This window comes from Gossypium hirsutum, chromosome A12 (genome assembly GCF_007990345.1).
Source record: "Gossypium hirsutum isolate 1008001.06 chromosome A12, Gossypium_hirsutum_v2.1, whole genome shotgun sequence".
Classification (NCBI taxonomy): Eukaryota; Viridiplantae; Streptophyta; class Magnoliopsida; order Malvales; family Malvaceae; genus Gossypium; species Gossypium hirsutum.
Window position 1 is genome coordinate 55,574,994 of NC_053435.1, and position 72,089 is coordinate 55,647,082.

Sequence of the window (72,089 nt, forward strand, 5' to 3'; positions counted from 1 at the left end):
TAACACACCAAATGTTCAAGTAAATACTCTCAAAATATTCTTTAACTCAAGAATAAAGTAAAGGGATGAAATTATTACAAATGAGGAGAAAACCCTCTGGTTGAGCTCCCTCAAATCCAACTACATCAATGACTAAGATCAATGCCTATTTACAAGATGAGAATCATAAGGATTTAAATTCTATACAATCTTATCCCTTAGAAGTTACATTAATCATGATAACTTTAATTTTAGTAGAGTGTTTCATTGAGCCACCAAGGCTTCAAATAAATAGACTATTCCATATGTTTCACGAATTGGGCCAGTTCAAGTGAATTGAACAAACCCATTCGATTAGTTGACCTCCATGGCACGATTTATTGCATTCGTCATGACACTATATCAACCTTTCCGTTCAAATTACTTAACAAAGTTATTTAATTTATTATTATACTTTAATGATAACATAAACCAAGAGTAGATTTTAAATTTTAATAACCCAAAATATGAATGACTAACCCCTCTCTCTCTCATATATATATATATTCCTAATCAAAGTTACCTCAGTAGTCTAATGAGTCAAATTAATGTTAAGGTCATTATTTTGTTTAGGGAAACTTTATAAAACAATCACGTTAAGGGTTAGTAAAGCTCTTCAAATCAGGAACAAAGTCAAAATTTAGTTCAGAGGGACCAGATAAAATTCTAAAATTTTGAGGGAGGCGAAGCTAAAAATTTTATTTTAAAAGGACTTAGATTATATAATTAATTTTTAGGAGGGGCCAACATTACAAATTTTTAATTTTTTTGAATGATTCAAGGACTTAAAATGAATGATTAATATTTGACCAGGACTACTAATAATATTTTCCCATTTGACCAAGGCCCAAGGTCCAACCTGCCCCTTGGCTTTATCTTTACTTAGAATTCAGTAATTCCATTGGGGAACTTAGAGAAATAAAGCCGAATTAGTTATTCGGTCAAATGGGGATTCCACAAGCCAAATAGCAGCATTATAGTACCGATAGCCTAGGAATAGAATAGTAATTCTAGTAAATCAAACATGCTGTTAAGGTAACACCACAGAGAAAAATTAGGTGAAAAAAAAAAAATATTGGCAAACGCGAGATAGAAGATGATAGCATATAAAAGGATTTTAAAATTATTCAAGATGATTAAATTATTTGTCAACGGTTAATCTGTTTGACAGCATAATAAAATTGTGTCTACCAAGGATCGAGAAGGGTGTTACCACTCAGGCTACCTTGGCAGTATTTGATGAGAGCTCTTTTCGAAGCCAGAAGTTAGCCAGGAAGGAATCCAAGACAATCTGCAAAACAATATTAATTAAATGTTAAAAATATGGCAGTCACAGCAAGAGAATTGACACATAACTGATAATAACCTGAATTAAATGTGCAGCAACACAGGGTAGAACCAGCAAACCAGATTCACCGAATGCACTACCAAGCTGCTGCACAACAGCCACCATTACAGGTAGAGTTTTCTACAAAGAATAGTACATTTCAAGACAAAAACAATCAGCCAAATGAATAAAGGGAGCTGTAGAAAGTTTAACAAGTAGATGATAGCATCAGGTTTTACAGGATAAAACTGTGTAAAACAATAGCTAGCTCAAGATAGCCACCTGGCTTGCAACAAGCAAAGCTGCCTGGGCATTTTCTTTCTTAGAAAAAATTGATTTATGACCACCAGAGATGGCTGACAGGCTCCTTATAGCAAGTGCATTGAAAGCTAATAGACCGAGGTGTAAAAGCCTGCAAAAATCCATTCCTGAGTAGATGCAACCCCCGCGAAGCGTATAAGATAAATCAATACAGAAATTATGCATAATAAGTCCATCACATCTTTTTTGGTCTTTCTAAACAACTCTAAATAAAATATGCATTACTTGTATGATTGGCTATAACAAATTGGAAAGAGATTGGAATATCAGTTTTGATATAGTGTAATTAGTAAACCCAGGTCAATCTGTCTACCAGTATGATCCAGGTCAATACTAAAATCGCTTGTAATTCATAACCACATGAAGACAGTTCTTGTTAGTGAATGGCCAAGGACCAACTTAATTGAGACTTAGAATGAGGCAATAGCAAGCAAACAATTCAAAACCGACTAGCATCACCTTGCTCACATGCAATAGACTGGTCCCTGTTTGGAACAAGGCCCTGCAGTGACAGTTAAAAGTGGAGCTACTTTCCATACTATTAGGTCTATGACCAATTACTTTTGCACCGGGATTTAAAGTCTTATTTTGATGCATGACAGTTTTAGTAATTTTGTTGTATATTACTTTCACTATTAAATTGAAGTAAGAAAGGAAGATTGAACGCACATTCCCATCCCAATAGCTACAATAAAAGCTGCAGGTTTAACCATCATCAGAAGCGACCTTGACCTGCTCACTTGCATCCATGGCACCTGGCAACCATCATATTTATGAAATATAAGTTAACCAATTCAAAGTTGCTGCATTGTTGCTACAAGGGTCACATATAGAATCAGACACATTTCCATTGAAACAATGAATCTTAAGCTTTTGATAAAAAGAGAACTTGATTTCAAATTAGGGTTTTGTTAATAAGATCCCTCAGGGAACTCTTTAAAGTTAGTTAATATACTATTTTTATTATACAAAAATTGCATTAACTGCAGTAGTTGAAAGCTTATTCATCATTTCCAATATATTGGATGAAGATACTACTACGTATATAGTAACCTTAAAGAGTGCCCTTAGGACACCTCTATGCAAAATCCTCTAAATTAAGGGAAATGAAAACCAAAATTTGAAAAACATCATTGTGTTTCTACTTTGACGTAATATGAAAACAGACCTTAAGTCTGATAATAATATTATCCCATCACGTGTAACAAGAGAAAAGTCTATACACATGCACTTTAGAATCATAACGCTAGCATAAGATTATAGCTTAGTATCCAATAAATCCCACATCCAAACAACGACATGCAAAAATGCCTTTCAAATTATATCTGTTTTTATGATGAATAGTAGGGAATTCCCAACTCCCATAAAATCAGAAATTAAATAGGAAAATATTTTTCTTATTTCAATTGAGAACATTAAAGAATTAGGATAATTAATGATTCTTATTTCCAGAACATTAAAGAATTAGGCTAATTAATGATTCTTATTTCCAGATTTTCTCTCCCTCTCTATCTACTAAATAAGGCTGTGTTCCCAGCTTATGTAGGAAATTAGGAAATAAAAAGCAGATAACATCCTGTCTCATTCTCAACTTTTCTTTCCTCTATTTGTCAGCCTTCCTTTCATCTATTTCTTCATGGTATCAGTGCTTTCTCTGAAGCCAAAAACCTCTGATTTCTCGTAAATTCTTTTATTTTCCAGTAAAGTCCTTATGACAACCAAAAGGAGGACTTCGCCCACTTATTCCGAAGAAACAACAATAGAGGTGACAAGGCATTGGAAGGAAGCATTCCTACAGCTGAGTCCTCAGCATTTAGCAAAGAACAGTTGGAAATATCCACAAATTAATCAGTCAGGCTCAGTTTTCAGCCCCTACTCGTTCCCTTGCATACAGAACCACATCCATGGCTCATAAAGGTAATGATTTGTACGCCTTTAGGGTGTGCTTGGTTGGGTGGAAAAGTGGAGGGATGGGAGGAGAGAGTGGAAAAATGGAAAAAAAATAAATAAATTTTGAGTGTGCTTGGTTGAGAAGAAAAGTGAGAGGCAAGAAAATAGGAGAGCTCATCAATTTCCATCCTAATGCATAAAAACTAATCCTTCCAAATTGGAATGATAAGAGGAGAGAAAAATGAGAGAGATGTGTATATTAGTTCAAAAGTATGCATTTTTCAAATGTTTTATTTTCTTTCTTTTCATTTTTCAACTCTACCAAGTAATGGATGGAAAGAAAATTACTTTCTTCCCATTTTTCCATCTTTCACACCAAGCACACCTATGGAAAGAAAAACTATATTTTCATCTTTCTATTTTTCTATCCCTCCAATTTTCTTTCCACCCTACCAAGCAAAACCTTAATGTCAAGAAAAGGAAGTTAAGTACTTGGATTGAGGCTATGGGAGCAACAAATCATAAGAAAGTGATGAAACCTTATTTGAATCTTTAAAACCATGATATGAGAATCAAACAATAATGATAATCGATGGATCTCTCTAAAATTAGTTGGAACAGTTCTGTAAAAATTTCAAAGGACCTAACCCTTTACTTGATTGTTTTGGTTCAAAATCTAGATTGTAATTGTTAGAATCCCTAAGATTAAGGACAGAATACTTGCCTTAGTCCTAGGAATTAACTTGTATAGTAGGATCTAATATTAATCTCTAATTCTTAGGAAATTACTGATTTCTAGGGATTAATTCCTTATTTGTATTTAGTTCTACCTATAAAAATCTGTAACCTAATTAAAATAAAATAACAATCTTCTCTCTAAAGTTTGTTCATGGTATCAGAAGCCTTTGGAATTTTTTCCAACTTCTCTAATCTCTCGTTCCAAACATCCCCTCTCTTCAATCTCTCTTCTCTATTGTTTTATTCCTTCCCATGAGTGACACTATCGAAACTACATCTGAGATTGAAACCTCACAAATGATACCAAACACCAATCAAGGAACTCCTCAAGGGGAACTTAATTCCTCTCTTATAATCACTAACCATTGGCTAGATGGGAAAAATTTCCTACAGTGGTCCCAATTGGTCATTATGGTGATCTGTGGTCGTGGAAAACTAGGGTATATTAATGGAGACTTCCCACGACCAGCCACAACAGACCCAACTTATGGCACCTGGGAACTCAACAACTCGATTGTAATAGCTTGGTTAATCAATTCAATGGAAGGCCATATTAATCGCACCTACCTCTTCTTCAAAACTGCAAAAGATATGTGGGATAAGAAAATTACTCGGATCTTGGAAATGCCTCCCAAGTATTTGAGATCAAACTGAAATTGAAAGATATCTGACAAGGAACACTTGAAGTAACTCAGTACTACAATAACCTAAAAATTTTGTGGCAGGAACTGGACATGTACTATGAGGCAGACTGGGGAGAAGGCAAGGAACACACCAAGTTTATGGCTCACCTCAACAAGGAACGTCTCTATGAGTTTCTGGCAAGACTGAACCGAGAACTTGATGAGGTCCGTGGTCGAATTCTGGGCAGAACCTCTCTACCAACCATTGGTGAAGCGTTTGCAAAAGTTAGAAGAGAAGAAAAGCGTCAACTTGTCATGTCGGGGGAATTAAAAGAATCTAAACTTGTGACAACTGCTGGTCACCGTCCCACTGAAAACTCAACCTTTATCTCCAGAGGCCCACAACCACAAAAGCCACATGCTGGGAATGATTCAGGCTCAACCAGGCCATGGTGCAACCACTATAACCATGTAAGACATACAAAGGAAAAATGCTTCAAACTACATGGCTATCCGGGAAAAAATCAGAAGGACAATAAGGCTGCACTAGTATCTTCTAACACCTCCACTGCTGCAAATGAAACTATTGATGTTCATCTAACCAAAAATCAACTTGAGGCTCTCCATAAGATACTAGGCACTACCACTGCTCAAGGATCCCTAGCCATTCAAGGTATTACCCTCAACAGTACTTTTGAACCTAACAATCAATCTTCTTGGATACTCGATTCAGGTGCCTCCGATCACATGACAGGTAACTCCACCTTGTTTCACACCTATACACCCTGTCATAATCAGTCCCGAATCCACATTGCTGATGGCTCTTACTCACCTGTGGCTGGTGTTGGAAAAATACAAGTAACAAAAAAATTTTCTCTTAATGAAGTGTTACATATTCCAAACCTATCCTGCAATTTACTTTCAATCAGTAAACTAACTAAGGATGAAAGTGACCTTGCTGAATTTTCTGCAACTGGTTGTGTGGTACAAGAACAGAAATTGCGGAGAATGATTGGCACTGCTAAAGTTGATGATGGTCTCTATATTTGGAATAAAGACAGTGGACAAGAAGGGTTGGCTCTATCTATCTCCAAGGAAGATACAATTATGTTATGGCACCGTAGACTAGGACATCCGAACTTCTTGTACTTGAAGAAACACCTTCCACTGTTATTTAGAAATAAAAATGTTGATTCCTTGAAATGTGAAATCTGCCAATTATCCAAACACACCCGTGTACCATACCCATTGAAACCCTATAACCAGTCCTAACCATTCTCTTTAATTTGTAGTGACTTATAGGGAGCCAACCGAGTAAAAAATATTACAAGGGCTAAGTGGTTCATAACTTTCATTAATGACCACACTAGGATTTGTTGGATTTACCTTCTCAAAGAAAAATCAGAAACACCTAAAGTTTTCCAAAAAACTTTCATTCAATGATTCGAACCCAGTTTAACTCTACCATACATACTCTCCGTACTGACAATGGGAGGGAATATTTTAATTCTGTCCTGAGTCCTTATCTTGCTGAATAAGGCATCATACACCAAAGTTCTTGTCCTGCAACAAAATGGGATTTTTGAGAGAAAAAATCGTCATCTCCTTGCTGTGGCTCGTGCACTAATGTTCACCATGGGGGTCCCAAAATAACTGTGGGGAGAAGCTATACTAACAGCCTGCTATCTCATAAACCGACTACCATCAAAGGTTCTAAATTTCCAAACACCTATAAATATCCTTCAAAAGGCTTTTCCCTTATTTCGCGTTCCCAATCTTCCACCCAAAATCTTCGATTGCACAGCTTTTGTCCATAATCACTAACCAAATCAATCCAAACTTGATCCTCGAGCCCATACTTGTGCTTTCATTGGCTATTCTCCAACACAAAAAGACTATAAGTGTTATTCACCTACCTTTCGTTGACTGTTTATCTCTCGGGATGTCACATTTTTTGAGAATGAACCATACTTTACAACAGCTCATCTTCAGGGGGAGACTCTCAATGAAAATGAGACTCTTAACACCCTCCTCATTATACCTCTTGATCCTACCACTATTACCAAGCCTACAAATCAGGGTGTTATCATAGTTCTAGATTTAGACAGTGGTTCCCCTGTGCAGCAAGAAATAGAAATAGGGTAGCCACCTGATCCAAAGAGGCAACAAGAACAAGCTCCAGAACTACGAGTTTATCCTCAACGACAGCATCCTCCTGAAGCTGAGACAGCAGTGCCAAGTTCATCCTCAACCGAGGACTGTTCCAAAATAGAAGTCTCACTCTATCGCCATCCATCTACCTTCCAATTGCTGTTCAAAAGGGCACAAGAAGTTGCACTCAACACCTTATTTCCTGATTTGTGTCTTGTGGAAACTTATCTAAGCCTTATAGAGCTTTTGTATCTAATGTTGATTCTGTAGAAACACCAAAAAATATAGAAGAGTCTTGAATCTGCTGAGTAGAGGAAAGCTGTGATGGAAGAAATGAGGGCTCTCAAGGCAAATGAAACTTGGGAAGTCTCGGATCTACCTGATGGGAAGAAGACTGTAGGATGCAAATGGATCTTCACCACAAAGTTTAAACCTGATGGCAACAGTGATTGACACAAAACTCGGCTCGTTGCTAAGGGTTTCACCCAAACCTATGGCCTATACTACGACGAGACGTTCGCACCGGTTGCCAAACTAAACACCATTCGAGTTCTTCTATCCTTAGTTGTCAACATGGACTGGTCTTTGACTCAATTGGATGTAAAAAATGCATTCCTCAATGGAGAGTTAAATGAAGAAGTGTACATGGATTTCCCACTCGGGTTTGAAGAAAGCAAGGGCCAAGTATGCAAGTTAAAGAAATCCTTATATGGGCTGAAACAGTCTCCAAGGGCGTGGTTCAGCTGATTTGCCAAGGCTTGATTAGTAGGAGCTACCCCTAGGGGCAGGAAGATCATACCATGTTTTACAAGCATTCGAAAGGTGGGAAATGTTGCATCCTTATTGTTTATGTGGATGATATAATATTAATTGGGGATGATTCAAGCGAAATTGAAAGTCTAAAAGAATTTCTTAGTGCTAAATTCGAACTTAAGGACTTAGGGAACCTTAAGTACTTCCTTGGAATAGAAGTAGCAAGGTCTAAAACAGGGATTTCCATTTCTCAAAGAAAGTATATCCTTGATCTATTATCTGAGGTTGGGATTTTGGGGTCTAAACCAGCCGAAACTCCAATGGAATTCAATCTTAAATTGGGAACTAATAAAGATGGAGAAGAAGTCGACAGGGGGAGATATCAATGACTAGTAGGAAAACTCATCTACCTATCTCACACCCGTCCAGACATAGCCTTTGGTGTAAGTGTTATCAATCAATATATGCATGCTCCAAGAGACAACACCTGGAAGCTATTTATAGAATTTTAAGATATCTAAAGAGGACCCCTGGTAAAGGCCTACACTTCAAGAAAACTGCCAACCGAAGTGTGGAAATTTACATTGATGCAGACTGGGCAGGGTCTGTCAATGACAGACGTTCAAGTAGTTATTGTAGCTATGTGTGGGGCAATCTTGTGACATGGAGAAGCAAAAAACAGCCTTTTGTAGCATGCAGTAGCGCAGAGGCAGGGTATCGAGCACTATCCCATGGCATATGCGAAGGAATCCGAATACAACGAATAATGGGAGAACTAAAAGTGCTCTACACTAGACCTATAAAGATTTATTGTGAAAACCAAGCAACTTTCAGTATAGCTCATAACCTATTCACCACGACCACACCAAACATGTAGAGATAGATCGCCACTTCATCAAGGAAAAAATTGACTCAGGAGAAGTGTGCATCACCTACCTACCTACCAGGCAACAAGTTGCAGACATGCTAACTAAAAGCTTGAACAGGAACATGTTCAAGGAACTCATTAACAAGCTGGGTTTGATAAATATCTACACTCCAGCTTGAGGGGGAGTATTAGAATCCCTAAGATTAATGACAGAATACTTGCCTTAGTCCTAGGAATTACCTTGTATAGTAGAATTAATATTAATCTCTAATTCTTAGGAAATTACTGATTTCTAGGGATTGATTCCTTATTTATACTTAGTTCTACCTATAAAAATCTGTAACCTAATTAAAATAAAATAACAATCTTCTCTCTAAAGTTTGTTCAGTAATATTCAGTCAATAAGCAAACCTACAAAAGAACAAAATTGTGTTACTAATTCTTCTCAAAATTCGTGTGAATTTCAAGACTTGAACTTGGGGAAGACGATTGGTAATGTTGAATTATGTTCAGGTCTTTTTATTCTCTAGATTCTTGATAGCCATAGAATAACGCTAGCCAAACCCAACTGAATTATGAGTCAATCCCAAAATTACTTCGATTATGTTTCTTCCAAAGACAATATCATGTTATGGCTTTATGGACTTAGATATACAAAATTTTTCTCTTCAAAACTTATTTCCTTCTTTGTTTCTTAATAATTAACCAATCAAATTTAAGTGTGAGATTTGTCAACTCTTCAAACATACACACAATATATATCCTGGTCATTCATATAAGTCATCTCAACCTTTCTCAATAATCCATAGTGATATGCAAGGACCAACTAGGATAAGAACGATTATTGGCTCTTGTTGGTTTGTTTCCTTTATGCATGATACACTAGACTTACTAGGCTTTTCCTAATGAAAGAAAAATATGTAGTGGGGAAAATTTTCAAAATCTTCAACGCCATGATCCAAACACTACTTCAAACCATGACATAAGTGCAAAGAACTAATACTGCTCAAGATTTTGTTTTACAAATCAAAACTAGGGGATTACATAACAAGGCATAGTTCACCAAGATCGTTTGTAGACACATCACAGCAGAATGACATTGTTGAAAGAAACAATAGGCCTTTACCTGAGGTCGCAAGGGCCCTCATGTTTCATCTCACACACCAAATATTTACTAAAAGGAAGCCATTCTCACAATCAAATATCTGATAAACAAAATGCCCTCTAGGACTCGAAAATTTCAAACTCTTTGTCAATTGTTACTCAAATCTTTCCGAAATACATCATTTATAGCAATAATTCTTTTCAAGATATTAAGATGTATTGATATTGTTCATATCCACCATCAAGGTAAACTAGATCCTAAAGCCATTAACTGTATTTTTGTCAAGTATTCTCAAATAAAAAGGATATAAGTGCTATTCTCCTACCACATGCAAATATTATAACACAATGGATGCTACATTCTTTGGCATATTACCCAAAATCTGCTATTTCGAGGAAGACTAAACCAACCAAATTTGCTATTCTAAGGGATACTAGAATATCAACTTTCGGATAACCAAATGAGTCACAATGAACCAATAAACAATGCATATTTCAAAGGTTCACACATAGATTTCCAACCTTCCCAACAAGATCTATCTAATTCTAATCCTACAAAAAATCCTGAGTCAGAAATAAGACATGAATATCAAACCTTTGCACTAGAAACACTGGAACCAAATAAAGATCTCATTGCTTATGCTAGGAGGAAAAAAAGACAAAAGGAGATTAAGAAACTAGCACTAATTCAACAAAATCAAGAGTCTGATCTAAGTTTAGATTCTAATAAACACATACCAAGTAACACAAGCTCTAATTCTAATAATTAGATAGCCTTCAATGATTTGTATTGTCCCATTGCTATTAGAAAAGGGGTAAGAACATGTACTCAACACTTAATCTCCAGCTTTATCTCATATGAGTCATTATCAAAATTTCAAGCATAGGTGACAATCTTTTGATAGAATTACAATTCCAAACAATGTCATGAAACTTTAAAAGAACCAAAAATGGAAAAAAGTTGTGAATAAAGAAATTAGAGCCTTAGAAAAGAATGAAACCTATGAGATTAAGGATTTGCCACCAAATAAGAATCCAATAAGAAGTAAACTGGTATTAACAATAAAATATAAATATGGAAGTGTGGACAAGTTCAAGGTCAAACTTGTCGCAAAAGGATTCACTCGGTCTTATAGAATTGACTAAAAGGAACATTTGCTCCTATTGCAAAACTCAATACAATCAAAATCCTCCTTTCTTTGGCAACATTTCAACAAGAATCACGCACACAATGGTAGATTGATACAATATAAACCTCTGGTAAAATGCACCCCTCCCGATAACACAGTGGATAAAGTACATTACATAATCCATTTTAAGGATTGGCAACTTACCCGTTCCGTGACACTGGCACTGGACGTTCCAAAAATGGGTATTATCGGGCCGGGTGAATTCAATAATAGATGCATGGTGGCATTCCAACTTTTCATTCTCCTTTCAGGACCTATCCGAAAGAGAATCCAGTACTTCTCAGTCGTGAATGTCTGAATAGGGTGAACCACCCCGTGGATATCTTTTACTTTGGAACAAAACAAGATGAACAAGGAAATATCGATTCCGAAGATAGAGTCAAATTTTCGAAATTTTTATTCAATATAGTTATAACTAATCCCAACAATCAAACAATTAGAAAAAAAATCTATTGGAATAAAAGAAATAAGTAAAAAAGTTCCTCGATGGTCATACAAATTAATTGACGATTTAGAACAGGAGGGAGAAAACGAGGAAAATGTAACAGCAAAGCATGAAATTCGTTCAAGAAAATCCAAGCCGTAGTGATTTTTACTAATAACCACGCAAACGCCGATACTTATACTAATACCAAGGATGCTAATGATACTGATCAAACAAACGAAGTGGCTTTGATACACTATTCGCAACAATTAGATTTTTGGTGCAACATAATAAAAGGTTCCCTGTGTGCCCAAAGACGGAAAACAATTACTTGGGAGCTGTTTCAAGCAAATGTACATTTCCCTTTTTTTTTTTGAACAAAGTAGACAAACCACTTTTTTTTTTCTTTTGATATTTCTGGACCGCTGAAACGAATAGCTCGAAATTGAATATGTAAAAACAAAGAACCAAAATTTTTTTATTATACAGAATAAAAGGTCGAGAAAAAAGACGAGGACAAAAGAGAAAAATACAAAAGAGAAAAGAAAATGCTCCAGGGAATTGAAAATAAGCAAAGATCCGGAGATTCCCGAATAAATCAACCTTTCGAACTGCTACTGAATCCATGGGTAGACAAGAGACAACCTGGCGAACTGAAACATATTAGTAGCCGGAGGAAAAGAAAGCAAAAGCAATTCCCGTAGTAGCTAGGAGCGAAATAAGAGCAACCTAAATCGTGAAAACGGGGTTGTGGGAGAGCAATAAAAGCGTCATGTTGCTAGGCGAAGCTGTGAAGTGCAGAATCCTAGATGGCGATAGTCCAATAGCCGAAAGCATCACTAGCTTACACTCTGACCCGAGTAGCATGGGGCATGTGGAATCCTGTGTGAATCAACAAGGACCACCTTGGAAGGCTAAATACTCCTGAGCGACCGATAGCAAAGTAGTACCGTGAGGGAGGGTGGAAAGAACCCCCGTCGAGGAGTGAAATAGAACATGAAACCATAAGCTCCCAAGCAGTGGGAGGAGCCCAGGGCTCTAACCGCATGCCTGTTGAAGAATGAGCCAACGACTCATAGGCAGTGGCTTGGTTAAGGGAACCCACCGAAGCCGTAACGAAAGCGCGTCTTCATAGGGCAATTGTCACTGCTTATGGACTGGAACCTGGGTAATCTATCCATGACCAGGATGAAGCTTAGGTGAAACTAAGTAGAGGTCCAAACCGACTGATATTGAAGAACCAACGGATGAGTTGCGGTTAAGGGTGAAATGCCACTCAAACCCAAAGTTAGCTGGTTCTCCCCAAACTGCGTTGAGGCGCAACAGTTTACTGGACATCTAGGGGTAAAGCACTGTTTCGGTGCAGGCAGCGTGAACGGTACCAAATTGAGGCAAACTCTAAATACTAGATATAACCTCAAAATAACAGGGGTCGAGGTCAGCCAGTGAAACGATAGGGGATAAGCTTTATCGGCTCCTAAATAACCGCTCAATGATAAAAGAGGCAGGAGTGCAGAGGCAGCCAAGAGGGTTGCCTAGAAGCAACCACCCTTGAAAGAGTGCGTACTAGCTCACTGATCGAACACTCTTACGCCGAAGATGAACGGGGCTAAGCGATCTGCCGAAGCTATGGGGTGTAAAAATGCATCGATAAGGGATCATTCCGCCTTAAGGGGAAGCACCCGCATGAGCGGGAATAGACGAAGCGAAAACGAAAATCCAATACCCCAAGAACCCAAGGGTTCCTCAGCAAGGTTCATCCATAGAGGGTGAGCCAGGGCCTAAGATCAAACCGAAAAGCGTAGTTGATGGACAAGTGAATATTCCTGTACTACCCATTGTTGGCCCGAAGGACAAAGGCTAGGTTAGTCGAAAGATGGTTATCAGTTCAAGGACCCAAGGTGTTAAGAATACTTTTTTTAATGGAGATCTAGTGGGTGTACATAAATATTCCATTGGTCTTTGAAGCACAGACCACTAAGAACAAGTTGTGCAAACTAACAAGATATCTATATGGGCTCAAGCAATCTTCTTGAGCTTCGTTTGATAATTTTGCCAAAGTTGAGAAAAGACAATGATATTTTCAAAGTTTAGCAAATCATACTTTATTCATCAAACATACAAAAAAAGGAATTTTCCGTCCTTATTGTGTTTGTAGATGATATAATCTTAACAAGTAATGATATCATGGATATGAATAGTCTAAAGGAGCTATTGGAAAAAGAATTCAAGATAATGGTAAATGCACACTCAACTCATCATAAGTTTTCTTGACAAGGATATTTTCTCTCTGAATTTGCAGCACTTTGATATCAATACTAGATGGCAAAAGCATATTCAACTCATCATAAGTTTTCTTAAAGTTCAGAAAATATGCCATGAGGATCTAATATTCTTTCCAATACGATAAAAGGATTAGCATACCTCATAGATACGAAATAAATTCCCTTTGCCAGAACATAAAAATTCCAAATAGTCCATCAATCTTTTACAAATTCACAATGTTGATAAGGCCGATTACCTTGCTAAGGTGTGGTCAGAAGTGCAAACCGACACAGAAGTAAGATGTTAGCATCATGAAACAACCCCATGCTCTCTCACATGTCAATGTGTGAAAGATGAGTGGAAAATTTTCAGCGGCGCGTATGAGTCGTTCATCGAGAGTTTGGTCACCTGATTTGGATGGATGGCCAAAAATTGAGGTGCACTCCTCCCAAGGTGGTTGTAATACCCAAATGTCACGATAGAAAGGATGGAGAGAGTGAAGAGATGAAAAGGAAGTTGTGTATACTGCTTTTAATTATACAAGTATTTATGCAAAGGTAAACTCTATAAACAAGGAAATGAATAATTATAATTAATCCTCTCTTATGCCCCTAATTGCTCTTTATTGATTCTTTCAAATCGCTATAATTACGTTAATAGACAATTAATAGTAGTCAAGGTAAGGGCCATAACAAAGAAACAAGCAGTTTTATCTAAAACCATCAATGGGCCTAGAAACACACGTCTAGTGTAATTGCTAAACTTGAATATTTTGAAGCTAGTCATTATCATAAATTAAAAGATTTAAAGTTCCAAATTTCATTATAGAGAACAAAATGAATATGCAACATAACTTCTGAACTGCCAACATAGAATTCAAAAGAAAACAAAGAAATTATTTCATCACAATAAAAGTCAAAATTACTTGATACTTAATCATTATATGTAAAATAGAACTCAAAGGATGAAATTTCAAGCCTTACTAAGCTGAGGAAGACAGCATTGATCTTCGAAAAAAGTTTACGATTATGGTCAACGAAGTTTGCCAATCCTGTATTACACATTTAATCATGTTTGAGACTATGAGTTGGTAAATAATATGGATAGGGACATCCTAGCACTCGCAGTATGTGAAACAAGAACTCCATGATAGTCTTTGCTGTCAACAACAAAGTTAACGATAGTTCTTGGTGCATAGTAGTACACTACTTTTGACATTTGGAAGAAAATAAAAGAATGCAGAAGGGAAAAATGTGAAACCTAAAGAAAGATAACCTCTTTTCCTTCTCTGAACTAGTCTTATTGATTCTAAAAGTAGTGATGGAATTCCCTTCTCCTAAACTTTTGCATTTCAATTTTTACATTTTGACAAGATGCATATCAAAATTGACATGTACAAGAACTGAAGGTATTAAGAAGTACCAACAATAATCAATAACTTAACAAAAAGACAATCTCATTATTAGCTATATATTCCAATCAGCCATCTATTGTTTCATGCAATTGAAACATTATAACATGAGAGAGCTATCAAATCTATTGCATTAACATCAACATGGATGCAACATAAATGTTATCCAAAACCTGCTTACAAGGAAAAGGGGAAAATAGCCATGACAGAGAGGCTCACCTCTAGAAGATTCTCGTAAAACCTGTAATTACGCAGCAAACATTACAGTTAGAAAACAATAAAAACCTAAAGACAGGTTATTCTAATACAATTTGGAGGATCAATATACTGTTAACTTCTGCATTCTTGAATAAACAACATTTTTTTTGTATTAGAGGTTAAACCATTTTTTATGCTGCTGAAGTTTAAAAACCCAAGAATCATTCTTTCTAAAGTAGTGGTACCAAAAGAAGTTTCTTCTTTCCAAGTAATATTACCTTCCCCAAGATCAAAGGAACCAAAAGTGTGAGAACAAGACTTTTAAGTAGTTGTGCAGTTGGAACATACACGCCAACTCCAACAGCTATGAATTTTGAGATGGAAAATGGAATCTGAAAATGATATAAACCAAAACATCATGCATCATACATACATACATACATACATACATACATACATACATACATACATATCAAGCAAGTACGGCATCTTATTAGCAATTACGTTTTTTGCATCTTACATATCAAACAATATAATGGTTCCATCACCTAAAGTGTGTCTTGCACCTTTGACAATACTGATCTTATTGATATTTTTTTCTCAATAGTTCAGCTCTAATATGAAAGACATCTACAAGCTTACTATCCCATTATAGAAGTTTAATTGACAGTAGATAATAATGCTTCTACAACATTACAAAATTCACTAGAAATATATTTGCTTTGCCATTAGATTTTTCCAAAATATTTCTCCTCAATCAATATTGATTTATAAATACAAAAATAATAATATCAGGGTAATTAATACATTCAAATTATGAACAGAAAGAACACATTGGACAATAATGATTGATATCAATAGAGGAGAACAATAAAATAGCATAGAGACATAGATAACACTAACAATCAGCAAATCAATCATTGGCAAAAAGTCCATCGAGATTTCGAAGGGGAGGAAGATTATATCAAACATCCAAGCAAAGCTAGATTTCATTAGGATCTTAACCATACACCTTTTTTGCGTGCAACTTACAATCAAGATTCCTAGCAAATTAGATAGCACCGTCATTGCAAGAGCGAGTGCTGAGTTCCCCCCAGCAAGCTGCATATGAAAAATGAAGGCCTTCTTTAAACACAAAGCCAAAGACATCAAGGAATTGGTTTAGTCAATAAAGAGAAATCTGCATGCCTGAGTAAGTGCAACAGCGCTTGATAATGTTGTTGGCATACAGCTAAATATTGCTAGTCCTGTAGTTAAAAGGAGAAAAATAAAAGAAAAAAAGAAAAAGGAAATTCATTTATAATTTAACAAGAATTCAAAATATTCTTTTACCACTTTTGTTGGATTGTGCCCTTCTTAGAACAACTCACCTATTTCCATGACTATACAATCAAAGAAGAGCACACAGACATAAAGAGCCTAAGACCTGATATTTGTTTCTTTCCTTTATTGGGTTAAACTAAATCACTAGTTAAACCCTATGATTAGAAATAAAAAGGAAAGGCGTGATCTATTTGCCATTGCTCTTTTCCATATGGTATAAGTATATAACATAGTGCTACTTGTTAAGCTCAATATCTTCCCTCCCTCCCTCCCTCCCTGCCAAGTCCTACCCTTCTTTCTTTCTCTCTTTGTGGATTACTTTAGGTTCAAGTTCAAATATCTTTCTTGTCCTTGATATAATAATCATTGATTTTAGGTATCCAAATTACATACAAAGAATTAGAAGGTTGTTAAGAACAGCAATTTGGATTGTAGATTCCCTGATTTAGAGCCTATTGGTGTCTAAGTCATAGGTTTGCTAAGGTTTTCATATTCAAGTTCAATGTTGATGTTACAGTCCAAAGTTAGACTAGGTTTAGTTGTAGGCAATCTGGCCCAATTGATGGTATTATGGGTCAAGTTGTTTTTAAGTCACGAGTTAGTTATGGCATATAGAAGTGAATATGCAATAGGAAAATATAACAAGAATTGATTTCAAAACTAACTTCTCTCTTCTCATTCTTTTTCTTTAAAACTCTCTTCAGAAACCTTTCTCACACATTTTGCACCCACCAAAGTGGTACCAGAGCCATGGTGCATATAGCGCCCACAAGATTGCAAAAAGAGTTGTTGCATTTGTCATATGGAAATGAAAAACTTTCTCACACACTTTCCACTACTTTTGAATCAATCAACATATATTGTAATGAAAAACTTGACACCCACAAAAAAAATTAAAGGCCCAAAATAATAAATACTCAAAAGATCAAAGAATAACAATAATCGAATAATACCCAATACCACACCTAGGAAACAAAAAACCCAGCACCAAAATAGTGTTGGAGCAATACCATTTTCCACAAAAAAAGAAACACCAAACAGCCTTCAAAATCACCTCTAATCAAACACCAAATCTCTTGGATTGGGTAGGAATGTCAAGGTGACATCGAAGGAAAGTTTCGATAAACAGATTTGTGTGAACTTGTACCTTCATTCATCAAAGAATGCATACACACACTAGAGTTGATCTAAAAAAGGAAAGAGAAGAAAAGAATTAAATAAAATCTAATCACTATAATCTACATAATCCTTATAATTTTGCTATCTACAATTTATGAATAGATATTATCTATTAAGTCTTTTGCAAACTTGCTAGTAGATAAAAACAATAGACATATGGTAAGTAATTAATTTTCACAACTTCATTTTTCTCAAATGATAAAATCAGGAAAGCAATAAATTACCCTTGAAAAGAATAAAACATGAAGGAAGTTTTATTATCAAAATTCAAACCTGTAACAAACTCCTGAGGTTGAAGCGGAATTAGCAATATTATCCTTGAAAAGTACGGTGTAAAAAATAGGATGGAGCACTGCAATAAAAGAACGCAATAAGTATTTAAACAACTAATCTTGCCCTATTTTTTGAAAAATAAAATTAAAAATTAAAAAAAATGGTCTTGCATGTTTAGCTACAAATGCTGCATAATGCCAAACATTGAAATAAAATGTTGGGAGAAGAAAAGAACAAGGTAATAAATGATAAGAAAAAAACAGCCATCTAAAAGTTCCTAGTGTCTCTTCTGTAATTGATGAACAATTACCCCTAGCAAAACAGAAGTGCAACTCTTTAGCCCAATCCTGGAGTCTTGAGGAAGCTCTAAATTAAAGCAATTTTTCTCAAGCTAAAACAGCTTTAAATTGTTATAGTATATAATTTCCTTCTGACTTCCTCCCCTTCATTTTATCACTCTTTGAAACAAAGGAAACTGGTCCCTTGATTCCAAAAGTTCCTCGAAACATAATGTAATAACTCAAAATAAAATTAGATGTTTTGTTTGATCGGTATTATTGGCAGAGATAATTGCACAGGGGAAAAAAAATCTAATGTGCATGAAAGAGAGAATGGCGAAATGCAAAATAAGAAATGAACCTACAAAATGTACAATGGCACATAAGAAATTTGAGGTCATACTAGCCCAAAAAGTCCTACAGGCCATGCTTTCACAGCAGCACCAATTGCATCACTACGCAGAGTCAAACCTGGATCATTGGTGGCTTATGAGAGATGTGCATCACAAAACAAGATCATTACCATGAGAAGAAAGGAACAATGCTAAATTTTTACCTGAGACAACAAATATCCCAAAAGTGCTAAATTTTGACAAATTACATTTATCAGCAAGACAACCAAGGGTAGGATTTACAAGTCCAAATGCTACTCCACTGGTAAGTGCTGCTTGTAACATCACAGATACAACCAAGTCCATATTTTAGAGAATAAAAATAATTATCTCACAAAAAAAAAGGAATAAGAAAAACAAATTTTGATGCCAAGGCAAATTTTTCTAGATTATAAGAAAAGAAAAACTTTAACATATTCACATTTTCCTTTTTGCCTCAGAGTCAAATTTCAATAACATGAATGATATGTCACTACTCATTAGCTGGAACAAGAAGTGCATATGTTTATCCACCTACTATAATCAATACTGACGACATCATAATTAAATCATGAGGATTTCTTTAAGTTTTATTTTAGCCTATATATTGAGCATCTCATGTAGCAAGCATTCCTTTTTTTTTTCGCCCTTTGTTGAATCAATCACAGATGACAACATCCCAACTTTTATCCTTGTAATAAGCACTATTGTATACAAATAAAAATAAATTAATATTGAGCATTTGAGACACAAGCTCTAATGACAAGGATGGGTCAAATAATGGGTAAGACATTGGAGAATTTAAGCACTTGACTAAGAGTTTGTCTAACAAATGTTTACAAAAAATTCCAAGAGAACCAAAAAAACACAAAAGGGCAACATGGACTTCTCCAAGGAGGGCGACAAGACTTCTTAAAATTGGATCAGCCTATGTTCTCATCTTGGGTCAATTTTAGTCTTAATTTAATTGTTTTAAGTCCATTATGTAATTAAATGCCATGAGCTTATCACGTGATTTCATTAATGGCATTTTGATAATTTAATAATTATTCTTAGAGAGTTATTATCCTTGGCCTTTTTTTGTGTTCAAATTGGAGGCTTATATGTAGTTTATTTGGCGATTAAGAAAGTCTTATCTATAGTCCAGCAGGAGGATAAGTGCCAAGGTTAAATTAGGATTAGTTTTAAGAGCTTTTATTTATCCTTGTAATCTAATTTATCAAGGCCAGTTTATCTAAATAGCCTAGGACATTATCTTTGTAATGAAAGAAGAAATCGAGAAGAAAGAAAAAAATATGAGAACTTCTGTTTATTCACATCATAGGTATCCCATTTATACAAGTTACAAAAGTCAATTTAGTGAAAGAACTTAAAGTAAATAAAACCCCTAAAAATTTGTACAAAATAATATCTAAATAATATATCTAAAATTTAGCTAATTTATATCTTATTTACAACACAACCCCTAAAGCAAGAGCATAGATATTAATTATGCTCAAATTGCTACAAATGTAATCAATTTAAGTTCCATTCAAAGCCTTTTTTTTTTTAAATATCTACTAGGTGATCTCTGGTTATAACATAGCTTATAGAGATGAATTTTTGTTGAATTTTTTAATGAATAAAATAACAGTAAACCTTAATATACTCAATTATTTTGTGAAACAATGAATCAGAGGATATATAGACAGCTTGATTGTCACACCAAAACTTTACTAGTAATGCAGTTTTTAAAATCAACTTCACTTAATAATTGATATGCCCATACAATCTCACATAGGTTGTGGCATAGCCCTACATTCTGATTCTGCACTAAATCAAGATACCACATTTTGTTTCTTGCTTTCCCATGAAATCATGTTTCCTCCAATAAAGACAATATGCTAGTCTTCGATTCTGATCGATATCCTAGAGTTGCCTTAAAAAAACCAAAGAATTTGTTCCAAAGCCACCTAATGTTTATCTGTTGAAGAAGACATAAACTGACTCACAACAACAAAGTATTCAATGTTCAGACAAGTTACTGTAAGATAGTTCAATTTCCTAACTAGCCTCCTAAACTTCTCAAGATCTTCAATTAAGTCAATATCATTTTTAATAAGTTGTGAATTGGGAACTATTGACACACTACACAGCTTAGACCCTAACATTCTTGTTTCAGCTAATAAATCAAATTGATATTTTTTTCAGATAAGAAAATACCTTACTCATAACTTCACTGAAAAAAAAAAACCACTTCAATAGCCCCAAATATTTCATCTAAAATTGAGTGCTACGGAAAGCCTTCAGGGTTGAAATGCCATTGCCACACTGCATGGCTTAAACCTTATCTTTCCACTTTCAGCTAATAAATCAAGTGTATTTTCTTTTGGAGAAGGAAATACCTTTCTTGCTGTTCATAACTTCAATACTCAAAAATAATTTCAATTATACCAAATCTTTTGCCTAAAATTAAGTATTAATTTATTGAACTTGGTTTCAAAAGTTGGTGATTCCTCGATATTCTATCTTTGTGTGTATCGAGTTTGTTGCTTCCTATTTTTCACTAATTATATTATCATAAAACATTTTACCGCCTTTGCAAATTCAAGTAAATCTAATACTTATTCTATTTCTTCCTTGTTCAAATGAGTCATTGATGCTAATGCTACAAATCATATAACAAGTAATCCCAACCTTTTCTCCATCTTTTAATTAGATAACTCACCATCTCCTGTGACTATAACTGATAGATCCACCTATAATACTATTGTTTCTGAAAATATCAATACAACTTTGTCTTTTACCTTATCAACAATATAAAATTTGCCTAACTTTGATGTCTCAAACTTACACCTAAATTGTTCCATCACGTTTTTTCTAATCATTGTCATTCACAAGGTCTTGTGATGAAACACACTATTAGTAAAAGACATCTGATGGTCTATATATTATTAACATGTGGTTCCTCGATCCATTGCTTATTCTAGTGTTCCCTCTTAAGTTGAAGCACATTGTCAAAAGGAACATCCTTCTCTATCATTGTTGAAAAAGCTATGTCTACAATTTCGTGATTTGTCTTCTTTGGAATATGAAACATGTCATTTTACTAAGCACCATCAAAGCTACTTGAGACTTAGAGTTGATAAACAAGTTAATTCTACCTTTGAGTTGGTATATTTGGATGTTTGGGGTCGTGTCCAGTAATATATAAGCCTAAAATTAAATATTTTGTTATGTTTGCAAATGATTGTTCTTGCATGACATGATAATTGTTTTATGAAAAATCAATCATTTTTTGCTCAGTTCCATGCCTTTTATGCTAAGATAAAAACTCATTATAGTATGCTCGTCCAAATTCTTCAAAGCAATAAAGCTATCTGACTCTTGTGCTAAGATTCTTCATCAATCCTCATGTGCTGACACACCATCCTAGAATGGAATAGTTGAACAAAAGAACATCTCCTTTAGACAAGAAGAGCTCTTTTTTTTTTTTTTTTGCTCAGCAGTTATAAGTTTATTAAAAACAATGACAATAGAATCACTACCAAAATTGGATCTTTAATACAGATAAGAGCACTTTAGTAGTAAACAGCTCCAACAACCCAAGCCTTAAACAATCTAGATCTCTAAACGCCTTTTTATTTCAAATGAATGTTCTTAAACATTTTTGGTTGATGTTATTTCAAAGACTAACTTTCTAATCAATGCATGTGTTATGATATGCATAATCTTAGATATGATTTTGTTATGATATGCATGAACTTGGCAATTAGATCCACTTTGGCACCTATGCTTTTCTTTGGTCCATTTTTGGGCCTGAACTTGACAACTAGACCAATTTTGATCCTTGAACTTGTATTCCATCAAAATTAGAAAACGTGGCACGATCTTAGAATGCCACATCATCGAACTTTTACTTTTGCCAAGTTTAAGGACCAAAATGGACCTAGTTGTCAAGTTTAAATGCTAAAGTAGACCAAAAATATATACAAATACCAAAGTGGATCTAATTGTCAAGTTCAAGGACTAAAAGTCATATTAACCCTTATCCAAATTGGGCAGCAAGGCGTCTTCAAATTGGATCTTATATTGCCAATTTTAAAGGTCTTAATTCTAATTGTTTTAAGTCCATTATGTAATTAAATGTCACGTGCCAATAATGTGGTTTTGTTAATGGCATTATGGTAATTTAATAATTGATTTAGGTGTTATCTTAGGGAGTTTCTATCCTTAGTCGATTTCTGTGTTCACATTGAAGGTTTATATATAATTTATACGCAAATTAAGAAAGCCTTGTCTACATGGAAGATTGAGGCATAAGTCTTAAGGTTAAAATTAGGATTAGTTTAAGAGTTCTTATTATCCGCTATTCCTAATAGAAGATAGGAATGATTTGGATATATATCATATGTATATCAATCTGTATTTTCTTTTTCTAACTTAAGAATAAGAAAAAAAAATGATAAATCTATCTATTGCAACTGATTTATCTAAAGAGTTTAAGGGTGGGTTCGGATGAACGGTGCATTTACGTAGGGTTAGTATAAAAATAGTGGTGGCAATGAGATTAGATACTGTAGCATGAGACAAAAAGTAAGCTAAACGCACCGCATCCTACCGCCCATCCAAACCCACCCTAAGACTTTATTAATCAGTTGGGGTTCTTATTTTTACTATTTTAAATAAGGATAAACCTTGTAAAATTCGACCACATTAATAAGATACATTCCTTGGCTGAATTCCTTTTAATCCTCGAATTTTTTATTTTACTTAGTATAGTTTAAATTCAAGAATTAAATATTTGAATTTTCCTTAGTTCAATTTAGTTAGAGGCCTTTGCTTTTCACCCTTTAGAGATCTATATAAACCCAAAGGGCCCAGGTATTTGTACTCAAACTTTTTATAATGAAATTTAAACCATGAGGGTTTTTCTTTTAGACTTTGCTTGGAAATGAATGATGGAAAAGAGTGATGATGGAAAATTTATTAATCAAATAATTAAGAATCATAAATACTTTCTTACTTATAGGTTAACTATTAGATTGAAAAACATTTCATCTTCACTTTTTTCCATCCTCCATACAAAGCAAAACCTTAATGTTGAGAGTTTCACCTTTGAAACTTTGGAAATTATCTACATCTCAACTGTCTAGTGTGGTGTTTTCAATTTTATATCTAAACCATCCACGTTTCCAAGTGTGAGTTATGACAGGAAGTGGAAGGAAAATAGTGGAAAGGAATTATTAAAAAAAAAAAACAACAAGTGAACACTTTAGTGCAATAAACAATCCTATTCAAGGACTAAATTTCCCAAATACAAATCTTCAACAATACCCAATTATCAAATGCCGAAAAAGAAAAGCTACTAGTCTATATATACCAAGTACTATTCTAATTGAAAGCTAGGAAAAGAGAGAACGTTGGAGAACGTTCCCACCACCATCACATCAGTCACCCAGTTACTTAACTAGCTCAATCCCCTAGTCATCCTAAATATATGAGCCTAACCGAACTAATGCGTCTTGAGGCCCAAACAAACAAATAAAGCTGAACTGGTACAAATCATCATTTCTATCAAGTGTTCTATTTTTCATTCGTGAATAAACCCATAATGGTGGAGACACATCAAGTTATCTAGAGGTTGGTTAGGAAACAATCATTGTCATTTCTAGTTAGAAGTTGATTAAGGGTTACTTAGGACAAGACCACTTTCTAAAACAAGTCCTTTTTCTTCTAATTTAAAAGGTCTATTGTAACATGCAGATGCATGTAGTTTTGTTGGCATAATTTTTGCCTCATGAGTCTAAGTATTTTAGTTTCATTTTAGTTAAATGTCCCACCAAAGAAGAACGTGTTCTGCTTTATTTTGAGAGGAAATATAGAAGCACAAAAGCAGAGCTTTATTCGGATACTTGATGTTTCTCTTTAAAGAATATCTTTTTTTCCCCTTTTTGCATTCAGAGATGTGCTTCTTAGAAAGTAAGTCCTACTGAAAATCACCTAAAATAAGTTCAGGTTTTCTACTCAAAAGTTTCATCATTTAGGGTTAACCCTAAATGCATTTCAAATGACCCATTCTCATTTTTCTCAAAGAGTGAGAAGAATGGATTCAGTCCTAAACACTAACAGAACATGATAACTAAAATCCATTCAAAATAAACACACCATAAGACACTTAAATTAGAAAATCAACAATCTCCCCATTGCGTTCTTCACCTAAAGGAATCATTTTGACGTAACTTTATAAAAAAATAAAAATACAAGATAAAAAAAATGACAATTGAAACTACAAGGATAGTTTAAAGAAAAATCAAAGCACTATCATTGCCAATGAATAGAAATTTCATTACCTAGGGGAAGAAAATTATTGGAGGCAAAATTCATTAAAGTTTTTGTCCAATTTAATCCATTAGCCAAATCTGAACCATGTATCTGCGATTCAATTCAAACTTCGTAAGCTGCAAAAGGTTAAACGTCAAAAAAAAGTGAAATTAGAAGCTTAATTTCTAAGGGAACCTCATCGGACGGTTTACAGGAAATGATAAGTGTTGAAATGGAACGGCGAGGAGGATTGATTCTGAGGGAACGGCTGAAGAGACAGCAAGTTTTCCGGCAAGGAAACGGGCTGGTGACGATGGACGGAGGCGTCAAAATTAGGGATTGGATAGTTCCCGCCATAGACCTCTCAAACAATATCGGGAAATGATGGTCCTCAACTCTCCAATCCAGCGTCCAGTGGACAACAGTAATTTATCTGAAAATAAATAAGGCATAACTGCATTTCTCACCCTCAACGTTTACGATATTTATCATTTTGGACCTTTTCCTAGCAAACAAACCGTTCAACTTTTTATTTAAATCAAATTGGTCAACATTTGATCAAAAACTTGATATGGTCTTTACAGGCTAAAAGCTATTAAGTCGCACACGCCAATTCAAATTTAGATGATTCAATGTTTCATGCGGTTGAAAAGTATGTTTAAAAGAGAGTTATGAAAAAGTATGAATTGTTAATTTTTAACTCTTTTTTTCATCGAATCGAGGATAAAATGTTTTTTTTAGAAATAATAGTAAAAAGTAAAATATTAATTAAGTTATATGATCTTTAAATAACTTAATACAATTATATGCAAATATAAATTTTAAATACTTTTAAGTAATTAAAATAAGAATTATTATTCCATACATTGCTAGTAGAGTAAAAAATAAATTAATTAACCTTAATATAAATTATTTGTAAAACTAATAATATATGAAATATTTTTTAAAAATTAAATATAATAAATAAGATTTAAATAATTTAATATGATGATATAAAATATAATTTAATTTAGTTTTATATATATTAAATAGTTAATATAACATCCCAATTTTAGGTCTAGTGGTTTCGAAACTACAAATCCAAGGTAGGAGAAATTATTTTTCATATTTTTTTATGTGTCATAACATGATTTTATATATATTTGAAAATTTTGGTGAATTAATTTTAGCAGTTACATGCTTAATTTCGAAAAATGAATTAAATCCCATAAAGAGTGAAAATTATGTTCTACTAGTCAAAAGTGTTATGTAGCTAAAGAAATTAGATGTGGAGGTCCTTATTGAGTAAATAGACCACTAATAATGAGTGTTGGATGTACACGGAGACAAAAAAAAAAATTAAAATGGTAAGTTCGTGGCTTTAGGTGACTTAATAGGTAGAATAATAGTAAAATAAAAAGAAAAGCTATCATCTTTTTACTTCTCTTCTTCTCCACCGATTCTTACCCAAGGAAATGGCCATGGAAGCTTGAAAATTTCAGCAATTTCTAACCCTCACAACTAAGTGATTTTGATGGTCATTTTTTATGATTTTTATATTTTTGGAACCCTTGTAGCTTAATCTAGCTAATGAGGGGACTATTTTGCAAAATGGTTGAAAGTCTAAGATTTTTTCATGAGAATATTCATGTTGTTTGCTGCATTTTTATGGAAGAAAATGAATATTGGTTGTTAAATAAACAACTTTTGTTAAATGATTTTCATGAAAACACCTAAAATGGGTCATTTTGTAAAAGTTGTAAAATAGGTGGTAAATGTGTGAAATAATGGAAAATATGAGCTGCTCTAAGCATGAAAAAGGTTTGGCTATGCATGGGTAGTAAAGAAATTGAACACATTTCATTTTACGAGCCTAGAGGCAAAAGTGTAAATATGATAAAGAATAAGGGTAAAAATGTAATTTTACCAAAAAATGTGAAATTGGGCTAATTTGAGTAGCATGATGAATAAATAAATTAAATGTGTTGTTATAGATCAAGGAAGATGAAATTCAAAATTAGATCGGGGGAAAAGCAAGATAATCGAGTAATTAACTTATTTCGTCGTTTCATACCAAGGTAAGTTCATATGTTAATAAGCATTAAATTTGATATGTTTAAATGCTTAATCGATATCATGTAATTATTTCGTGTGTTATTATTGGATCATGAATAATATAAAAATACGAGATCATATTGAAAGATCAAATTAAAAGAAATGCAGGGTTGAGCATGATCGAATTACGACATGTTATGAATTGACGGTAAAGACCATGGTTGGACCATGGCAATATGTGTAACCGTGTAAGACCATATCTGGGACATGGCATCGGCATGTGATCCCATATAAGACCATGTTTGGGACATGGCATCGGCATCGTTATGTGAGTCAGTGTAAGACAATGTCTGGGACATGGCATCGGCATCGTTATGTGAGCCAGTGTAAGACCATGTCTGAGACATAGCATCGGCATCGTTATGTGAGCTAGTGTAAGACCATGTCTAGGACATCGCATTGACATTGTTATGTGAGCCAATGTAAGACCATGTCTGGGACATGGCATTGGCATCGTTATGTGAGCCAGTGTAAGACCATTTCTGGGACATGTCATCAGCATGAGGCATTGTGTAAGACCATAGCTAGGCTATTGCCATCAATATGAGATTTCCATGTAAGACCATGTCTGGGACATAGCATTGGTACGATATATCATGTACGAGTTTTCCCGAGCATCCTTGGTATCCCAAGAGGTTCAATGGGTAAATCCAAAGATTTTATCAAAGAGATGACAAGGTATGATCATGTTGAAAGGGTACAGGTATGTACGCAAAATTTATGAGTAATGAATTCGATGTATATGGGACATTTGGTAAGAATGTAAATTAGTAAGTCCTACCTATGAAAATGATCTTATGATGACCTTGTGATTATAAGCCTATACTTATGATGTATAAATAGGTGGTAAATTTGATTGATGATCATGTATAAGGCTTTTAGGCCAAATTAAATTGAGACATGATAAGTTTAAGTTCGGTTGTTGATGTATAGGTTAAATTGGCCAATAAATGGCATGTAAATATTTGATAATGATTAGCTATTGGAATGGTTAGTTAAGGATATGCTTTGGTGTTATGTATGATTAAATGGATGTTAATACAAAGAAATCATGAAAGAGTAAAGTTAGTAGTAAAACAGTTCTGGACTGGAGCAATTGTATAATTTTGAAAAATCACCAAAAATTTTGGAAATTGAATTATAGGTTGAAGAAGATATGACATTAAATCTTATTGAGTCTAGTTTCACATAGAAGAAACAGCGTAAGCAAAAGAATTTCATATTATGAGATGTTTGAATTTTTGTGGGACAGGGTCAGGATGAATTTGAAACCCCCTGTTTTAACTTTGGAAAATAATTAAAAATAGTATAAAAATAATTACAAGTTATAATTTATATTTTTTAAATTCTTAATGAATATATTTTCAAAAGAATTAAACTAGAACATCATCTGAGTCCTCTATGAGGAGATAATTAATTTTTTTGTGAAGAAGGGTCGAAACTGTCAGATAGCAGAACAAGGACGACTTTAAAGAATAAACTGTACTTATTGGTTAAACAAAAAATTCTGGAAATTTTATGGTAAAGAGATATGTGAGTCTAAGTTTGGGGAAAATTAGCAGAACTTAATTTGGAGTTCCGTAGCTCAAGATATAAATAATTTAGTGACTATATCTCGTGTAGATAGCTTGATATGAACATAAGTGAATAGTGGAACTTTGTGCAATTATGATTGCATTAACTTGAGAGCGTATTATGAGGATTGTTAAAAGCATGTTAACAAATTGTTTATTATTTACATACCTACTTACTAAGCTATATGCTTACGCTCTCTTCCTTTCCTCTTTCCTATAGTGTCACAGATGCTAGCTCGAGTTGGAGGTCGTCGGAGATCCTATCACACTAACAAGCTATTGATGGGTATCAATGATTTTCTAGCATTTTAAGTGTATGGCATGTATAAGGATTTGGTTATTGTGTACATGATATAATGAGTTGGCCTAGAATATTGGCCTATGCTAATTGAAGGTCATTGTTGTATAAGGCCATTTAGTGTGACCAATATTTGCTATGTTATAAGTCTATGATGAAGCATTACATGGATCTGCATGCTTGTTTGGGTTCGATGAGTGAATGTGTGATAATTATGTGTGGCAAATACTAAATATGAATTGTTGAGTAAGTTACATGTTATAATTAGTTAAGTATGTGTGTGGTTGTGCATGTTGAATGTGATTTATAAATAGTGTATGAATGCCATGGTGTAGTTATTGGGATGCCTAAAAATGTCATGTTGTGTGTTGATAAACTTAGTATGGGTGTGCAAATGTTTTTGGATGGAAAAAGGCTTGGTAAATAGCCTAACTACGGATGACCACACAGCCTAGCAAACGGGCTTGTGACATGGCCGTGTGACCCTAAATGGGTGATGACGTCATAAACAGAAAGTTACAGGGTGGAGGACACGGGCGTGTCCTAACCCACACGGGCGTGTGTGACCACATGGCCTGCCCACACGGGCGTGTGACTCTCCAAAATATGAAAATTTTCTTAGTGTCTGAAAAGTTTCAAAAGTTCTCAGTTTAGTCCCTAACCACCTCCAATATATGTTTTGGGCCTCGTGGGCCCATATAAGGGACTTTAAGATAGAAATTGAAAAGTTTTAAATTTGAAAAAAAATTTATAACCTGGAAATGTTTATATGCATGCATTTGAGTCCGATAACGCCTCGTACCCTATTCCGGCGACGGACGTGGGTAAGGGGTGTTACAGTTAATATAAATAAGGGTATTTTAATCATTTTTACTCTCAAACACAAAAGAAAAAAATCTAAATCTTAGCTTCTTATATATATCTTTTAAATAGTTAATATAAATAAGAGTACAGTGACACTGCATATCTCAAACAATCTTCGGAAGGACGCAACCTTTCATCTAGAATTCTCTGTGTGTTTTAACAAATACTCAACTCTAGTCGGATCATCACTCACTTTTATCGTGAAACTCTTCAGCTTCACATCTTCGAACTTTATCATTAGAAATCTTGTTAATATTTTGTAGTATAGGGCTTTGAGGATGAGGGAGTGGAGGTCATTAAGCCACAGAGTTGGTTTGTATAAATTCTTTGAATCATTGACCCATCAAACCAAAAAAGACATTTTTTACTTCATTTTCAGACATTTGAGGAATCAGTAGACTACGACTTACTTCTTATTCGAAGTCGAAACATTGTTATTTACTTGATCAGTGTTAGCACGATCAGACTCTACCGCATCCTTCAAATCTATAAGAAAAACAGGGGTTAAATTAAATCAAATAACATCACACTATCATAGGTTTATGTGGCATGTAATTTCTAGACTCCATCATGCTACATTCAGTCTAATAATCGACTAAACTGTAGCTTTGATATCACTAAATGTAAAACCCTTAACTCGTCTCTGTCGTCAGATTAGAGTTAGAAGTATTATGAACACATCGAATCAACTATCATCATAAAACTAATCAACTATTAGTTTAAATATCAATATTCAATCCATTCATTAAATAGAGCATATATACAAATTACAAGCCTTATTTTGAGCTTACGGGACCTTAAAAATAGTTTGGAAACAATCAGAGACTAATTTGAAACAAAACAAAAAATATGAAAAAATGTGAAAATTTTGGAAACAAGGTTCACATGGCCGTGTCGCAGACCATGTGTCCGTTCATGTGCAAATCAAAATAGGATCACATGGTCGTGTCTTCAGATCGTGTAACAACCTGTGACCATGTAGGACAAACTTACACCAAAATTAACTATTCCACACAGTCGTGTGATAGCCCGTGTCTCAGGTGTGTGCACTTAAAATAGCTTTCAAAATAAACAAACCAATAGCAATTCTTAGGTACCAAGCCAAACCAAAATCAACCCTTAACATGCCTTCAAAAACATATCCAAACAAGCTTAAAATATACCAAAACATTCAACTTAAGTGTCTAACCAATATGCCATCATTGGCACTATATTTTATAAACCAACCAATTCACATTCAAATACTACATGTTCCTACCTATTTCACATGTCAAACATACCGATTCATCCATACCCTTCACATTTATGAAGCACCAACAAAATAGCCAAATCAATAACAAGCATTTCCATGTCCTGAAAACAAATTCATAAACAAGATAACTCCTATTACAAGACAAGTTCATTACCACATTTCTATTTTCACAACAACCTATAAACAACCACAATAATAACCTTAAACATATAACCAGCACACTAGCATAAACATACCACCTGAAGTAAATACTTATAATATATATAAGATACTCTTATTACATGCTACATATCCCAAAAGAAAACATTTTCAAATTCTATTGAAAGATAATTGGATAGTGTAATTTTCGAGTTGATCTAATCGCCTGATTCTACAAAATGATATCTACAAGGAAATAGAAAAACAACACAAGTAAGCTTCAATAGAGCTTAGTAAGTTTACAGATCGAAACGATAAAACTTACCATATAACCATAGAAAATCATATAATAACATTATTAATAAAAGTTAATCCTGTCAACCACAACCATTCACGGGTGAGTTTCGATTATATACATGAGTTGCATAATATATTCAATCATACAAGATCATTTGAAATCAAGTCACAACAATTTCGAAAAATAATGCAAACATTTGTATAATTCAATAACAAGTCATTTAACCATTAAAAATATGTCCGATGAACAATATAACAGATACGGATATGCAGTTATCCACCCAAAATATGCTAGAAAACTCAAACGAGCCAAACAAACCAAGAAGACACTTAAGCATCAAGTGCCAAGCCCGTAGGCTTTACATTTGCCCTGATAACATGCCAAAATCACTATAAATATGACACGATAGTCTACAAAAAATATTGGACTCCAGTATATTCAGTGGATAGAAACAAGTTAGGAATCATCGTTTTATCAGAAATCAATCTCGCACAGCGCACAATATAATCTATTATCATGCCAATTGTATCCTATCCTATGTTCATCCGGGCTCGATACAAGTAATCGCATAATATTTTACAAATCAATTACATTTCTCACCTTGAATTATCTTTACAATTATAACATTATATAAATATATACAAATATTCAAAAAATCATAATTCACAAGTCAATATAATATTACAAATTATTCTAATTTAGACTGTACAAACTTACCAGGGCTAAACTGTAGAGATGGTAAAAATTCAAGGACTAATTAGTAACTTTCCCTTTTCCTCGATTATTTACTGATTCTTGATCTATAAAGTAGTTTATTTCAATTTATTAGCCTCAGCTTCATGTAGTATTCAACTTAATGCATATGTCTTCCTATTTACAATTTTTCACAATTGCCCCAAACTTTTACACCTTAATCAATTTGGTCCATATGACCAAAACAAGATTGTTTTCACAATTAAACTTTATACCCATTAAACCAAATTTATAACTACTCGAAATTAGTCCTCACAAACTGAAATTTCATAAGAAAAACATGTCATATTTAAATTATTTTCAATTAAATCCCTAAACTTAAAAATTATACAAAATTACTTTACAAAATAATCCTATTTAACAACCAAGCTTAATAATCCACCATTAAACTTCAAACATATCAAACTCATCAATGGCATCTTTAAAAACATTTAAAATTTTTACCAATTAGGCCTTGGATCAGCTAGATTAAGCTACAACGATTACAAAAACATAAAAATCACAAAAAAACGAGTTTGAAACACATACTGTGCAAGGTTGAAATAAGCTTGGCTAAAACTTTTTCTTCTCAACTATGGTGATTCGATTTTTGAAAAAAAAATGGGGAAGATGATGGTGGTTTAGCATTTTGTTTTGTTTAAACTTTTATTTAACGATTAAATTACAAAATTAACCTTTTAAAATTAATCACATTTCCTTATAACTAGACTCCAAAATTGTCCACTATATTTTAGCTAGGCAAAATTACCAATTAAAACCCTTAATTCAAGTGTTTAATCAATTTAATGCAAATAAACCTATAGCGATTAACTTTTGTATCTTTTACGATTTAGTCCTTTTTACTTAATTAACTATCTAATCATTAAAATTTCTGGACCAAATTTCAACATACCTATATAATTACTATGTAAATATTTAATAAAAATATTTACTGCTCGGTTGATAGAAACGAGGTCTCAATAAATCATTTTCCAAAACCACTTGACTTTAGGGACCAACCACTTAAACTTAACTGTTCATTCAAATAATAAAAATTATCAAATCGATATTTAATATAATACTATATTTGACTCGTAAATATTAAATAATAATATTTAAAGACTCATTCGTTGGATTTATGGCCCCGAATACACCACTAAAAAATAGGTTGTTACAGTTTGCCCCTCATCGTTCGGGGTCACTCAGAAACTTCATTCGGTAATAACCTTCCTTTAGTTCTTTTCATATGATGTCATAACCCACCAGTTATGGTCTTATACAATATGGTATCTCCATATGACACTATAGCCCACTAGCTACGATCTTACATGATATGGTACCATGGACTTTTCCTTTTAGAGAATCGTGTTTAAAGTCCTGACAGACTCCTTTAGGGGACTCTACTACGGTGAACGGACTCAGACTCACTTAACCAAAATTCAAGCATTGACCCCGTTTAAGACTTAACATATTTCCTTTCAGTTTATTTTATACATTCTAGAATCATTCATACAACCTTATTTTTTTTATCAGAACATCTATCACATACTCAACTTCAGATACCATACAAGCTGCACATGCAATACTCATTTACTGTTCATACCACAGCATCATCTTCCTATCATACTCTCCTAACTTCATAATCGTAGTGTGACTACTTCCTATAGAAATATCTTGGATATTACTATGCAAACAAGAGTCGGCTTAGGGACTATCCTTGTAACACCCCTAAACCCTTTCTGTCGACAGATTAGGGTCACAGACAGTACTAACAAATCAATAAATTAAAAAATCATAATTAAAATGTAGGCTGTTTCATTCAAATCACAGTAAAAAATTAACCATACATCCCTAAATACGAGTTTACAGGTCACTAAAAATGATTTAAGAACTAATAGAGACTAATTTGAAATAATTTTAGAAGTTTAGGGTGAAATCTCAAAATACCTAGAAATAGGGGATGGAATGCCCCAAATTGTGTGACTTTCGAAGTTGGGACACACGACCGTGTCCCAGCCTATGTAACTCCTTAACTTAGGTCATACGGCCGTGTCGCCGGTCGTCTGCCAGCCTGTGTGGAAACTACAGTTATACAATTATTCTACACGTTCAGGGCACACGCCCGTGTGTGACACATGGCCATGTGCACCTAAATGTACCTTAAAACTCAAGTTTACCAAATTTTGATTACTTGGGCACTAAGCAACCATTTAACCTATTTAAAACACAATTAAACATACTAAATTCATACCAAAACAACCATCTTTAGTGCCTAACCAAAGTATCTCATTGGTACCACATTTTATATCTTCAAAACACATCAACAAGACATCATCCATTCAAGACTTTCATCCATACGAAATTTACCAATATAGAACTAACTTTTAGCTATTTAAGCTATCAAGCTTTAAGCTAAAAAACATACCATCACATTAAACTATGCAACATACCAAAACACAACTTCAAGCACCACCATATATACAATTGACCATCATTTCACTTAAAACCAAAATATTATCAAATATCAACAACATAAAACTAAGGACTTCCTAGGTACATGTCATTACAATTTAAAATATCACCACACTTGAGTCTAGGATTCGTTGTTGGATGCTTAGTTAAAGATTAATTGAGAAATACCTAACCTGTGCACGAAAAACAAAACCGCACGCTGAGTAAAACTCAGTGGTATTCCTATAATTCGAACTATTTAACTTAGTATAAGTAATTGAAATGTAAAAATGCAATAATCAATGTTATGAACATAAGTTTTAAATCAATAATATAAATTTGCTCATTCTCTATTCTCATCCACAATGTTGCACATGTTCAAACACATATCAATGGTTTTCTATATATATAGCATTTGGTAATTCAACTTATGCAATGACATGATTCATCTTTTTAATCAATACTTGAATTCATTTAGAAATTCACATTTCATTTCATAATCCATTTTACATCTTGTTTCCATTCTTATCCATTGACATTTCAATATTAAGAACATCAATTTTATTGTTTATTTTCCCTATTAACACGGGTAGGACTCGGACGGATACACGGATCCAACCAACACACCAGCTTGGCACTCAGTGGCTCATCAGATAAATCTAAAGTAATAACTACACCCAGTGCTAGTGTCTCATCGATTAAACCGAAGCAAATTGGCACCCAATGCCTCATCGACTCAAGGTCGAAGAAATCCCTGAACTCTTCCTATCCTATGGCATGCCTCATCGACTCAAGGTCGAAGAAATCCCTGAACTCTTTCAATACAACCAATGTCTCAATTTCATATATACACCTTATCATATATAGTCAATTCAATATTCATATAATCAACATATTTTATAATATACAAAATCAATCAATTTCAAATCAACTATGAATTCAATTCAACCTCAAAGTACCAAAGTACTCACCTTAATTGCTTACCATATGCAAACAATTAAATATCCAACAATCTACTATTTAATTCGGATTATAGAATTACAAACCGTGAATTTCGAGCTATTCGACGTCGATTTTATCTTTCCCTTTTTTATCGAGGATTCCAGTACGACATTAGCTACAGAATAAAACAATAAAGATACATTAATATTGCACAATTCAATCTTCATATTAATTTTTGAATTTTACACTATATTTGCTTAAACTACAATTTAGTCTCTACATCGAGACTAATTTTAACCTCCACATTTAACTTTATATTTTTGTACTAATTTCACTCTAAGCTAAATTTAACTCTCTATTTTCAATTCTATCCCTAAATTTTAAAATTTTCTCAATTTAGTCCCAGTAGCTCAAAATCAACAATTATCTCCACAATTTAGTCCTTTTCCACTTCTAACTTAAAAATCTACCAATTTAATACTTAAAGATATAGCTAACTAACAAGGGTAACATTCTCAAACTTAAAAAATATCAAAAATTGCAACACGGGTCGAGTAGCGTTAAGTATCAAGATTCCAAAACTATAAAAATTATAGGAAAAGGGACTAAATTGACTAACCAATTGAAGTTGGAAACTTAAAAACCCTTAAGGTGCCATCCAAGCTTCTTCTCCTCTTTCTTTTTAATTTGTTTGAATGTGAAATAAAAGAAATGATTTTAGTTATTTAATACAATTATTATTATTAATTAACTTAATATATATACCATATATACATAAGCATATTTATTAAAACATAGCAGGTCACTATCCAACTATTTGATTAATGGTATAATTGCTACTTTAGTCCTCTTTTACTTGTTTTAGTCTATAATTCAACTTTTGACCCTATCATGATTTAGTCCCTATACCTTAATAACTCCTAATTTCATGCAAATTACTTATCCAAAATTAAATTTACTACAAAACTAACATCGTATATATTTAATAAAAATATTTACGAGCTTGTTTTACAGAAATAAAATCCCGAACCTCACTTTTTGACACCCTTAACTACCAAGTCATTACAATTCTCCCCTAAATAAATTTTGTCCCCAAAATTTACCTTAAAAAAGGTGGAGATATTGATATCTCATTGTGTAATAGCCCGATTATGGGTCTAGACAGAACAGTGGTTTTGGGACCACGTTCAATGCATAAAAACTTATTTTTTATTATATTTTTATGGTCTATAGTTTTATGGAATGATTTTGTGAAAATTTTGTTCAAAAACATTTGGGCACTCAATTTGGTCAAAAGGACTAAATTGTAATAAGTGCAAAACGTGAGCTCTATAGCTTAAAGGTGTCTAATTGTTATGAAATTTTAAATTAGAGGTCCTTAAATGGTAATTAGACCATTGGTTAAGTTGGTGGACAAAAATGGACATGGTTAGGTATGTTTCTAAAGTTTTTCATTAAGGGAATTTTAGTAATTTGGTAATTAAATGATTTAAAAAGCTAAAATAAAGCCAAAATTTGTCCATATTCTTCCTCCCATGGCCAAATATACCAAGAAGCCATAGCTAGGGTTTTGGCTGAGCTTCCAAGCTTGATTCTAAGTCTGCTCTAGCTCCATTTTTAATGATTTTCATGTTTTTGAGATCCTTGTAACCTAATCTAGCATTTCCAAGGACTATTTTGAAGTATTGTCAAAGTTTAAAATTTTAACCATGATAGATATTTGTGTATTTTGATGCCTAATGGTAGAAAATGCATGTTTGGTGTTAGATAAACAACTTTTACTAAGTGATTTTCGGTAAAAATGTAAAAAAAAAGACCTATTTGTAAAAGTTATAAAATAACTAGTAAAAATGTGATTAAGTGGAAACTGTGGGCTTCTATAAGCATGTATAAGGTGCGGCTAGCATGGGTATTGAAGAAATTGAGTACATTTCATTTTACGAGCCTAGGAACTAAAATGTAAAAATGTCAAACTTTAGGGGCAAAATGTATTTTTTGCCATAATGTGATTTTGGGCTGATTTGAATAGTATAAAAAGTTAAATAAGTTAAATGTGAAATTATATATCAAGAAAAACGAGGTTCAAAATTGGAACGGGAGAAAAACAAATATTTGACGGATAGGCCCTTTTCGCTATTTTTTTGCCGAGGGAAATTTGTATGTTAATAATGTAATGTTATATTGTATTTTAAATGCTTTATTATTGCATGAAATGTATGTTTGACTCTATGGACAAGTTCGACAAAGTTTCGATAAGTGAGAAAAAAATCCCGGTTGAACATTAGGAATAGATTAGGATACAAGTGACATGTCACTAGAAAACCATGAGATTATATGATCTATGTGATTCCGGGTGCTAGTCCTGTACGTTCTACCTGTGGCTGAGTATACTGGCATTTGTTACGGATACAACAGCTTGTGTGAGCAGCACCGCCTCGCTACGTCTCGACTGATAGCTTGTGTAAGTAGGCCCGTGGGTAGCTCGAGAGTGAGCCTATATGTGTTATGAGATAAGAGGTAGCATTAGCTACATATGTGGCACTTATGTGCAAGATTTTCCGTGTATCCGATAGTATTCCAAATGTTTCAACGGAAAATTCAACTTGTATGTCAAAGAAAAGAAAGAGTATGTAAGTATTACGAATTGGTACTGGTATGTACGTAAAGTTTATAAGCATTGACTTCATGAAATTGTGAGTTCATGATTTCCACGAGAATGATTTTGTGAAAACCTTGTGATTATTGGTCTATACTTGTGATGTATGAAATTCATGATAAATTCGGTTGAAGATCATGTGGTTGGCTTTCGGGCCAAATTGAGTAATGATATAGCATGTTTTATTCACTTAAATTGTGATTTATAGGATATGAGAAAAAGGAAAGATTGGCATAATTGCCTATTAAAAATGGTTATGAAAGTAAGAGAAGATAAAAGTTTAGGCAATTGAAAGATATTAAGATATATGCTTAGAAATATGAGTACACATAATTAATGTTCATGTTTACTATAAGGTTTGAAATGGTTTGTTAATTGTTGTAATCTGTTACAAAGGAGAGATTACGGTTGTTAGGCTAATGCCAAGATATGTTAAATTATGTTTATAAGTTGATAGAGTAAACATTGTGACTGAATAAAATTATAACTGTGAGATTCATAGCGATTTGTATTATCTTATGTTTAAATTGTTGGACTTGATAAAAGATTGGTAAGAGTTGCTTTTTATAGACTTACTAAGATATGTAGCTTACCCCATTATTTTTCCCATATCTTATAGGGTTATTAAGCTAGCTCACGTTGGAGATCGTCGGAGATCCTATCACACTATCAAGCTATCATTTTGGGTATAAATGAATTCAAGTATTTTGAGTTTATGGCATGTATAGGGACTTGGTCTTCGGCCATATAAGTCGGCTTATAATGGTTCATGGTTCATTTTGTATATAGCCTCGGAAGTTGACTAATGTTGGTTATGAGTATATTTATATTAATGTCATTTGTGAATGTGGAAATTTGTATAAATTGATGTGGAAAGGTTGATGTTTTAAGTATGATTAATAATGGCATGAGAATGACAAATTATGGTCATGGTTGTGATTGTTTGGTTGCTCTTAAATGCTTGAATTTGTGTAAAATGTTGTGTAAATGTGTGCAAGTGAGGGCGGCAAAATGGCTTAGTAAATAACCTTGTTTTTGTCCACACAGGTAGACACACGAGCGTGTGTCTAGTCTGTGTGTGACACACGGTCAACCCCATGGGTGTGTTATTCGGCCGTGTGTCCCCTGCACCTAAATTGTTGTAAAATAGAATGCTCAGTATCGAACACACGGCCTAAGCCCAGGGGCGTGTGTCTTGGCTGTGTGACTTCAATTTGCTCTTAAGTGACAAATAGAGAGTTACACAGGTTAAGGACACGGGCGTGTGTGGCTACACGGCCTGTTCACATGGGCATGCCCTATACTCACATGGGCGTGTGACCCCTGTTTAGTGAAAAATTTTCTAAGTGTTGCAAAATTTTTAAAGGTCTCGATTTAGTCCCAAACCACTTCCAATGCATGTTTTGGGCCTCATAGGCTCGTGTTAGGGACTTTATAATTAAATAAAAATTTTTTTAATTTAGATAAAAATTCATGGCTCGAAAATGTATGTTTGCTTGTGTTTAAGTCTGTTAATGCCTCGTACTCTATTCCAGCGTTGAATATAGGTAAGGGGTGTTACATTTAGTGGTATCAGAGCTACAGTTTAGTAGATTCTCAGACTAACTGTGACAGCCCAAAATTGACCCTAGTCGGGAAGTGGTTTCAGGACCGCTAAACCGAGTCATAAAAATAATTAACCGTCATAATTGATGCTCATTATATGTACATGTGCATGTGTGAAAATTTCGTGTTTGAATTTTGTTTAATTGTAGGTGAATTTTAGTAAATAGGACTTATGTGAGAAAATTTTGAAATGTGATAGGTCAAAGCATAAGGACCTATTAGTGCATGAAATAAAAAGGGGGGACTTGCATGTCAAATTCCCCCCTAAATAGTAGTGGCCGGCCATGACAAGGTGGATAGACAAATTGTGATGGGTAAAACATATTATGAAAAGTTTATGACAACATGTTGTGTTAAGAACAATAAAATATGAGGGGAGTGGGAGGAGAAACCAAAGTTGTTTCATCTTTGCTCCCCCATTTTGCCGAAACTAGAAGAAAAAAAAGGCTTCATCCTCTTTGTTCTTCTTGACCGAAAAATGAAAGGAAGAAGAAAGAGCTCTCTTGCTTTATGTTCGGTTTGGATGAGGATTAAGAAGAGGTAAGTACCTTGAAATTCTTGGAAAATTTTGTATAAAGAAGGTGGTTAGTTCAAGTTCTAATCATTCCATGGCTTAAGTTTTGATTGTTAGGAGGTTTGATAGTTGGCCAAGTAGTTTGAAGCTCTTAGCACATATATTTTTTCTTCTTCTTCTTGAAGGTTGAAATTTGGGTTGTTATTAAGGAGGTGCCGAATGTGGTCCTTGAAGGGCCTTGAGGAACAATATAGGTGGCTTGGGTTATAACATTCGGCCATGGTAGTTTGAGGATTAAGGATTTTATTTCTTGTTAAAATTGGATGAATCTTAGTGTGTGAAGTGTTTGAACTAACTAAGGATCAAATAGATGCATGGGTACAAAGTAGGAAGAATCGGCTACTATGGTTGATACTAATGCCGAATGTAAAAATGTTATATTAAATAATGTATGTGATTTGAGTTAATAATATGAAAAGAATATTTAGATGTATTATAATTGATTAAGTATTAAATCAAAAGTTGCTAAAATTGCCATCTCTTTAGTCGAATATGTGTTTGATCAATGAAGAATTTGTTGAAGAATATAGGTGAACTTGGTAAGAGTATTCGGCTTAGTGTATAAATGATATAAAGATTTTAGAAATTATTTTGGTTAGGTGTATGTATGATTAAGTATATTCGGCAATATACTTAAAGTGAGTACATGATATTATATTATAATTATTGAGCTTAAGTATATGGATATGTGTATATGTGGTCATATAATGACATTTTGGGTTGAAAATTTAATGATATGTGATTGCCGAATGTGATAAATAAATTCATATTATTGGTTTAAATATTGAATACTCCTATTTGTATTCTTTAAGCTCAAGAGCAAAGGGGAACTAAATCCGACAAAGGGAAGGAAAAAGTAATTGAATAGCCATTAAAGTTGTTCGACAACATCCGAGGTAAGTCTTCGAGTAATGACCCTACTTGAATTATATTGAAATGATTAGTCATACTATGACGGATAGCCGAATGTGCATAGAGCCTATGTTATAAAGCCAATTGAAATCATGCTCCTTGTGTGTGGCTATTGAGCCGAAATTGGAAAGGTTAAATAAATGCTTTGTGTTTGAGCCTTAGTAACGAAAATGAAATATGGATGTGTCATGATTGTTGATATATGTGTGCATGAGCATTTGAATGATATCCGGGCTAAGTCCCGAAGGCAATTGTGCTAGTGATTTTATCCGGACTAAGATCCGAAGGCATTTGTGCGAGTTGCTATACCCGGGTTAAGACCCGAAGGCAATTGTGCTAGTGATTTTATCCGGACTAAGATCCGAAGACATTTGTGCGAGTTACTAAATCCGGGCTAAGACCCGAAGGCATTTGTGCTTGTGGTTATATCCGGCTAAATTCCGAAGAAACTTGGGTTCGAAGGTGAGCGTGTTGTGCTGTAATAAATTCAATTAAAACGCTCGAAAAACCCAAATGATAAGGTATGTGTTTGTATGCATCGGAAAAGTCGATTCGTTTTTAATAGTATTCGTTCAATCGACTAACGAACTTTCGACTTTTAGATAGGTTAATACCTTGTGTGTATATGTTGATGAAGTGTGAAGTAAGTATGTGTATGAGAATGTGTATTAATAAAGTGATCCATTTAGCTATGTGAATGTAATACTTTAGTCACAGCCGATTTCATTACTTGAAACTTACTAAGCTTTAAAATGCTTACCCCGTTGCTTTGGCTCTCTGTTTTATAGATTTTGTTTGTCGGATATCGGATTCGGGATCATCGAAGTCAAAGTCATCCACACTATCAAAGCCCTTTTGGTACTCTTTTAGTTGAACTCTAGATATGGCATGTATAGGACTACCCTTTTTGTTGTGGGTCATGGACCCTTTGGACTTGTATAATTTTGGATAGCCATGCGAAAATGGCTTATATATGTTTGAGTATAATGTTATAATCATTTGGTATGGACATGGTTATTGAGAGGTGTGGATATGCTTAACAAGGATTGGCCATGGGAATGGTTAATCACTATCATAATTCGTGCTATTTATGCTAAAAGGGCTAATCGAATCATGGAAACTATGAAATAGGTAAAGTCTACCTTAAAGGCAGATGCTGACAGCAGCAGTGATGTAGATTTGGAAAATCACTAAAAATAGTAGGAAGGGAATTAAATAGTGAATAAATTATGTAAACGAACCTTGATGAATCTATTTTCATAGGAAAGTAACGAAATGGTCATATGGACAGTATGTTAAGAGATATTCAGGTTCTCGTGAGACAGGACCAGAACGGTTTCTGGATTTCCTGTTCCGACTTTGGAAATTCATTATAAATTAACCAGAGACAATTAGGAGTCATGCCATATATGTATAGATTCCTCTCTGAGTCTAGTTTCTATAGAAACAAACGGCATCAGTATTGAAGCCCTGTACAGGGAGATATCCAAGTCGTAGTGCGCAAAGGTCAGTGTAGTCGATCCCTGTAACATGGGAGAATTTGACTAATAAACTGTACTAATTGGCCCAACCAAAAATTCTAGAAAAAAATATGTAGATGGGCATATGAGTCTAGTTTCAGGGAAAATTTATGGAACTGGATTCCGAGTTTCTGAACTCAAGATATGATTTTTAAAGCGACTAGTACGCAGATTGGCAGTGTCTGGGAATTTTTTTTATAAGTGGTTTAAAGTCTGTTAACACCTCGTGTTCGACTCCGGTGACGGTCTTGGGTTCGGGGTGTTACATTTGATTGGTATCAGAGCTACGGTTTAGTCGATTCTAGGACTACCGTAATGCGTTGGGTCTAGCTATACATGCCATTTTATGTGATTATTTGATAGTGTGGTGATTTCTGACAATTGTAAATGTGTTTATTTATAGTAATGGATCCCGATCCCGGCCGAGCGGTAGCTGATGATCTTGAGAGTGTAGCGCCTGCTCCCGCACAAGGGACAGCGCCGGCGGACACTCAACCTAATGCTAGTAACCCGAATGATGAAGCTAGACAAGCTTTCTATAGCGTGATGAATGATTGGTTCAACCAATACATTCGAACTAATACGGCTGTTCCACAACCTCCATTCCCGACTAATACCACCCCCGCACCTACAATACCTCCGGTAACTGACCAAATAAGGTCAAATAAGACCCCAGTTGATAGAATCCGAAAACATGGGGCTACTGAATTTAAAGCTACGGATAGCGACGATGCCCAGCAAGCTGAATTTTGGTTGGACAACACTATCCGGTACTCGATGAGCTATCTTGTACACCCGATGAATGCCTAAAGTGTACTATCTCCTTGCTACGCGATTCTGCCTACTATTGGTGGAGTACTCTGACTTCTGTGGTGCCCCGAGAGCAAGTAACTTGGGAGTTTTTCCAAACTGAGTTTCGGAAAAAGTATATTAGTCAGAGATTTGTTGATAAAAAACGGAAGGAATTTCTTGAGCTTAAGCAAGGTTCTATGTCAGTTACTGATTACGAGCGAAAATTTGTTAGACTTAGTAGGTACGCTCGGGAATGTGTTTCGTCCGAGGCTATCATGTGTAAACGCTTCGAGGATGGGCTGAATGAAGATATAAAAATGTTCGTGGCCATTCTTGAAATACGAGAGTTCGTAGTACTTGTCGAGCGAGCTTGTAAAGCCGAAGAGCTTAGAAAAGAAAAACAAAAAGTTGATGTGAGATCTGGAGAGTTTCGTAAAAGATCCTCGGGAAAGTCTCTTCAACAGGCATCGAAGAAATTTCGAGATGATGTGGGCTGGTCTAGAGGCACTTCGGGCCTTTTTAGACGAGATCGTGATCGACCCCCTGTGGGTACACGAGGCACTTCGGTCGCCAGTGTTGGGAATGAACGTCGAGACAGAACGAAATGTCAATATTGCGGTAAATGGCATTCGGGGAGTTGTAGATTCCCTGACCGCTCCTGTTACAAGTGCGGATCAGTTGACCACTTCATTAAAGATTGCCCGAGGTTGTTTGAACAGAATGTAAATCAAAGTGGGAAACCGGGTGCTACCACTGCTCGAGGTAGACCATCTGGAAATACGGGCAATGCTAGTGGTGACCAGAGAGGATCTAGAGATGCTACGACCAGATCCGAGGCTCGTGCGCCTGCTAGAGCTTATGCTATACGTGCTCGCGAGGATGCTTCTTCGCCTGATGTTATTACTGGTACTTTTATTCTCTTTGATACTAATGTAATTGCTTTGATTGACCCCGGTTCTACTCATTCTTACATATGTGAAACCTTAGCATCCAGTAAGACTTTACCTATTGAGTCTACTGAGTTCGTAATTCGGGTGTCAAATCCCTTGGGTCGTTACGTGCTTGTCGACAAAGTGTGTAAGAAATGTCCCTAGTAATTCGAGGTTCCTATTTTCCGGCGGACTTGATGCTTTTGCCGTTTGATGAATTTGATGTTATTCTCGGGTTGGATTGGTTGACCGTGCATGATGCGGTTGTGAATTGCAAAAGCAAGACTATTGAATTGAGGTGCGCAAATAACAAAGTAATCCGAGTTGAGTCTACGGACTTGGATGGGTTGCCAACTGTAATATCCTCAATGTTGGCCCAGAAATATGTAAGAAAAGGGTGCGAAGCATACCTTGCGTATGTACTTGATGACAAAGAATTAGAAAAGAAACCCGAATCTGTGCCGGTGGTTTGTGAATACCCGGATGTTTTTCCTGAAGAATTACCGGGTTTACCACCTGTTCGGGAGATAGAGTTTGGTATTGAGCTTGTACCTGGGACTACGCCGATTTCGATGGCTCCGTATCGTATGGCACCAACCGAGTTAAAAGAGTTGAAAGCTCAGTTGCAAGAATTGACGGATAGAGGTTTTGCTCGACCAAGTTTCTCACCTTGGGGTGCACCAGTATTGTTCGTGAAAAAGAAGGACGGAACCATGAGGTTGTGCATTGACTATCGTCAGCTGAATAAAGTGACAATAAAGAACAAATATCCGTTACCGCGTATCGATGATTTGTTCGACCAACTGAAGGGAGCCTCAGTGTTCTCAAAAATAGATTTGAGATCGGGCTATTATCAGTTGCGAATTCGAGATTCGGACATACCCAAAACTACCTTCAGAACGAGATATGGTCACTACGAATTCTTAGTGATGCCGTTTGGACTCACTAATGCCCCTGCGGTATTTATGGATTTGATGAATCGGATCTTCAGACCATATTTGGATCGGTTCGTAGTTGTGTTCATTGATGACATCTTGGTCTATTCAAGAGATGAGACCGAACATATATGGCTCAAGAGTGTGCTCTATGAATATTTGCCAAAATGGCACTTTCGAATATGAATTGACGGATTGTTGACATGCATACCTTGAGTATACTACCCGAATATCCATCGAAATTACAATAGTTTAATGGGAATTATCCTTGAAATATGGAAAAGTGAAATGAAATGAAAGTTTATATTTTGATAAGCTCATCCATGTTTGTTTGGCGTTCATATGATGTTATGTGCCTAACTTGTTTGATTAAGTGAATACAATAAGTAAACTTACTCAAAATTTATGGAATGTATGTATAAGTCCACTTGTTTGAATAAGATAATCGGAAAGTTCGTGTAACATAAATATTTATATTAATTTGCTTGAAGTGAATTATATAACTGTGATGATATTATGATGATGAATGTTAAGTCACATGTGTGTATATATGAGAGTCCAGTTAGAGGCTTTACGATCTCACCCCCTTACCAATTCGGTATTTTATAACAAAATTTCACGAGATTTATGTTGAATGAGCTCACAAGTGAGAGACTAAAGAGTTCAGTAGCAAAATAACTAATAATGTGGTTAGAGTTGAGAATAGTTTGGCAAGTGAATACAGTTTTGGAAAAGATGCCAGGTTATTCTAAAGATCATTTGCAATGTCACAGTTAAAGAAAAAGTTAATCTCGGCTAATCGACTCATTCAGGTATGATGTCTAAAGTATGTATTTTCTAGAATTTCTTTCGAATTGATTTTCATTAATGAATGAAATAATATGGGATTAGTGATGGCAGAATTAGTTAGAGAAATGATGTTTGAATCATAAAGATGTCTGAGTGCAACAGTCGTCATTGAATAGATTAGGATGTTCTCCCCTGGGTATTTTATATATTCATTTATCCTCAGAGATATATGTGATTGTTCGTTTCTGATGAAATTCTTATCGTATAAGAATGCTAGCTGATTATAATGTTAGATGAAAGCACTGTTGGTCTAGTTGGTTGATGGTCAACATATCTTATCTCTCTCTTTGGGGTTCTATTCTATTATGTTTGGAATAAAAGCTGATGGTGAAAATTTATGTGATGCTATTCTTCTATTTCTATTGGATGTTGTTTGTTTTATATATATATTTGGAAAATATATTATCTCTGTTACAATTGATTCCAGAGCGTGTAGGCATTGTTTTTCTTCTGGTTTTCTCTGAAAAATCATCAAAATCTTTATTATTTTCTTATGAGTTATGTTCTCAGACTTCTAGTATGGTATCGTATCTTGGATTTCTTTATCTCGATTTTCTTATCATCTTTATTTCGTAAATTATCAATCATGGCTCATCTTTAAAGTGTGTTCTTTGGCTTGTGATAACTATGTCTATTATGGGTGTATTTCTGGTTTGATCATAGGAACATGGTGATTCTGGTATCAGGATTTCTTTAATTTTCGTGAAAGAAATTGACACCGGCAAAGGTATAGCTAGTGGAAGCTCAAGCTCAAATTGTATGATGATTTTCTTTTCTTAGGTAAGTTTGATTAAGGTCAATGAGTTCAATCAGGATATTTTGTTTCCTTGAGCTAATGCAGTTATAAAGATTTTTAATTAGCATGTTAAGTGAATTATAAAAGATTGTATGTTTGAGTTGTTTAACAGCATGAAGAAAGGAGTATTTTGATATGTTATTATTTGATAGTTGAGATTGACTCAGTTTATTTTATCTGAGTGGGTTGGTTAGTTGAAAAGTAATTTGAGTCATATGCATTTGAGTTTATCCTCAGGTAAGAGAATAAAATCTTGTATATTCCTGGGTGAATGACGGACAGTTTGAAGGAAGAATTCATATTCTAGAAAGTATGATACCGAGATATACTTATTAGATTTGTTTTAATCGAATGATGTCGTTATGAGTTAAAGCTATTCCAATTGATAAAGTTATCACATTTGTGAAAGTTGAATAGTCTGTTGCATGTTAGCAAAGCTGAAAACAGTCGAAGGTGTTATTAATCGAAGCACTGGTTTTGGGTTCTGTTTGAATGGAGTAAAGAATTTGCGATTTTTCAGTGATGCACTATAGAACGGATTGGAATGTGTTTTAATACAAGAAGGTAAAATGACAGTTTATTCTTTTGGACGGTTAAAATCTCATTAAAAGAATTGTTCGACTAGTGACTTAGAGTCGGCCGTTAGTATGTCTGTGTTGAGAAATTGATGACACTGTTTGTTCAATGAAAAATGTCACATGCTTCTTGATTCAAGAGTATAAAGTATCTAATGTTACAAAAAAATCTGAAATTAAGACAACGTTGATGGCTTGAACTATTGAAAGATTGTGAATAGTTAACGATTAACCTGGGGAAATGGATATAGTTGCAGATGCTTGAATGGAAAGCTTTGTTCATTTTGTGAGTGTTGGTTACGTAATTAATCTTATTTGATGGAAGTCTGAATCCAGCTAAATTAAAAAGATAAAACGATGTTTTCTTTGCAAGATTGAGAACTTCAAGAATGTGATACTGAGTGGTAAACTAAATGAGTACAGTGTGAGATGACTTTTGTTTCTGATTTCTATTATTATTACTCCGAGATAGAATTCGCGTAATGAATTATCTAGAGCTTATGCAGAAAATGTTGTATAAGATTCAGTAGTAGCTCATTTGTTCATTCAGAGAGTAATTTAGATCTTTGGCGATATGCTTCGACATTGTGTTTCAGAGTTCATAGGTGATTGGAAAGAGATATACGAGGTGGAATTGATTTGTGATTCTAAGGAAAAAGGTGAAAGTGATTCATGAAAGTTGAAAGCAACTTCAGGCTGACATAAGTAGTATACAGATTTGAAAAGTTAAGATATTGGATTCCATATCGATGACAGAGTGCTTTTGGAAGTATTGCCCTCGAAGAGGACTTTTTGATGTGGTAGTGGAAACTACAAGAATGCTACCCTGATCTCTTTTCTGGTAAGATTTTCGGGGACAAAATCCCTAAGGGGGGAGAGTTGTAACAACCCAATTTTGGGTCTAGTTAGAACAGTGGTTTTGGGGCCACAAATTCAACGAAGAAAAACTTATTTTTTATTATATTTTATAGTCTACAGTTTTATGGAATGATTTCGTAAAAATTTCGTTCAAAAATTTTGACGTTTGGGCACTCAATTTGGTCAAAAGGACTAAATTGTAATAAGTGCAAAACGTGAGCTCTATAGGTTAAAGGTGTCTAATTTTTATGAAATTTTAAATTAAAGGTCTTTAAATGGTAATTAGACCATTGGTTAAGTTGGTAGATAAAAATGAACATGGTTAGGTATGTTTCTAAAGTTTTTTATTAAGGGCATTTCAGTAATTTTGGTAATTAAATGGATTAAAAAGCCAAAATAAAGCCAAAATTTGTCCATATTCTTCCTCCCATGCCTGAATATACCAAAAAGCCATAGCTAGGGTTTTGGCTAAGCTTCCAAGCTCGATTGTAAGTCCGTTCTAGCTCCGTTTTTAATGATTTTCATGTTTTTGAGATCCTTGTAACCTAATCTAGCATTTCCAAGGACTATTTTGAAGTATTTTCAAAGTTTAAAATTTTACCCATGATAGATATTTGTGTATTTTGATGCCTAATGGTAGAAAATGCATGTTTGGTGTTAGATAAACAACTTTTACCAAGTGATTTTTGGTAAAAATGTAAAAAAGGACCTATTTGTAAAAGATATAAAATAAGTAGTAAAAGTGTGATTAAGTGGAAAATGTCGGCTTCTATAAGCATATATAAGGTGCGGCAAGGCATGAGTATTAAAGAAATTGAGTACATTTCATTTACGAGCCTAGGGAATAAAATGTAAAAATGTCAAACTTTAGGGGTAAAAATGTATTTTTTGCCATAATGTGATTTTGGGCTGATTTGAATAGTATAAATATTAAATAAGTTAAATGTGATATTATAGATAAAAAAATGAGGTTCAGAATTGGAACGAGGGAAAAATAAATATTTGACAGTTAGGCCCTTTCTGCCATTTTTCGGCCGAGGTAAGTTCGTATGTTAATAATGTAATGTATTGTATTTTAAATTATTTATTATTGCATGAAATGTATGTTTCACCCTATGATGAGTTCGACAAAGTTTCGATAAGCGAGAAAAAAATCTCAGTTGAACCTTAGGAATAGATTAGTATACAAGTGACATGTCACTAGGAAACCATGAGATTATATGATTTATGTGATTCCAGGTGCTGGTCTTGTACGTCTTACCGGTGGCTGGTATACTAGTATTTGTTATGGATACTTGACAACTTGTGTGAGCAACACCGCGTAGCTACGTCTCGACTGACAGCTTGTGTGAGTAGGCCCGTGGATAGCTCGAGAGCGAGCCTATATGTGTTATGAGATATGAGGTAGCATTAGCTACATATGTGGCACTTATGTGCAAGATTTTCCGTGTATCCAATAGTATTCCAAGTGGTTCAACGGGAAATTCAATGCGTATGTCAAAGAAGAGAAAGAGTATGTAAGTATTACGAATTGGTACAGGTATGTACGTAAAGTTTATAAGCATTGACTTCATTAAATTTTGAGTTCATGATTTCCATGAGAATGATTTTGTGAAAACCTTGTAATTATTGGTCTATACTTGTGATGCATGAAATTCATGGTAAATTCGGTTGAAGATCATGTGGTTGACTTTCGGGCCAAATTGAGTTATGATATAGCATGTTTTATTCACTTAAATTGTGATTTATCGGATATGAGAAAAAGGAAAGATTGGCATAATTGCCTATTAAAAATGGTTATGAAAGTAAGGCAAGATAAAATTTTAGGCAATTGAAAGATATTAAGATATATGCTTAGAAATATGAGTACACATAATTAATGTGCATGTTTATTATGAGGTTTGAAATGGTTTGTTAATTGTTGTAATATGTTACAAAGGAGAGATTACGGTTGTTAGGCTAATGCCAATATATGTTAAATTATGTTTATAAGTTGATAGAGTAAACATTGTGACTGAATAAAATTATAACTGTAAGATTCAGAGCAATTTGTATGATCTTATGTTTAAATTGTTGGACTTGATAAAAGATTGGTAAGAGTTGCTTTTTATTTTCGTACGGACTTACTAAGCTATATAGCTTACCCCCCTTATTTTTCCCATATCTTATAGGGTTATTAAGCTAGCTCGGGTTGGAGATCGCCGGAGATCTTAGTACGCTATCAAGCTATCATTTTGGGTATAAATGAATTCAAATATTTTGAGTTTATGGCATGTATAGGGACTTGGTCTTTGGCCATATGAGTCAGCTTATAATGGTTCACAGCTGATTTTGTATATAGCCTTGAAAGTTAACTAATGTTGGTTATGAGTAAATTTATATTAATGTCATTTTTGAATGTGGAAATTTGCATAAATTGATGTGGAAAGGTTGATGTTTTAAGTATGATTAATAATGGTATGAGAATGACAAATTATGGTCATGGTTGTGATTGTTTGGTTGCTCTTACATGCTTGAATTTGTGTCATGTGATGTTGTGTAGATGTGTACAAGTGAGGGCTGTAACAACCTGATTTTGGGCCTAGCCGGAATAGTAGTTTCGGAACCACAATTCCGAGGTTGGAGAAAATTATTTTGATGTTATTTTATGTGATATAGCATGTTTATAAAGGTGCATAAAAGTTTTGGTATATTAATTTTAGCGATTTCTAGTCCAATTTTGAAAAAGGACTAAATCGCGTAAAAGGCAAAGGTTTTGTTTTGATGCCTAAAGGTGTTAAATTGCTTTGTATCTTAAATTGGGGATCTTTAAAGTGAAATTTGGCCATTGAAAGTGTGATGGCCGGCCAAGGGAGACAAATTGGTCAAAAAGCCAAAATTTGTGGCTTTTAGGTGACTAAATTGACTAAAAATAGAATAAAATAAAGAAAAGAAAGATCTCATCTTTTTTTCATCTTCTCTCCATCGAAAATGGCAGCAAAGAAACTCCTATGCTAGTAAGTGATTTTTAATGTCTTTCTTGATGATTTTTACATTTTTAGAACCCCTAAAGCATGAGCTTTCAAATGAATGGACTATTTTGCAAAATGATTAAGAGTCTTGGTTTTTGCCATGAAAGCATATGTGTTGTTTGCTGAGTTTTTATGGAAGAATATGAGCCTTGGTAGTGTTATAAACAACTTTCATGAAAGAAATTTGCATGAAAGCACCTAAATGGGCTATTTTGTAAAGTTTTGTAAAATAAGTGTAAATGTGTGAAATAATTGAATTTGTGAGTTGCTATAGTTATGAAAATGGTTTGTCTAGGCTTAATGTGTAAGAAAATGTGATAAAAATCATTTTTTGAGCCTAGAGGCAATTCTGTAATTTTGGCAAAGCATAGGGGCAAAATAAAAAATGTTGCCAAAATGTGTCATTGGACTAATTTGATTAGTATATTGTTTTAATAAGTTAAATGTGATGTTATAGATATGAAAAACGAGATTCGGGCTTAGAACGAGGAAAAACGAGAAATTGATGTTTAGGCGTCTTTTACCAATTTGGTGTCGAAGGAAGTTGTATGAAAATAATGCAACATGCTGCTATTATTTTATGTATAATGTTCAAATATTGCATGAAATGTATATGTACATGTATTTTTCTTTATGAAATGGATTTATGATGTCTCGATGACAGTCGATAAAGTTTCGCTATGAGATTCCATGTAAGACCATGTCTGGGACATGGCATTGGCATCGATGTGTGTGAACCCATGTAAGACCATATCTGGGATATGGCATTGGCATATTACTATGTGTACGAATTTCCCTGAATACCCTTTTATATTCCAAGTGGTTCAACGAGAAATTCAAAGATTTTAACAAAGCTGTTATAAGGAATGATTATGTTATGAAGTCGTACAGGTAAGTACGCAAAACTCGTGAGAAATGATTTGGTTTATGATGCACCTTTGGTAAGGTTGCAAATAAGTAAGTCATGTTTATGAGAATGATTTTGTAATGACCTTGAGATTATGGGTCCATACTTATGATGCATAGCTAAGTGTTCTTACCATGATCAATGAAATGATGACGTATTAATTTGGTGAACAATAATTGTGGAAGAGTAAGTTAGCCTGGACAGTTTTGGGCTATTGCAGTGGTGTAAATTTGAAAATATACCAAAAATAGTATAAAGTGAATTAGAGGCTGAATAAAATATGTATTTAAAGCTTATTGAGCCTAGTTTCTTATAAAAGAAACCGTGTAAGCAAAAAAATTTCCTATAATGATATATTTGAAGTTGTGTGAGATAGAGTCAGAATGACTTCGAAATCCCCTGTTCTGATTTGAGAAAATCATTATAAATTGTAAAAAAAATTTACGAGTTATAATTTATATGTTTAGAATCCTTAATGGGTCTATTTTCAAGATAAATATATGAGAACATTATTTGAGTCCTGTGCTATGAGATAATTGAACTTTAGTGCAGAAGGGTCGGAATTGTCAGACAGTGAATCAGGGGTAACTTTGAGGAATAAATTGCACTATTTGGCTAAACCAAAAATTCTGGAAATTTTATTGTAGAAAGGTACATGAATCTAGTTTCAAGGAAAATTAACATAACTTGATTTGGAGTTAGCTTTATATATAAATATTTTATTGACTGCTGTACAAGAAGAGAACTTTTCATGAACTTGACAATATGTTGGGAACATTGATAAAACATGTTAATGAGTTGCTTATTGTTTTCATATGAACTTACTAAGCATAAAGCTTACCCCCATTCCTTTCCCTTTAGTGTTGCCAGGTTAGCTCGGGTTGGAGTTCATCGGAGATATTATCACACTGTCAAGCTATCGCTATTGGTGTAAGTGATTTCAAGTACTTTGAGTCTATGGCATGTATACGAGTTTAAATATTTGAGTATGTGATATTGCTTTAGCCAAATGTATTGGCTTATTTTGATTATGGCATTGGTAAACCTATTTGTTTATGAAGAGTCTTTAATGGCTTGGTATGAATGGTATGTGGATGTGATCATGAATGCTTAGTGATGAAAATGAGGTCTGATGACATGTTGATAGCTATAACATTAATGTGGTAAAGATGAAGGTAAAATCTATGATATTGGTTGTATGTGAAATTGCCATGGTCATGACATGTTAGGAATGTTTAAGTGCCTAATTTTGCCATGTTGTATGGTATTGCATAAGTAATCGTGCATGTGTTGTGAGGGTAACAAAATGGCTTGGAAAACAGCCTTGTATTTGTTCGCACGGGTAGACACACGGGCATGTGTCTAGGCGCCCCCATGGGCGTGTTGTCCAGCCGTGTTGTAGCATCTCGAAATAGGGCCTAAATGGAATAGTGGTTGCGAAACCACAAATCTGCGATAGAAAATTTTATTTCAATTAATTTTTATGATTTACCGAGTGATTAGATGCATGTGTTAGAGTATTGATAAGAAATTTTATAGATTGCATGTTTAATTTGCCTATTAGGGCTTATTTGCAGAAGTTGCTGTAACAGCCCAATTTAGGGCCTAAACGGAACGATGGTTTTAGAACCATGAATTCGAAGTCGAAAAATTTATTTCGATTAAGTTTTAAGGTTTATTTATTGATTAAAATATTGTGTAAAAATATCGTTAAGTAATTTTACTGATAAAGTGCTTAATTGGACTTTTAGGACTAAATTGCAAAAGTTGCAAAATATGTGTTCTAATTCATAAGTACTTGATTGAAATGGGGGTTTAAAGAGGAGGTCCTTAAGTGGAATGAGACCATTATATTTCGTTTGGACAAAAATGGGCATGAATAGGGTAAAATTTTAAAGAAAGGCCTTAAGGGCATTTTAGTCATTTGGTAATTAAAAGAAATAAAAGGGAAAATAAAGCCAAAATTGACTCATCGTTTTCATGGATGCCGAAATTAGCATGGGGGAAGCCATGGCTAGGGTTTTCAAGCTTTCAAGCTCAATAGTAAGTCCGTTCTAGCCCCGTTTTTCAAGTTCTTTACGATTTTGGAATCTCGATAACTTGATTAAGCTTATTCTAGCAATAATTTAAGCTAGGGTTCATATTTGGAAAAATACCCATAGATGAAATGTGTTTATTTTGATGTTTTATGGTAGAATATGAAGGCTGAAATTATGTTAAACAACTTTTGCTAAGCGGTTTTAAGCAAAAATGAGTAAAACGGCTTAATCGGTAAAAGTTGTTATTGTTCATAACTATGTGTTAGAGTGAGAATTTGATGTTTCCATAGAAGGGAAAAATGATCAGCATGTCATAAAACATAAGAATAAGGGATGAAGTTTATTTCCCGAGCCTAGGGGCAAAAGTGTAAATATGTAAAAGTTTAGGGGCAAAATTGTAATTTTTCCAAAGTTTGAGTTAAGGACTTTTTTGAATAGTAAATTAATTAAATAAGTAAAATATGATGTTTTAGATCCCAGAAAATGAGATTTGAATCTAGAATGGGAGAAAAATCGAAAATCGGGAAAGTTGGTAAAATGGCCGTTTTAGTATCGAGGTAAGTTCATATGTATAATAAGCATTAATTTATGCATGTTTCAATGTAAAATTGATATATTTACTATGATTTTCGAGGTGTTGAAAGTAAGTATAATTATGATGATTTAAATGTTCAATATTAATTCGACATGGAAATGAGAAAGTATGTAAGTTTGTATGTAAATAATACATTATCTTTATTATGTTTTTGTATTTCAGCATATTTTATGTATTGTAGATGATTTTGAATCATAATTGACTATTGGAAGTATGGAATCAAGTATTAGAAAGAGAGAGAAATCCCGGTTGAACCTTCGAAAAGATTGGATGATGCAGATGGTATGTAGCTAGGTCACATGTATGGTGCTGAGTGCACATCATGTGTACAAGAGAGCTACGAGACATTATGATGTAGCTAGGTCGCATGGGTGATACTATGTGTACACCATGTAGACAAGAGAGCTACGGGATATATGTAGCTAGGTCGCATGCGTGGTTCTAGGGGAAGGACACCATCTAGACAAGAGAGCTACGAGATAAACTGGCTAGGTCACATGAGTGGTACTAAGTGTTCACCATGTGTACAAGAGAGCCAAAATTATGTGTACAATTGAGCTAGGTCACATGAGTGGTGCTAAGTGAAGGCCACTATGTGTACAAGAGAGCTTTGATTTTAAAGGTGGGCTGTGTGCGATACCATCGCGTATCTGTTATTATTCCGAAGCGCTCAACTGGAAAATTGATTAAATGAAATTGTGTATGACTTTGTGATGATAAGTGTAAGTATATACGTGTGTAACTTATGAGCAATATGCTTGATATGTGATTGGAAATTGGAAAGATTGTTATGGGAAAGTGATGAATACGATTGAAGTGTGAAAGATCAAAATTGACAATAAAACTGTTCTGGATAGTTGCAGTGACATGAATCTAAAAATTTACCAAAAATAGTAGAAATTGAATCAGAGACTAAATGAGATATCAAATTAGATCTTAATGAGTCTATTTTCATATAACAGAAACAGGGCAAGTAAAGGATTTCTATATTATTAGATATTTAAGTTTTTGAGAGACTGGTTCAGAATGACTATGTGATCCCTTATTCTAACTTGGAAAAATCATTAAAAATTGTAAAAAAATAATTATGGGATATAATTTATATGATTGAAATAATTAATGAGTCTAGTTTAAAATGAAATAAACGAGAATATCCTTTGAATTCTGTACAAGGAGAAAATTGATTCGTAGTGAAGAGTGGTCAGAACAGTTGAGCAGTGAAATAGGGGTAACTTCAATGAAGAAACTGTACTAATTGGCTATACCAAAAATTCTAAAAATTTTATGGTAAGAATATATGTGAATCTAGTTTCAAGGAAAGTTAACAATTTGTAATTTGGAGTTATGTAGCTCCAGAAATAAATAATTTAGTTTCTAGTACTCTGCTGGATAGCTTATTTTGAACCTGTTTATGATTGTAATAGTGAAAGTATGTGTGTTTGTGATGGTAATATTCCGGGAACATATTGTGAATTTGTTTAAAGTATGATAATGTATTTTTTATTAATATTTACATACTTACTTACTAAGCTATAATGTTTACTCCCTTCCTTTCCTTTTTCCTATAGTGTCGCAAATGTTAGCTCGAGTTGGAGGTCGCCGGAGGTTAAATCACACTATCAAACTATTGATCGATATATAAAGGTTTTAAAGTATTTTAAGTCTTTGGCATGTATGGAGACTCGTTTAATTGTTATTAAGTTGCTAGGAATTGGCTTAAAATACTGACCTATGTTATTTGAAGGTCTCTATTGTATAAAGTCATTTAATGTAGATAGTCTTGATTATGTTATTAATTAAATGATGCAATTTATGAATGTGCATGCTTGCCTATGTGTGTGGTTGAATTAAAGCATGATATGGCATTGTAAGCTCTTTTTAAGGGACAACTTGAATGCGTTTGAAAGTTTTTAAATTAGAGTGAAATTATGAATCGGTTTTTATACGATGATTAGTGATTAAGTCCGGTAATGCCCGTACCCTGTTCCGGGTCAAACACAGGTAAGGGGTGTTACATTTGTGTCCCCTGCACCTAAGTTTTTCAAGTCAGTATGCATGGTAGTATGCACACGGGTAAGAGACACAGCCATGTGTCTCAGCCGTGTGAAGGACACGGTCATAGGACACGGGCGTGTGCCTTGGCCGTGTGGCTTCAATTTGTTCATGACCAAATTGGCAGAATGTCCTGGGTTTTGGACACGGGTTCGAGACACGGGCATGTCCTTAGCACACTGGCATGTGCTCTATACTCACATGGGCGTGTGGAGCCTTAAAGCATGAAATTTTTCCAAGTTTTTCATAAGTTCTCAGTTTAGTCCCGTACCATCTCTAATGCATGTTTTGGGCCTCGTGAGCCCGTTTAAGGGACAAAATGTATGTGAAATGAAAAGTTTTAAATTGATCAAAATTTTACGGCTTAGTTTTATGTAGTTGGTTGAGTTTAAGTTTGGTAACACCTCAAACCCTGTCCTGGCGTTGGATACGGGCGAGGGGTGTTACAAGGGTGGCACAATGGCTTGGTAAATAACCTTGTTTTTTTCCACAGGGTAGACACACGGGCGTGTGGCTAGGCCATCTGTGACATACGGTCAGCCCATGGGCGTGTGATCTGGGCGTGTGATCTAGCCATGTGATCTGGCCATGTGTCCTCTGCACCTAAACTGTTGTAAAACAGAATGCTCAATATCGAGCACATGGCTTAAGCACACTGGCATGTGTCTTGGCCTTGTGACTTCAATTTGCTTTTGGGTGACAAACAGAAAGTTACACGGGTTAGGAACACGAGCGTGTGTGGCTACACGGCCTACCCACATGGGCGTGGCCCATACTCACACGGGCGTGTGACCCCTGTTTAGTGAAAAATTTTCTGAGTATTGCAAAATTTTATAAAGTTCTCGATTTAGTCCTGAACCACTTCCAATGCATGTTTTAGGCCTCGTAGGCTCGTATTAGGGACTTTACAATTAAATACAAAATTTTTTAATTTAGATAAAAATTCATGTCTCGAAAATGTATGTTTGCTTGTGTTTAAGTCCGATAATGCCTCATACCTTGTTCCGGCGTTGAATACGGGTAGGGAGTATTACACATCGTCTCTTCTGGCTCCTAAGTCGCTTCCTCGATGCTATGACAACATGATAGAACTTTCACTAACAGAACATGCATATTATGCAACTCTTTCACCTCATGAGCCAAAATTTTGATCGGTTCTTCTTCATGAGACAAGTCAAATTGAATTTCAATTTCTTCCGTTGAAATAACGTGAGACGGATCCGATCGACACCTTCTAAGCATTGAAACGTGGAAAACGTCAGGCATTTTTTGCAATTCTACAGGTAATGCCAATCAATATGCGACTGGTTCCACTCTTTTAATGGTCTCATATGGTCTAATAAAATAAGGACTCAACTTCCCTTTTCAGCCAAATCTCAAAACTTTCTTCCAGGGTGACACTTTTAAAAACACATTGTCACCAATAGCAAACTCAATTATTAACTATTTTGCTCAGAGAAAAATAGTAAATTGACTTTGGACACACGGAAAAGGTAATTGTAACTCCCCGAATTTGGGCCTAGAAGTATTAGGTCCTTGAGCATAGGAGCAGTTTGGAGGCGGCACATAAATAGTTAGTTGTGCAAGAAAGTGACACAAATGTATGTCTGCTTCAGTGGTTATGTGCTCTGGGAAGAGTCTGAGAACTCTTGGGGTTCAAGCCTTGGCTTATGCAAAAACTTTTCTTTTTAAGGATAAAACCGCTATTTTTGGTCAGTAGGATTATAAGTAAAAATTGTTAGAACATGATAGAATGGGCCTACTGGTCTAGTGGATAGTGGCGCGTGGAGTGTGCTTGGGGTCTGAGGTTCGAATCCATGCTTGCGAAAATGGAGATTATTTTTACTGATGGCCATAGGAGGAGGCAGTGTTTGGCCAAAACACTACTGAGGAGAGTGGAGTTTGAATTGGTCATGGAGGGATTGTGAGAGGGAGTTGAGGGGAGATATGAGAAGAGATTTTAGGAGGAAATCAAGGGGATTTGAAGTGGAGGAGGTGTTGGTGCCGAATTAGGATTGTAGGCACCTAATGATTTCAGTTTTGGAAGAATTCAACTTTGGCTTAGTATCTTTTCTCTCTATATCCTTTTCTGTAGTTTCTTTTGGTTTCTTTTCACTTCTTTGTTTGAGGCCGATTATAGCTTGGACCATTCAAGAATCTTTTTCTTCACTTTATGATTTTGTTCTCCTCTACTCTTCAACCTACTGCGCTCTCGTTTTTGTTTAGCCGAATACCTTCCATTCTTCCTCAATCCATTCAGTTTTTGTGGGTTGATTCTCTTATTCTTCCTCTTCTCCTTTTAACCGATTTCTTTTCTTTGATCTAGTGCTTCTCTTTCTCTAGTGGTGGCTTGGCCGAATATAACTCCTTCATCTACCCTCTCTGTGCCTAATTCTTCTTCTTTTTTTCAATCTCTGTGGTAATTGCTGCTATTCGATTTTCCCACTATTTTCTTATTTGTCGTATTTATAGTCCTCATCTAACACTTTCTTTTACTGTCGACAATTACTAGGGGTGTGGTTGTGCTAGCTCTTGCCTCTGTCGCATAGGGTGATTGTCGTGGAGATAGACCGATTGCTTACCTTTGGTATATAATCGGTTTTACATTTCTGGTAAGTTATTTATGCTTGGTTCAATTCATGTGTGCGAGTAATATAATTAAGGATGATAGGTTTGGGTGAAATGCAGGTGATCTCTAAGGGCCTATAGTTAGCTTCCTGCAACAATTGATGGGTGCAAGCCTAAATCGGTGATTAAGGCAAGTGATAATCCACCCTATTTGGATAAGTATTGAAAAGAGCCGTTAACTCTACTATTAGTTGATTAATGGAGTAGTTTGACCGAATGTAGGTTTTGGTGTTCATGGGTTACGCGTACTTTCGCAAACAGCTGTGTAATCACACTACCATTATCGTAAATTAGCAAAAGCCAGATTAGGTGACAGTCGACACTACACGAGTGTGCGCTCTCTCGTGTGGTAAACTGAGTGCATAAACGTGGGCGTTTAATCGTAGAGGCAGTCATGAGTGATCTCATTGGCTTAGGCTGTTTTGGGCCATGTTAGGCCGAAATGGTGACCGAAATACCCTCATAGGGTAAAATGATCGAAATGCCCTGTAAGGTAAAATGACTTGGGCAATGTTAGGCCGAAATGGTAACTGAAATACCCTCATAGGGTAAAATGACTGAAATACCCTGTAGGGTAAAATGACTTGGGCCATGTTAGGCCGAAATGGTGACCGAAATACCCCCATAGGGCAAAATGACCGAAATACCTTGTAGTGTAAAATGACCAAAATACCCCCATAGGGTAAAATGACTGTATGACCCCCGTAAGGTAAAATGACTGTATTACCCTTGTAAGGTAAAATGACTAATTTGCCTTACGATGTGTATGATTGGATTTGAGCATGCCACGTTATATGTATGTTGCATCCATGTAAGATATTATGATACGATGCATGACATGTTGCATGGGGTTGGGATTGTTATTTTGGAGGAAGTGTACTGTACTGATATGGTCGCACGGGTCTCCTAAAACGACTGTGGACCTAAGGTTGCACGGGTCGCCCAAGATGCCTGTGGACCTACTGATGACTTTAAGCCATTCATATTACTGGCAGCTCTGCTGCAAATACTGTTTTAGTGCCGCGACTGGTGCTACTTGGTGTGTAGGGATGGGATTTTATCCCCACATGGTGTGTAGGGTTGGTACGGAGATGGTGTGTAGAGACTGGATTGGGTAGGATTTTCTGATTGCATACTGTATTGATTTTGTAATGGGCTTAGGCCCCACTGATACTGTTACTAAAATGGGCTCAGGCCCACACTGGTTCTGATTCTGGAATAGGCTAAGGCCCTAACTGAAACTGAAAGGGCTTAGGCCCAAATTGTGTTTACTCTTATTGTTTGCTTATATGGGATTACACACTGAGTTTTCATAAACTCATCCTCTGTTTATTTGTATTGGAAATCCCCAGCCTTAGACGGATCGGTGCTGCAAGGGATTCGGAGGTGGCCACACTACTGCTCTTGCTTTGTATTTGACTTTTATTTACTATTAAATTTCGAATTGGGTATTTATTTATGTAATAAGGCCTCTCTAAGTTTTTAACTTTTAATTTGGGATTTTACTTGCTTTGATATAAACTGCTAATTGTAGGAAGAAGACATGTTTTCAAAAGATAACTATTTTTCAAAAACACCACGTCTTCTTAATATAATTTTAAAGCTTCTGCAACAAACATAGTTTTAAAGGGTAATAGCAATTTAATATTTGTAACAGCCTGATTTAGGGCTTAGTCAGAATAGTGGTCTCGAGGCTACAAATCCGGATTCAACTAAAGTATTTTATCATTATTTTGGAGTCATTGGATGTTTTATATGAGTGCATGAAAATTTTGGTTAAGTAATTTTAGCGTTTGTGAGCTTAATTGAGAAGAAAAAAGTAAATCGCATAAAATGTAAAAGTCCTAAATTGATAGCTAAAAGTGTCAAACAGCTAGAGAACCTAAACTGGGGGTCTTTAAAGGGAAATTAAACCCTATAGAGATTGCTTGGCTGGCCATAGGAGGTAATTTGGTCAAAAAGTCCAAGTTTGGTAGGTTTGGTGGCTAATTTTACTAAAATAGAAATAAAATAAAAGAAAGATGATATCATCCTATTTCTTATTTTCTTCTCCACCGATTTTCAGCCATTTTTGGAGGTTTTGAGCTTCAAAAATTTCAGTAACTTAGGTCTTCACAAGTAAGTGATTTTAATGGCTCTTCTTAAATATTTTTGTACTTTTGAGACCTTTGAAGCATGACCTTTCAAATGAGGGTACTATTTTGCAAAATGGTTGAACGTCTAGGGTTTTGTCATGAGAGCATCTAGGGTGTTTTCTGAAATTTTATGGAAAAAGATGAAGCTTAGTGGTGTGGTAAACAACTTTCGTGAAAGGATTTTCATGAAGATACCTAAAAAGGACTAGTTTGCATAAGTTGTAAAGTAGATGATTAATGTGTCATATTGTGGGAATTTGGAGTTTCTATAAGAGTAAAAAGGTTTCGACTAAGCTTAAGATGCAAAGAAATTTGATAAAAATTGATTTTCGAGTCTAGAGGTAAAATGGCCATTTTGTTAAGGTCGAGGGGTAAAATAGTCATTTTACCAAAGAAGTGAATTTTCGATTGACTAATTTTATTGAGTGATTAAATAAGTGTATTTTTTTATTATAGATCAAGAAATATCGAATCCGAACCTAGACCGAGGGACAGCCAAGCAAATCGACTAAATCGTCTAGTCGTTACATTTTGAAATTCGAGGTAAGTTGTATGTAAATAATACAACTACATTGATAATATATGCATTTGAATTGTATCGAAATTATTATAGCATAATTTGCTTGATTATGGAAATGAGAAAATGTGATGAGAATAGAGATAGTAGAATTCCCATGGGAACCTTAGGAAATAAAATCGGATATTCATGCCATGACGATTGGGTCACTTGTGTAAGCCAGTGTAAGACCATGTTTGCTACAGGGCATCGGCATTGAGATGAGTGCTAGTGTAAGACATGTTTGGGACATGCATCGGCCTCGAGACATAAACTAGTGTAAGACATGTATGGGACATGCGTCGGCTACGAAATGATAGTCAGTGTAAGACCATGTCTGGGACATGACTTCGACTTGAGATGTGAGCCGGTGTAAACCGTGTCTGGGACACGGCATCGGCACCTTACCCCACGTTTGAGGTTATGGAATATCGAATGGCATTCCGAATGGTTCAATGATGAAAGTTTTGATTTCTAGTTAATGAGGAAAGTCTAACCTTGTTGTGAGTGATACAGGTACCTATTGGGTCTATATAAAATGTGAGCCACATTATATGCTATATGATGTGCATTGAATATTGATGAGTCAGTTTTGCTTATGCCCACTTGTGTATTGTGATACTTGTTTATGATTGGCAAGGTATTGCTGTATAATTATTTATATGCAACTTATTAAGCTTTATGTTTGCTTCCTCTCCTTTCCTTCTTCTTGTAGTGCCACCTATCTAGCTCAAGGTTCAACGGAAGTCAGAGATATCGATCACACTATCAATCAAAACATTCAATATAGTTTGATTTATATTTTTGAATATGACATGTATAGGGAACTAGACTTGTGTTTTGTGTTATTATTAATTTGGCCAAATGTGTTGGCTTGGGATAAATTCCCCATTTTGTACTAAGCCTTGAATGATGGCTAATATTCATTTTAATATATTCAAATGGTGTTATGTTTATGGATGAGTAGAAATGCACAAATGAAATGTTGTCTATTGTGGCTAATTTTATTGCATGAAATAGTCTTGTACTAGTTTTGGTTGCTTTTGTGAAGGTTGTGTAAGTAAGGGTGGCAAAGAGGCTTGGTAAGTAGCCTGATTTTGTCCATACGGGTAGACACACAGGTGTGTGTCTAGGCCGTGTGTGACACACAGCTAGCACCATGGGCGTGTTGTTCAGCCGTGTGTCCCTTGCATGTAAAAATTTCAAGTCAGTATGCAAGATAGTCAACACACGGGAATAGGCACAGCTGTGTGTCTCAGCCGTATGAAAGGTACGGTCTAGCACACGGGCGTGTGCCTTAGCTGTGTGACCCTTAAGAAATGCTAATGTTAGAAATAGAATATCTAGGTTTTTGCACACAGGCTAGGACACGGGAGTGTCATGGCCGTGTGAAAGACACGAGCCATGGACACGGGCGTGTGCTAAGCCGTGTAAAAACCCGTGTAGGAGTGCATTTGGAATTAATTCCACACGAGTGTCGGACATGGGCGTGTCCTTGTATTGCCTAGGCTGTGTGAGCCACACAGGCCAACCACACGACCATGTCAAATTGATCACACGGGCGTGTTTCACCTTCCACACGGGCGTGTGCCCCTGTGTCAAGTGTCATTTTTCTAAAGTTGACTAAAGAACCCGAGATGTTTTCTAATTATTTTTGATGGGTATTTCGGGTCTTGTAGGTTCATATTAAGGACGTGTTGATGAATTTGAGAAAGTTTTAAATTTGTCCAAGTCTTGGAGACTCGAAGTTGGTAGTAAGCACGAGTTTAAGTTAGGTAACGGGTAACACCCGTACCCATTTTCTACACCGCGACAGAGTACAAAGCGTTACCTAACTTTAAAATCATATTTTCATACATTTCCAAATTACTGAAACTCTGATCAAATTTGAATCTTTCTTAAACTTATCACCATATCCTTTAGCTGGGTTTACGAGGCCCAAAACACACATCGGAAATCTTTCGGGACCAATTCGGGTCCTCTTGCCATCTAGAGAAAATGTCACTTGACACAGGGGCACACACCCGTGTGAAAGGGCAACATGCTCGTGTGACCTTTTTGACATGGCCTTGTTAATGGCCCTGTGTCTCACACGGCCTAAGCAATATAGGGAGACACTTGTGTCCTCCACCCGTGTGGAATTAATTCTAAATACACACCTACAGTGGTTTTCACATAGCCGGGCACACACCCGTGTCCCTGGTCCATGTCTTTCACGCGGCCATGACACGCCCATATCCTAGCCCGTGTGCAAAAACCTGGACATTCTGTTTCTAACGTCAGCAACCTAAAAATGTCACACAGCCAAGGCACACGCCCGTGTGCTAGGCCGTGTCCCTCACACAGTTGAGACACACGGCCGTGTCTCTGCCTGTGTGTTTACTACCATGCATACTGACTTGGAAATGTTTACGTGCAGGGGACACACGGCCGGACTACACGCTCGTAGGGCAGTCCGTGTATCACACACGACCTAGACACACGCCCGTGTGTCTACCCGTGTGGACAATATAGGCTATTTACCAAGTCTCTTTGCCATGCTAACTTACACAACCTACACAATAACAACCACAACCACTACAAGACTATTTCATGCTATAAAATTAGCCATAATAGACAACATTTCATTTGTGCATTTTACTCATCTATGAACATAACACCATTACATATATCAAAATGAATATTAGCCATCATTCGAGGCTTAATACAAAATAAGGAATTTATCCCAGGCCAACACATTTGGCCAAATTAATATTAACACAAAACATAAGTCTAGTTCCCTATACATGATGGCAGCCAACTCTAGATCATGCGTCGGGTAGTTCTTCTCATGAGGCTTTAGCTTTCTCGAAGTGTAAGCTATAACCTTACCTTCTTGCATAAGTACGCAGCCTAAACTATTCAAGGAGGCATCGTTGTATATTACAAATTCTTTACCCGAATCTGGTTGCACTAGCACTGGGGCTTCAGTCAACAAGGCCTTTAATTTGTCAAAACTCTATTGACACTCTTCTGTCCATTCGAACTTATCATCTTTTTGCAACAGCCTTGTCATCAGCGTAGCTATCATAGAAAATCCATTTGCAAATCATCTATAATATCCGATCCAACCCAAAAAACTTCTAACCTCTGTCACATTCCTTGGCGGTTTCCACTTGATAATAGCTGAGATCTTATTGGGATTGACTCTAATCCCATTGCCTGACACAATGTGCCGTAAAAATCTAACATCTTTAGCCAAAATTCACTCTTACTGAATTTGGTGTAAAGCTGTTTATCTCTCAAAGTTTGTAGAACCATTCTCAAATGCTCTGCATGCTCACCCTCATCCCGCGAGTAAATCAATATGTAGTCGACAAAGACCACAAGGAACTTATCCAAATATGGCCAAAAAATGCGATTCATCAAATCCATAAACACCGTTGGGGCATTAGTCAAACCAAAGGGCATGACGAGGAACTCATAACTGGCAGTATCTGGACCTCAAGTCAATCTTAGAAAGTACAGTGGCTCCTTTTAACTGATCAAACAGGTCATAGATTCTTGGAAAAGGATACTTGTTCTTCATTGTTACTTTATTGAGCTGTCTATAGTCGATACATAACCTCATCGACCCATCTTTCTTTTTCACAAAAACTACTGGAGCACCCCATAGTGAAAAACTCGGTCTTGCAAAGCCCTTATCCGTTAACTTTTGCAACTGTACCTTCAATTCTTTCAATTCCATCGGAGCCATCCGATACAGCGCAATCGAGATGGGTGTCATACCGGGGACCAACTTGATCCTAAACTCAACTTCTCTCACTAGAGGTAATCCGGGTAATTCCTCCGGAAACACGTCTACAAACTCACAAACAATTGGTACTGATTCAATCTTTGACTCAGACACTTGGGTATTCAACACAATAGCTAGGTAAGCCTCATATCTTTTTTTCAAATATTTCTTAGTAGTCAAAGACGATACTATTACAGGAAAATTATCCAATTCGTCTAGTCCAACTTGAAGGATATTCTTGTTTTCACATTTCAGTTCGATAACTTTTCTCCCACAGTCCACTACAACACTATGAGAGGTCAACCAATCTATCTGATTGCATGGTTTCGTGATAGGTTTTAAATATTTATAATTACTCATTCTTGAACTAACTATTATCGCAATGTAGGCAAGTTTACCTATCGAACAGTAGTATAGTTTTAGCAAGACCGGATTGTCAAACCCAAAGGAACTAAAAGTACATCTAACCTAAGAATAAATAGGTTTTGTTTTAATTAACTAATTATCTAAACTAAGAATGCACAGAGAAAAGAATTGGGGAATTGCTTTTGGGAAAAATCGATTGACTTAAGTCAATACCTAAGGAAAAATTCACCTAGACTTTACTTGTTATTCTGGGTCCGAATCGGACGATTTATTCATTCAACTTGTTCCGTAGAGATCCCTAAGTTATGTTATTATCCCTATTCAAGACTAATAACGTCTGATCCCTAGATTGAATAACCGAGACTTTTCTCTAATTAACACTCTAGGGTTGCATTAACTCGATCTATGGATCCTCTTATTGGGTTTCACCCTAATCTGGCAAAATCTTGTTACCCTATGTCTAGGCGCGCAATCAACTCCGCTTAATTATGACAAATGTACTCTTAGACAGGGTCTATTCCTCCTCTGTATAAGAGCATGTCTTGAATCAGTATCTTGGGATATCAAAACAAGAATTAAGAACACATAATTAAGAACAAGTTATATATTTATCATACGATTCAGAAAATAATAACAAGATTTGTCTTAGGTTTCATTCCCCTTAGGTATTTAGGGGTTTTAGTTCATAACTAAATAAGAAAACATCTCAGAAGAATAAAGAATACAAAACATAAAGAAAACCCAAAACTCCTAAAGGGAAATTAAGGAGAGATCTTCAGTCTTGATGATGAATACGGCTCCTGAGATGGATCAGTTGGCTTCCTTGGAGTAATTCCTTACCCCCTATTCTCCATCTCCCTTTTTCCTCATCCGCTAGGGTGTATTTATAGGCTTTGGAATGCCTAAAAGCCCTAAAAATTGGCCTTTTCTGAATTGGACTCAACTTGGGCTCGGCAGGGACACGTCCGTGGCACACGCCCTTGTTCGATTACTTTAGGCCGTGTTTGAGCCTGCCAAATTGACACGACCGTGTGGTATGCCCGTGTGAGGAGGTTTAGGCCGTGTTGATTTCGTACCACGGCCCATTTTCTCTATTTTTGGCCCGTTTCTCGTTCCTTTCGCTCTCCTATGCTCTTCTAAGTATAAAACATGAAATTAAAGAATTAGGCATCAAATTCACCAATTCTAATGGGAAATCATCCATAAAATGCATTAAACATGGGGTAAAAATATGTATAATTTACGGTTTATCAAATACCCCCACACTTAAGCATTTGCTTATCCTCAAGCAAAATTCTCAACTCATAATCAAAATAAATTCTTCTCAACTTATAATTTCTATCGATAATATCTCAGAATAATCCATAGGTAATTATACATTGAGAATTCAACTAAAAGAACATAAAAGTTTCAAACATAAAAGTTTCAAACATTACAAGTTGAATATTTAATCATGCAAACATAGGTGTCTCTCCGCATCTAAGTAATTACTTTTGATTCAGAATATCACAGAGTTTCACATCCTCACTAAAGATTCACTCAAATCACTTGAGGTGTTTAAGGATAATAAATGAAGCACTCAATAGTCAATAATGAAAAGTTATTACCATAGGCTTGTATGAAAATCAAATCTCCACCACTATAATTTAAGATAATACATCAATCAACAGGTCTTTAGAGGGTTGTAATGAGGCTTCGTTAGGGGGTGTGGTCACCAGTTGAAAGAAAGGGTTAGAATCGAGATTGAATTGAAAAATTACATAAATAGAAAAAGAGTTAATCTTCACTTGCGTACAACAGAGCTTCTTCTCAGAATATGAAATTACAGATATGTATACATAGTTTTTTTTAAGAACAAGTTAAATAATCAAACAAGACATAGCTAAGCAATTTCTTCAACTCAAATCTCAACAAAAATAGGAGTCAAATTAATTTAGGGGATTTCAACAATAATGGGTTAAGGAATAATATTGAGGTTAATATAAGAAATGGCTTGTTAGGCTCAAGGGGGTTTACTAGGGGTTAATCGTGGAGGTAAGCTTTTCATGGCATGAGTGGGTTAACCCTAAGTGTCTTAATCATTTTAACATATCAAATCAAATGGTGTGGTCTCGACATGCATAATCAAGCAAGTTCTAGAATAATAGTTCAATACTGACGCACTTAAAGCAATAATAAAAGTGAGCATGAAAGAATTAATAGATGCTCAAAAGGCTCAAAAATCTCACAAAAATTATGGCTTTTTGATGTTTCGACTCATGACTTCCAATTCAAAGTAACACCTAGACTTGGGGAAACAACCTATAATTTTAAATTCTTAAAAATCAACTTATCATTCTTGATTCTCTAATGTCCTAAAGTTTAAACAATCAATGCATAAATCCCTATGTTTTAATTCAAGATATATCAATCAAAATCATAAATTAATTAAAATTTATCCTAAATATGTATGAAAGCTTTTCAAGAGAATAAGGCAATCATTCAGGGATTTTTCTGATAATGAAATAAATATTCCCCCTACATTTAAGACGTACATTGCCCTCAATGGACAAAGATAGATATTAAAGTATAAAAATAAGATAGGGAGAGAAGTGAAACTTCTTGTATGATGAATTCCTCGAACTAGAGTTTTGGAGAGTAATCGGTTCGAGAGTGGAGGAGGATACTCCGGCAGTCATAGAGGTTCATTAGTCCATAAGTCCTGCGTCAAAAGAATATTATATCTAGTGGTAGCTATGGTCGTGGTCGATCAGGACATGGCAGTCATGGAGAACCTTTCCCAGTGGAGTTTTAGTTCCTATGTGACGATGAGCTTAAGAGCTCTAAATAACTGTGATAAAATCAGGAACTTTTTAGGGGATATTAGGGAGAATAATTACCCAAAAAGAAATAACTAAAATTAATAATTAAAAATAAAATTTCTAAAATCTAATAAAAACAAAAAGTAGTTTCAATAAAAATTAAAAACATGAAATAATAAATAAATATTTTTAAACATCTTCATCACTGGATGGTTTGCAAGGTGGGACTGGCGATGAGATGTGAAGGTGCTGACAGATCTGCAATAGAGTAGCATCAATATTGTCAAATCGTTGAAAACACTGCTGCTCGAATCGGGTGAGGCGCTCAGAGATGTCAGCATATGAAGCTGCCACATGAATTGGACGAGACTGTGGTGGTGGCTGAGTCGGTGGGTCCTCGTGCTGTGGGGGGACATCATTAGGAATGTCCTCGTAGGCCTACTCCTCGGTAGATTGGGCGAGGCGATACTGGGGAGGGTAGGTTCCTCAATGCCTCTTGTAGGCTGCGGTGTTGAGGAGCTCGAAGTGTTGCGCCAGTCGAGTCACGTCGGGGCCAATGGAGATGACCCCCTTCTGATGCCGCTCAGTCTGGTGCTGAATTGCAAGGGCGATGAAATAGGCAAGGTCGATGACGTGCCCTTGCGACATGCACCATAAGAAGTAGACGTCGTGGATGTTGACGACGCCAGTGCTCTCTCGCCTCTCTATAATCGTGTGAGCTAAAATAGCGTGTAAGTACCTCAGGGATGGTGGGAGAACTGATGCCTTGGAGCGGCTAGGATTGTAGGAGGCCGTGCTAGGGGCCAAAGTGTGCCAGCACTTCGAGGGAGAGAAATGTATGTGGCGACTGAGAGCATGTAGTTCATTCTCCTTCTTGAACTCCTCCGTATATAAGCTTAGTGCAGCACCAAACTCTGAGACACTTAGCTGGCGGATTAAGGCGAAATTGAACCATATTGGGATCATCGTAGTTCATCATTACGGTCTGAAGATGGAATGTTGAGCATAGTTCCATCAATATCTCAAGGTATGTTGGCTCGATAATCCCAAAGAATAGCTCCCAAGGGTCAGTGGTTAGGAGGGCTCGAATCGAATTAGCCAACTGAACCTGTTCTACAGTAGCCCAGTCGATGTAGCGACCCGTTATTAAAGGTTGGGCCCGAAGTATTTGGAACAGTTCTTCCTCGGGCCCTCAGGGGAACTGTAGGAGTGGGTGACGAATTTCTAAGGTAGGACCTGCGGAAGAGGACGCTCCCTTCCTCTTCTTTGAGGAAGGTATGACAGTTTTCTTTCCTCATGAAGACAACATCAAAAGCCTATAATATAAAGAATAATAATAATAGGTAAACAAATTCGAAAAAAATAAAAGGCATGGATTTAGAACTAACTATTTCAGCCAATACTATTAGTATGAAGCAAACTCAACCAAAATAACAATGAGAATGAGAATAGAAATGTAATGGCTATGAGGTTTTCCTAATCTCAATTTAACACGGAATGTATGATAACTAACCTAAGAATGCAAATTAAATGATAGAAAAATGAAAAATAGTTCAAAAGATATGAAGTTTATGTTGATAATAAGCATTAAAAATAAGTAAAATAGAAGTGAAAGGAGTAAAGAAACGCTAAGGGAAAGATATTGAGCGTTAAAAATGAAGTGGGAAGCGGCGCACAGGCGTGGCAGGGAGGCCGTGTGGAGTTGCAGCGGCTAGGGTTAGGGTTTTTGAATGGGGAAGAAAGTGAATAGTGCTGGGTATTTATAGATTTTGGGCTACACGGCCAGGGCACATGCCCGTGTCCCCCAATTTCAGCCCGTGTGATTTGTGAATTTCAAATTTGGGCACGTCTGACATTTAGTACACGCCCGTGTTGCTCGGGCGTGTCGGTTCACATGGCCGTGTCTAGCTTCGTTCGCTTCTCCCAGGCCAGTGTGTGCAAGCCCCACGCCCGTGTTAATTTAACAGGTTCGACCACGAGTGTTCCACGCGGGCGTGTCGAACGCCCGTGTTGTTTTAACATGTTCGCCCACGGTTCTTCCACACGGGCGTGTCACATGCCCGTGTTGTTTTGGCAGGCTCAACCATGGCCATATTGCATGCCTGTGGCGTTTAATCGTAGCCCGTGTTGGGGAAATCATTTGGCCTATTTTGACACGGCCTTAAGCATGCCCGTGTGCTTGGCCGTGTCTCTGCGGAAACACTTGTATTCAAGATTTCTATTAGTAAGTTAGGAGTTAAATACCAAAATTTAAAGAAATTAATATTGTTAGTGCTCGGGTTGCCTCCCGAAAAGTGCTTATTTATAGTCTAAGCTCAACTTACCTCTCCAGTGAATGGTCATGGTGGTTTGGGGAGTTTATTCTCCTCATTCCTGCTATCAAACTCATCAAAATAAGGTTTTAATCGGGTGTTGTTTACCTTAAAAGTGCCGAACTTGGGATGACTCACCTCCACCGTACCGAATGGAAAAATACTGAGTACCGTAAGAGGGATTTCCTTATTCATTATGGTAGTGATAATGTGGGGATCTGCGGCATCTAATAAGACCTTATCACCAACCTTAAGTTGAT

General features: G+C 35.4%; 1 protein-coding gene across 3 annotated transcripts; it reads right to left on the reverse strand.

Moving 5' to 3' along the window:
* Positions 1-1,118: 1,118 nt before the first annotated feature.
* Positions 1,119-25,637, reverse strand: LOC107887876 (probable sodium/metabolite cotransporter BASS4, chloroplastic). 3 transcript variants are annotated; one of them, XM_016812094.2, is made up of 14 exons: positions 25,204-25,637; positions 25,038-25,119; positions 18,891-18,998; positions 18,738-18,805; positions 18,057-18,135; positions 16,470-16,528; positions 16,314-16,382; positions 15,560-15,673; positions 15,303-15,324; positions 14,656-14,723; positions 2,336-2,421; positions 1,628-1,757; positions 1,385-1,486; positions 1,119-1,309 (listed from the first exon to the last, which is right to left on the reverse strand). In XM_016812094.2, the coding sequence occupies exons 1-14, from the start codon at positions 25,363-25,365 to the stop codon at positions 1,235-1,237; spliced, it is 1,224 nt and encodes a 407-aa protein (XP_016667583.2). In that variant the 5' UTR covers positions 25,366-25,637; the 3' UTR covers positions 1,119-1,234. The 3 variants fall into 3 exon arrangements, with proteins under 3 accessions (XP_016667583.2, XP_040940210.1, XP_040940211.1); XM_041084276.1 differs by lacking the exon at positions 14,656-14,723 and having other exon boundaries at positions 15,265-15,324; positions 25,204-25,508; XM_041084277.1 differs by lacking the exons at positions 1,119-1,309; positions 1,385-1,486 and having other exon boundaries at positions 1,628-1,773; positions 25,204-25,508.
* Between the last annotated feature and the right edge of the window lie 46,452 nt (positions 25,638-72,089).

Bases quoted from the DNA above. Each gene is read 5' to 3' on its own strand.
- LOC107887876 (XM_016812094.2), bottom strand. From the start codon at position 25,365: ATGGCGGGAACTATCCAATCCCTAATTTTGACGCCTCCGTCCATCGTC. The intron at 16,383-16,469 runs GCATGCAGATTT...TTTCATATGCAG, and splicing joins GCGCTGTTGCACTTACTCAG to CTTGCTGGGGGGAACTCAGC. The intron at 1,310-1,384 runs GTTATTATCAGT...ATTGTTTTGCAG, and splicing joins TTGCTGCACATTTAATTCAG to ATTGTCTTGGATTCCTTCCT.